The sequence below is a fragment of the Rattus norvegicus genome, chromosome 7, assembly GCF_021556685.1.
Source record: "Rattus norvegicus strain SHRSP/BbbUtx chromosome 7, alternate assembly SHRSP_T2T, whole genome shotgun sequence".
Taxonomy (NCBI): Eukaryota; Metazoa; Chordata; class Mammalia; order Rodentia; family Muridae; genus Rattus; species Rattus norvegicus.
Window position 1 is genome coordinate 104009356 of NC_141540.1, and position 72089 is coordinate 104081444.

At 37.8% G+C, this 72089-nt stretch overlaps 1 non-coding gene across 1 annotated transcript; it reads left to right on the plus strand.

The window, feature by feature from the left end:
- The first annotated feature begins 41503 nt into the window (after positions 1-41503).
- Positions 41504-41637, plus strand: LOC120094009 (small nucleolar RNA SNORA17). The gene has a single exon (XR_015626269.1). It is a non-coding gene; the product is annotated as a small nucleolar RNA SNORA17 (small nucleolar RNA).
- The last annotated feature ends 30452 nt before the right edge of the window (positions 41638-72089 follow it).

A 72089-nucleotide genomic window follows, 5' to 3' on the forward strand; every position in this document is an offset into this window, starting at 1 on the left:
ATGTGTGTGCATGTATGTGAGTGTCTCTTTAAAACTATAGCTATATACATAAATATTCTGTGTAAGTCCAAGAAACAAAAAATGATTTCCTACATAGATTTTAATATTCTTGGTGTTATTTCTCTTTACTCTTTCCCCTCAGTTAAACTCCCCATTCCCCCATTTCCCCCTTCATAGCACCTATCCCGCTCATTTCTTTCATACAGAGGCAAATCTCAGATTAATTTCCTGATAGAACTCTACCATATAAATTGCTGCAACAAAATCTGTCACAAGGAAGCCAAATTTAAAGCACCATTTGAAATTAACTTTCCTCACTTCTTAATAAATAAGTGAGTACTTATCCTCATACACTATTGTAAGAATTAGAGGTACAGAAGCAAAACATTCCCATTGGTCTTCTGTAGGTATTAATTTATATTCTTTTTTTCCTTTTTATTATAACCTTGACTGCATCCTAGATCTTGTGGTACCACAAAATAAGTATCCACATAGAATCATAGCATGACAGAAAACTGTAAATATCACTTTGTGTACTTTTTTTTTTAACATGGAGAGTGATAACGTAGAGAAAGGTCAGGGCATTCAAGGGTCAGGTCATCTCATGTGGACTCTGCAAATATAGCCTGAAAGTTTCTGTTTGGCATCATTTGCTTGCATTAAGTTCAGGCTTCTTTCTTTCCTAAACACAAAGAATAGGAAAACAAACAAACAAATAGTCCCTCTTTGTCTCCTCATGCACATTGCCAACATTTTCTTCTTCCATTTTCTGGAGATTCAGAACAGTCTCCTTAGCAAAGAAACAAATTGGATACCTTAACAGTACTGATTATGAAAGTTCTTCTAAGAATCATTTGCTTTCCATACAACTGTGTCCTCAAACACTTTGGTCTACATTGGAAGAAAAGCCACCAGGGTTTAAGAAAGAGAGAATCTTTTCTAAGGACCCTCTCCCTCCTCTTTGCAAGACACAAAGATGATTATTGAACTTTCATTGCCTAATGAACACCATTCTTTACATTTGTCCCTATGGCTCTAATATGTAGAAGTGGATTCTATGTACTGTGCTCAGTCTCTGTTTTTACATGTTTCACCCTATAATGTAACAACAGTAGGTGCTATTTTATAATAGAAGGGTAAATAAGTTTGTTTAAATATAGGATAAACAATTTATTCAATGTATTTCTAAGCTTTATTGGCTTCTTGATGTCAAAACAAGAAGGAAAAGGAGAGGAGGAAGGAAGAAAAAGCGAGAGAAAAGGGAAAACTACTTCAGGACATAAATCTGGTGTTCTTGAACCATGGGGTAGTGTTAATGCATATTTTAGAGGAGAAAAGAAAAAGGAAGAGGAACAAGAAAAGGAAGAAAGAGAAAGAGAAGGAGAAGGGAAACAATAGGAAGGGAGGTAAAAGTACAAAAGGACTTGGCTCTGTGGTCTTGAAACCAGTGGGTAGTGCAGTATATAGTTGAAGGAAGAAGAAGATGGGAAAAGAAAGAATGGGAAAAAATGGAATTACCATGTAATGAGACTTTCTTATGTTAGAACAGTATATTTTGTTTAAGTTAGCTATTTCAGCAATACTTCACAAATGAGAATAAATTCAAATAAAAGGACTCTGAGAAAAACACAATTACTCCTATGGACACACTATCATTTGACTATTGCAGGTTGAGCTCAATATGGTGGCTAACCTTCAGGTTTGGGGGTCTTCTAGGATTGAAGCCAAGGGGGTAATTTCAGTGCATATTTTGGTTTTGTGTATTTGAGGCTTGTTATAAAGGGTATGTAGCCACCTGAAGCAATTTTCTCTCTCAAAAGGGAAACAGTGGGTTATATTGTAAATTTACAATACTTGCTGTTATGTTTTATCATAACCTACTCATGTTCACATAGAAATAGTCTGTTAAACCTTGTCAATTTGAGGGGAAGTGGGTCCATCTTAATCTCTGGATGCAATGCTTCAGAAATGCCTTTGCAAGCCAAAAGCACCCACTCCATAGTTCTTGGTTAAGAGATATATAAATGGAAAAAAACCCAACCCTGCATGAATCTGCACCAATAAATTCTAAAGTGTCTGTATTCAAATGATGAATAGTTGAGCTAGAATTATAATTAGGACAAACTCAACCTGCTTGGACAGTTGCTGAATCCTTTGAAGATGCTATCTATTATGGAGTACAAATGGCAAACACACTCTTCATGTCAGCACTAGCGCTCTGCCCTGCTGGCTTCAACCACAGATCTGATGTAGGATGTTTTCCTTGTATACTCACTCAAAAGCATACATTTAAAAACTTGAGAGGATTCAGTGAATGTCCACCCAGGACTACAGTGTCTTCAAAGGATAACATTTGGAATTATTTGAAGAAAATTATTTATCTGCACTGTGAAACAAGGGGATATTCTAATGACCCAAGACTTATCCTACGGAATGAATTAAAAACAAACAAACAAACAAAACCTCTTCACTGCCACTGAACGAAGGCAGTCAGGCTGACTTATTGAGGCACAATTCTGATTTCCAAATTTGGGAAGTGTCTATGGGAATAATTACGATACTAATTATACTTGTATCTTCAACATTCAAACACAAATTATGCTGGGAATGTATTTGACCTTTTCTGTGTCAAACATTTCTTCTTTATAAAATGAAGGCAAAAATATATAAAGGCTGAGTAGATAGTCAATGATACAATATCTGTATGTACTGACAATAAGATTTCCTCTCGTTTCCTCCCTCATTTCTCTCCCCTCCCCCTTTTTAGTTATTGATGCCAATGATGCCCTATCTTATTCTCTTCCTTTCCCCCTTGTTCCTATTATTACTTGGATGTAAAATCATTTGAAATTAGCTCTTATAGACACACAGATGTTACTGTCATTATCTCCTTAATATTTATTTTACCATTTCCTTAGTTTGCCAAAGAAACACAAAAGTATTTTTTACCATCTATCAGTTTATAAACTATAGAAAGTGTTTTAACATTATGATGTGGGTAAATGGCACTAAATTATTAAGTGACACGAATCCTATTTCATTTATGATCAGAAATAAGTTACATAAGTTACTTGGTCTTTTTGAGCCTTCATTTCCTACAGGATGTCAATATTTATAGTTTATTGAAAGCCTACAAATCTATGCCTTCAACATCTCCCTGTTTACTTATTGATGCCCTGTTACTTATTAATCCAGCCATCTTCCTACCATCAACACTCTTTGTGCCACCCATGAGGTTAATGGTTTCAATAAACAGCCAGTCACTTCAGTTTGAGGCTTTATATGTATAGTAGAGTATATTTAGACAAATAAAATGGAGACAGTGGCATAAGCACATAAACCTACTTTGAGTTAAACCCCAAATTCAAAAATGTAGATTCCCCAACTAAACTAAAGAGTTACTATCTTTACATAGTCAGGAGTAAATATTTCAAATCACAAGATTTTTCACCATATTCAAGTATGACTTACTTTATCCTAATTTAACTATACATAGAAGAAAGCATGTATCTCATATATTAATGGAGTCAATCTTATTTATTATTTGTCATTAAATAGGAGCAGTGAAAAACATCTAATTTTTCCAAATATTGTTTTAGATCTTAGTTATCTACTTGTAGCCTCAAGAAACACCCCATTCTTTGTTTACTTCCTCTTCCAGTCAGTCTATTCCTGTCAGTCTCAGAGAAGACTGTGCGGGTTTTCCTTCTGGGGAATACAGCCTTCTAATTGGTTGCCCTGACCTCGAGTCACACTCCTTCAGTTTCATGCAGCATCCAATCAGAACATCGTTAAAGATGCAAATTAACCATCAAATTTAGACAAACTTCCTATTTTCCCCCAAATAAGGAAGATATCACTCAACATTATACACAACACCAGCCCAGCTTTACTTAAATCTTTCTCACACCCTCCTAGCATATCAAGATAGTGTGGAACTATATTTTATCCCCACTCCTGAAACCTCAACATATCTGTTTGTTTCCATAGGGTTTTTTCCCCCTATAGAAACCATTCTTTCCTCTACAGACTCAGGTGAATCCACACTAACTATTGAATTGGGATTTTCTACTCCAGAAATCTAATTCTAAGCTAACCACACACCTATCCTTAATTATTCGTGCTCATGACAAGGTATGTTTCCTTGCTTCAAGGCCCACTTTGTTGAACTGACTGGTTCTAAACACTGTATAGCTGAGGAGAAGGTATTTCTATCATCCATACTATGCTAAGAACAGCTGATCATAAAGGTCCATCAGCCCAGTGTCATGCAGATGTCAGCTAGGCATTTACCAGACATTTGTGGAATCAGCAGAATGAGTGAACCTCTTAAAGCAACAGCAACTTGGATATTGTTACACATTAAAGAATGCAAAGGAGAAAGGAAAAGTATTGTATAGACTGACTTGTCTTAGTGCATTGTTTCCCTGTCACATTATGTCAGAGACCAAAAGATAGCTGTTTTTTCTTCTAAAATTAAGAGTAGCTTTGTTTTTACTGCTTTCATGACCCCTGTATTAAAGGGAGCTTTAGTGATTGACTTTAATATAACTTGATTGTCTCTACATTAATGTCCCTTGATACCTTGCTTTTACCACAAGTCAGCATGATCAAAATCTCCTCTTAATTATCTTCCCTACTTACTGTAATAGATGTTGCTAGGAATGTGTCACTGGCCCAAATGATTATTCTGGTGGTAACGGCATACATTCCTGCAAGGCAGGGTGGTGTGCTGGACTTCAAAGGGTCTATGCCAAGTGGTGATGTATATTATAGTCCAGTTAAAGCATAATTATAGTGGTATGCTATATTCTGATTTCTACTTGTGTCATAGATAATACATCCCTATATTATATACTGTTACTTACACAGAATCTTCTAGGTCACACCAGCAGAGCAGAACTCAACTGTTAGGTGCACACCCCTGTGAGATGACACCAGATGTTCAGTTGGGACAAGATTCCTTTATAATATATATGAAGTATTGGGCTCAGGGATAAGTAGTAAGTTGGGCTCAATATCTCATTGATCCCTAGAGGCAGGTGTTATAATTCTCATGTTTGACAGGGAATGATAAAATTCAGGAAGATTCTATGCTGTGCCCAAAATCATGAACGCTATCATTGTGTTGGCTCAATTTCAATAGTGCAGTTCTAATTTATATAGGACTTGCATCGGAGAAAGATGTACTTACAATTACTTAACCTAAAAACCAAAATCATGGTTACACTTCTCCTTTTGATCCCTCTCTAGAAGTGATCTGGAGGGAGGGGGCACAGACTACAGCTCACACTGTGATTCTAGCCAGTCCTATGGCTACCAAAGGGCCTGAAAAATGTGCTTTGGGCACATTTCTTCCCACAGGAGTCTTGTAGGAAAACAAAGAAAGAAAACTAGAAGGAGGAGCCTAATAAATAGATATTCTTATGAGTCTATTGAGAGATTCTAATAGACTTTGGTTTGGGCATTTTAAATTGCCCTCTCTCTGGCTTCTCGTATCTCTGCCGAGGGCTTTTAAAGTTAAACTCTCTATTAACTTGTTCCTGCAACGAGCTGGATGAAATACTTTCTCTACTCAAAGTTCCACAATTTTGCTTCTCTGAGACAATTCTCTTGTCCTCCCTCCTCACATCACTTTGCAGACAAATGATTTCCTTACTTCCACAAACTTTGATGCAGCACACTGATACAATTTTGAGGTTCCCTTGATGAGTTCATTGAAAAGGTTCCCAGACTACCACACCTGACATCCTTACCCAGGAGAAAGAAAGAAGAAACTAGGCCCATTCAAAGAAAATTAATAATTGTAACCTTGATTTACATTTTTGTCCACAAGCCAGAATTTTCTTTGGTCCTACCTGGGCTTAAAGCCAAAAGTTGACAGAATTGTTTGGGGTGCGGGTCTGATTCTTAATCAAATCCTAAGTTAGTTGAGGGTTACCCTTCAGAAGACTGAATGTTGTAGCAGTCATTAGGGAAAAGTATTTTTCTGGTCTGATTGGAGACCAAATATTGTATGCTACCCAAAATGTAAAAGGATTCATCTATTTGGGTCATTCTCTGACTGTCCCTTGGGAAAGTGGGTTCACTTTAAGCCGTGGTAAATAGGTAGGAGGAATAACTATTCAAACCTTAAGAACATTCTTTATTCTTTCCCAGAATTCTCACTTAGGTAACACTATTCCTGGGGAGACATGGACAAGCATCTCCTCACTCCAGATAGAGAACTGATGACAGACCAAAGTACAGATACAAAACCCAACCAGATGATGACTCAATGAATTTTATATTGGGATTCCTTACAGGAACGTGGGTGAGAGTTTACTTAGAAGATTAGAAATGACACAAAGACAGCAGTGTCACCAAAGCTCACCCTAGCAAGGGTGACATATCACACATGTGAGATACTTGAAGCACACTGTACATTCTGTAGTCAGCCCAACAGGTTAGAGAATGTTATTTACAGGTGACTCAGTTGATTAGAGCTTCTGCTGAGCAGCTCAGCTGGGTTTTAATCTTTCTGTCTGTGTCTGTCAAGCTGCTTAGTTGGTCTTTGCTTTTTCCAGGCAACTGTTTTGATCTCAGGCTAACTCTCAGCACTCTTTATTTAGTATACACTCTTGGAAGGGAGGGGTTTAGTGAATCCGATCAGTTTCAGGGACTTCCTGTTGCTTACTTGCAATCTTAATGAGTCTCCCTACATGATGGATTGATTCAATCTCTGAAGAAACACTTGCTACATATAACCAACCCCCAGTGTAGTTCCTATGAGTAGACATGGGGTTTTGTAAGACCTGTCCAGAATCTGAAAAGTATAATGGTTCCCTTTTCTTCTCATCTATTTTTCAGATACTAATATGTATGCTTTCTCTAGTACTATTTGGCTACCTTATTCTTTCTCTAAAGTTCTTCCTCCTGCTATGTGGCTGACCTCAACACTGATTTAATGCAAGCAGCATGACTTTCCTCTTCCTCATATCCCTCTTCCTCTTCTAGGCTGATGCCCAGATTAACAGCCTGCCTGCCCTGGGGTTTTTCTTTTAAACTCTCATAAAAATATTATGACCTTTCACACGTTTCCTTTTCTTGTGAGCAAAACAGGCACTATTGCATTTACCACTGATCTGCATAGAGTTACTAATATATACTTACAAATAATAAAGCACATGTGACTGTGTGTGAACATATTTTTATAGAAAGATGAATGGTCAATAGGTTATACTCTTGGAATGAATTGTTTTACAATTCATTGTCATTTTATTTAGTTTCTAACAGCCTCCAAAGTAGGAGGGTCATTTCTTCTACTTTCTTCAGGCTTAATGATGTATTTACCTTTAAAAAATACTATGTCCATTCTATCAAGAAGCAAATGGAAACACCTGTATTTGGAAAGCTGCCAAAGTCTTATGACAAAATCCCATGTTGATTCAACTCTTCTCACACCTAAGTCATAAAAAACTAAAGAAGAGGAAGAAAGGCTTAGATGGGTATGTGAAGGACAGCTTTGAAGGTATCTTGGACAACTGAGTGCATGGGTGCATGTGCTTGTATAATATGTATATAGCTGCTTTCTAAAAGAAACAGTTCTTTCCCTGTCCTTATGGCCATAGAATCAAAAACTGGAGAAGAATGAGTTTATATCTAGCCTCTCTCATTTTACAGTTGTACAAATTCAAATAAGCTCAAGACCAATCCAGGCTTTAGATTTATCACTAATAAAATGAAAATGAGAATACGTAAGACATAGGGTTGTGGAATGGATTAGATGAGATTTGCATAGAAGGCTGATTTTATTACACCTTTTTCTCAGAACTCACTCAACATGGCTACTGTTGGTGTTACTGTAACTTCCTTTTCCTACTTTCCTCTAATCTTATCTTTTCTCACGCTTGGCTTGCATACACACTTTCTCCTACCCTTCAGTTCACCTCAGACTTTCAAATGTTTTTGACAGTGTTCTCCTGCTGTGGAAGAAGTGAGTAGACCCACAGACTGCGTGCAGAGTACCCCTGCCATTCATTCCACCTCCATCTTTACATTGCTATCAGTTTCATGTTTCAAATACTGAACCAACTATCTCTGACAATACTCCTGGGGGTAGCTACAATATGAACTTGAACATGGCCTCTGTGCCCTTTTCAACATTTCTTAGTTATCACAATGAGCCTCACTTCAGAATAGACAGGGTGCTGTGGGTGAGCAGTGTCAAACTTTCAGAGCTATCAGCATGAAACTAGGTTAAGTTGCATGGAACAGGGCTCTGAATGAGATCCTATCACTTCCTGTTTGACAGAGTCTACCACACTGGAGTGGTCTCTATGGCAGTGTTTGGGTCTCACAGTATGTCAACAACCCCCACACGGGATTCTGTTAAAGTCACAATAGCAAAAGGACAAGACTTAGTATATAGAAATCTGATGAAGCCTCAAAAGGTTGACTTAACACAGTTAAGGAGCAGAAGACTGAATAATGGGGCATAGAAGAGAAAGAAGTAAGTAGTAAGTGAGAGAAGGGGCAGCTTGACACAGATAGCTGTCATGCAAATACTTGTTAGCGTGGGATTTTTTTCTAGGTATTTCCTATCTGTTAAGAACTTTCTTTTTCCTTTATGAAACTGTACCTTCTGTGACAATTCCAAATACCAAGTGAATTCTCATAAATTATCCTAAAAGTAAGAGAAAATGAATGATTCTCAGTTTCCAGAGAATTATAGCACTTAGAAATTTTCAGACTGGGTGAGTTTTCAGATATCCAAAATGTACAGTAAAACCTCAGTTTTCTGGAAATAACTGACTCGTCTTCCTCAATTAGTACTTGGTATTGTGGAGATGCATTTTCAAACCTAATGTATCTCTCATATTTCCTAAACACTTGGGACTATGGCAGAGAATCCATTCAATAATTTGAGTCCTTTATCAGTTCACAAACATGCTCAGTATTATGATCAATTTTAATATATGTTCATACTCATATTTATGCTAATGTGGTATGTGCTGGGTTAGGGCTTCATGTGCTTGTTTTTAATCTATTTTTCCTTTACTTCTCAGAAAGGCTCAAAGCAATTACACATTGTTTTGGACAGTATGTCTGTCTGTATATAACCTTTGAGGAAAGCCTGTCTGTTAGAGGAAATAAATTAAAAACAAGATCGACAAGACTCAATTTATTTTTGTTGCAAAGCTGTGTTGAACATTTACTGTAGATCAAGTAAATAAGAAGAATTCCAGGTACAGAAATGAATTGTCCCAAGCAGACAACTGTCAAGTCACACTGTAATACAAGGTACTGGAATCCCAGTAATAGTGGAAACAAAGTGTTTTCACAGAGTTCAAACCCACAGAGAAGTCAAAGTGAGGAATATAGGTTTTATAAGAAAAGAGAGAATGTTCCTATGGGAGAGACTACAGTCTTTTAAACCAGTTTCAGTCTTCTTCTTCTTCTTTTTTTCTTTATACTGAAATGGGTAATCCAGAGTGGCCAAATTTTCATATTTAAATTATAGTTTTTCATTTTAAAAATATTTGTCAACTCCTTATCAAGGGCTATTTCTTTTAAGACCCCTGGGTAATCATGAGAATAAAGTAGAAAAGATGCTTAATTATGCCTGCAAGGTCAAGACATATGTTACATCTGAATTAAACCTGAACAGCTGAACACGTGGGGAATTACATTCTGTAGACTTAATTCCCTCTGTCTGCTACAACATATGTTTTATTCATCTGTATGTCTGTCTTTTCTCTCCATGCTCAAGCGCTAGGGGCTGGGGTACTCAATCAGTATTTGTGGAATAAATTTTATAAGTCTCAGAAAAAACCTACTCAAATATCAACAGAACATAAAAAATACAAGTTGTGTACAACTCTTTAATTAGTTCTATTGTTGTATTTATTTAACAAATAAATGTTGAGAGTGTATTTTGTTTGTGAAAGTATTTCAGCTACTCAGAACATAGTGGGCAAACTCCTATCATTATGATTTTTACATTCTAGAGGGGAGATATAAATAATAAACAGCGTATATGTGTGTATATATGTAGACAGTCAGATAGATACTTAGATAAATGCAATGTACTCATACTATCTGTTGTATTTTATACACATTCTCTTCACTCTCCCAGTTAAAATATACTCTCTCTATATGCCTGTCTCTCTGTCTTTCTATCTCTCTATCTCTTTCTCTATCTCTCTTTGTGTGTGTATGAATATGTGTGTATACACAGGCATGTGCAAAAGCATCTGTGCATTTATATATATGCATCTTATGTGTATAGTTGTAAAATGGTGGAAATGAATCACAGAAAATGTAAGTTGTGCCATGAAAATGATAGATGTGTTATTCTTAAAAATAGGCCCTGATGCATTTTATTACCTCAAAGAGGAGATACGTGCATACATATTTCATACATACAATTATATATGTATACAATATATATATAATGACAAATGTATAATGCTGTTCATATAATATATAACGATATATAATGACATACAATGACATTCATATTAATGACATTCATTTGCATATTATGTGAGTGGTGGGACATCATACAATTTAGATGAAATGAAAGTATTCAGAAGTGCAGTGACCCAACAGAAAGGCAGCACTAGAAAGTGAGGTCTGAGATCAGAGACTTAGGAGAGGACACACCAGTTAGGCCATTTTAACGAGATGAGAAGGTGCTAGAAGCTTCTGAAAAGAGGAATGATGTAATTTATCACTTTAAAGAGACCACTTCAAATGTCACTTTAAGGATGCAATGTAAGTATCCAGAGCAGAAGGATGAAATTGACGTTGTTAGCAGATAGCCTAGGGCATGAATGATGGTACTGGAAGGTTAATGAAGAACTGGTCAGATTGTGCATCGATTCTGGTTCAGGTCTGTTGGTAGATTGGATGGATAATGAAAGAGAAGAGGGTGATGCCAAGATTTTTTTCTGAGCAACAGAAGAGTAGAGTTATTATGAGCTGTTCTGTGAAAGTTTGTGACAAAAGCTAAGTAAGGATACATGGAATTAAAAGTTTCGTTTTGGCTGCACTGAAGTTGAGATGCCTGTTAAACATCCAGATGGAGAAATTAAGTAGACAGAGTCTATACAAGTCTGTGTTTGGAAGAGATGTCTGAACTAGAGATGTAAATATAGCAGTTATTAGCATGGAGATAGAATTTACATCTTACATCTAGTTAGGCCACTGAAGACTAAGTTTAAATAAAGAGAAAAGCTATGCAAATAGACACTTGGGGTTCCCCCAACTAGTATAAGTACCGGAGACAAACATAGACAATGAAAATGAGATTGGAGTAGGAAAGCAGCCCCATTAGTGGCTTCCTGGATGTCAACTGAAGACTGTTTAAAAGAGACAGGGGTTATCAAGGTGTCAAACAGTGTATTGTAGGCCAACTGAGTGAACTGAGTAAATGCAGGTTTTTAGTGACCTTATTTGAAATGATTTTTTTGTGGTCCAGATTGCATAGAGCTCCAGAGACAAATTGAGATAAGCTGAAAACAGATTTTTTGAAAAGAAAATAAACGAAATGATGTGTGAAAATGAGAAAAAGAAAGTATTTTCAGTGTACATATGGCTGATAGGAATGAATAAGTAAAGACAATATACGTGAGGATGGAAATTTCCTCAGCTCATGTCCCTGAATAAGGACATGGGAATTGTTTAGGACACAGGTAGGAAGATAGAATATTCTGACACTATAAAGTATGTTCACCAATATAAGTATGAAATTGTGAACAGTCAATAGGCTCATATAGATGATTTGAGGTGTTAGTGAATATGGTCTCACCGATAAAATGCTACAGTGTGAATATTAAATGTTCACTGCCCCCCCAAAAAAATCCTCGTGTGTTGAAGACTTAGATTGCAGTGCAATATTAAGAGTTTGGACATTGAGATCACAATGGGCTATGACCTAATGAACAGACAGTTCCATTGGTTACTTCATATTGATATGTGATAAAGACTACAAAGTATGACTTAGGTGATGGCAGTTTAAAACTAAGTGATTGCCTTTGAAGGGTGTACCCTGCCTCCTACTCACTTTTTTCCTTAGTCTTCAGACAACATGAGGCCAGTATTCCTCTTCCCTGTGCCCCTATGGTCATGATATTCTGCCTCACCACAAGCCCGTGGTAATGAAGCCAGTCAATAGAGGCAGAAGACGTCAGAATTCTAAGTTTGTTTTAATTGATTTGCTTAGGTGTCACAATGGCAGGGAAGCACATTAACACATAGACCATGGAATCTCTGCATTTACCCTCTTTCAAATGAATGTTTATGTGTGCCAGGTGGGTCCAAAGAGCTGATGACAGATGTGTCATTCTAGGAGAGAAGAAATGTACTGGAAGGCATTCTCTCCTAAACTTGAATCATTGAATGTATTACAAAGTTGTCATATAATTATATTCCCTGTGTTACTAGAATGTTTGCTTTAAGTATATGCACATTTACTTCTTGCTATTCTTATGTTAAATTTTATCTGCCAATGTAATGCCTCTCATTTTCCATAAAAGGTCACTGTTAAATTTAATAGAATTCTAATAGTAAGTGATATAATATTCAGTCCTGCTTTCTCACATGCTCAACGTTCCTACCCAGAATTTGCCATTTCTTTCATTACTAAGGGACATTATCAAGTAGAAGGACTTTGTCAAGGACAGACTAGCAGAAAGCCTTTTCCATAAAGCCAACAGAAGAGAACGAAAAAGAACTTTACCCATTATCATTAAGTATTATGTGTGTATTATGGAGGTCAATATAAAAGTAACTCTTCTCCCTCAGTTGCAGGAGTTTAGATGCATGCATATTTCAACAAGAAGGCAGACTCACAGACAAGCATAACTCGTGTGTCAAGAGATAGGACACAGAATTCACTGGAATACAGATTTTCAAACTTGTAAGTCATGTTAGTTATGTTTATCCTTCATTTAAAAGCAAAGTTAAGAGTCAGAATATGATTTTAGCATGAATGCTGAGGGAACTGTGCTATTACTGAGTTAGAAGCCAGACACTCAAGGTAATTTATCCATTCATTCTGGCAGAGCTGACCATAGAAAGCTTCCTACTAGCTTGGAATCTCTATTATTCTATTTCATTAGGACTTGAGTTTATTTTCACATTTAGTCTTTTTTTCTGGGGAAAGAAATGGCGAAGCAGAGAGGCCAGCTAACGAGAAATAATCCAGACAGCAACCTATAGTGTCTAATAAGTTACTAAAAATTGGGATGGAGAGATAGTTGGAATTAACAAACATTAATACTAGAATCCTCAAACCTTTGTGAAAAATAGATCATAGTTTGTCTATAAGAAGGATTTGTTTAAAAGACAGTGAGATTCTCAAGCATCTAAGAATATGTAGAATATCATTCAGAATCATAAGAATCTCTTTGTTGAGCTTTGTAAACTACTTATATTGGAAAGATCTAGGACATGGTAAAACTAATCCGTTGCTCAACTATACATACACGCATTTTATATATATATATTTTTTTCAAATATTGATGTGTTGTTACCTTCTCATTATTTGAACTTGTTGAAGCTGCCTAATCGATTTTTCTCCACTGTAAAATATCAGGCCAGAGAGATGCATGTAAATGTTTGACAACTTGTATTAGAGCCCTGGAATCCATGTTAAACATTGGATGTTATAGAACCCATTTTTAGGGCTAGCCCCTTTATAGCAATATGGGAGACAGGAATAAGAAAATCAACTGGAAGCTCTTGGTCCAACTATAGCCTGGAAAACAGTGCAGTAGCAGAAATAAGAGAGACCTTAACTCCTTACCTCAGCAATGTAGAATGCTAACTTCCCCAAATGGTTTTCTGGTCTTCTGACCTCTACATGTAAACCACAGCATGGGCATAAAAAGCACATGTGCACCACACAATCAATCAATCAATCAATCAATCAATCAATCAATAAACATTAAAACTGCTCAAGATATTTGTGCTAAGCATCATGTAGGTAATAAATATTTTTATGATCCATCAAAAATATCCTGTCTTCACAGATTTTTCTAGGAGATGATATGGGCACACACATAAATTTACAATTGCAAATGTGATTTCCTGCTACTAAAAGAGTGAGTGAGGTAGTCAGGAAAACAAAAATTCATCCATTTGGCAATCAAGTAACTGTGTTGTGAGCTCTACATGATTGTACTGTGTACTGACAAATTCACTCTTAGGCACTAGGGTAACAACAATATGTAAAAGTAGATGGGCTATAAAGGAAGACACAAGGAAGTCCAGGGGCCTGGACTGCAAGGGAAAGATTTCCTTCTGAAGAGTGGGAAGACGACTGTGAATAATTACATGAAAAAAAGATCTCTTTAAGATTTCTGCCTCCACTTCACAATGTGTAGCACATCTCTGTATGGAACCAAAAGGTAATGAAGACAAATGAAAGATTCCTAACTAAATCAGTTCATTTCCTGTATTTGGAAGCACTAAAATCCAGTCTAAGTGTATATATATTTTCCCTATGATGTTTCACCATACTTAAAACATAAAGCAAATGAATCCCTCAGATTCACACTTCATACAATAAGTACATTTGCTTGCAGCAAATATGTCTTGTTCTTATATGTGCAGTTATTCATTCCCCTTTTAGTTCCATGGTCTGAAGAAGTCACCTTTGCAACATACATTTGTGTTGTTTTAAGCATTGTTTGAGATAGGTAGAAAAGTAAAAATCAATTTGCAGGAAGTTTTCAGTCACCATCTAAATATGCCTTTGAATGTATGTCTCTGTATGGGCTCTGGGCTGTCGACAAGCAGAAGCAGCTGGACGATTAGCACATCAGCTTGTTGGATGACTTTGGTAGAAAACTCACCATCCTTGTTCTGATCTCAGTTTTTTCATCTATGAAACAAAGGGCATGTTAACCTTCTCTGACCCCTCCAAAATGTTAGAGAGGGGAAATAAGTTAATGTTTGGAAAGGCCTGTGTGACCCTTCAAACCAAGACATTATCAAAGTACAAAGTAAATGGTAGGAACTGTTTGCTATCCCATTAGTAACTCAAATAGTACACAAGCTCCTCCTGTCAAATTCTTGTAAGGCAGGCTTCTGACATACACTCATTCATTTGCCAGGATGGAAATGGAGTAGAATTCAACTCTCTGACTTTTTTCTACATATTTTAAAAGAACTCTCCTTGGGAAAATATGGGCATAGACAGATTTCTTTTCATACAAGCACCCAGCTCCAAAGTCTTATATTTTGTCTCAGGATTCTAGAAACAAGATAAAAGAGTTTGGAGCACAGCTTAAGGTCTTAGGGCTTTTATGATGTAGATGCCACAATATTGTTTCTGGACATGTAAAGTGAGAATCACTACCCTCATTCCTAAAAGGCCAAGTTTATAGATGGTTACCTCTTATTATGCTAATAACTCTATCAATACTGTCTCCTTAAGTTCTCACAAAAGCTTGTGAGATATGATCTATTATTATCCTTAACTGTCATACGAATAAAATGACGTAGCAGAAGATTTTGTAAATTAGCCAGCTGAGGGTTGTGCCTGAGACTCCTCACACTTTTTTTCTGAGCTTAGCTCCAGCTGCCTGAATTCTGTTTGCTAGACCTAGCAGAAAGTGTGGTCTGTATTCCAGTAATATGCATCTACAAAGCAAACATGCTTTGGAACTTCTATTCACATGGTAAGAGAGTTTTTCACCCAGTATTCTTTCCTTTTGATTTACTATTAGAAAGTTAATTACAATAGGACATGGAGAAGTTGTTCTCTGATCACATTGATTTGGGGCGGGGAAGTGAATAACCTATATGGATAATTATATCTAATCCAAAATTTAGGACAATGTTTTATATTTGTTTATTGAATATATTTTCCATCATATGCATTTGCACATAGCGTGGCTCCTTCCCTACTTACCCATTTTAAGTCTAATCTCTTAATGATGTCTCAGAGATCTTATATAGAGTTCTGATACATTCACACAAGAGTAAAGAGTTGACTATAAATATGCAAATTATACCTGCATTGGGAAGAGTCTTAATGAGAAGTCTAGAGCTGGCTGTCTGTAGATATGCCTGTGAGTGATTAGCTTAATTAAATAAATGATATGGGAAGACTCAGCCCATTGTAGGTGGTACCATTCCCTAGGTAGGAAGTCTTGAACTGTATAAGAGTGGAGAAACTGAGCGGACACAAACATGAAACAAGTATGCATGATCAGTTTCTCTCTGACCTTGACTGTGATTGTGAGGTGACTAGCTGATTGAAGTTCCTGCCTTGATTTCCTCACAACATTGATTGTTACCTGGAATTACAAGCTGAGATAAACTGTATCATCCATCAAGCTGTGTTTTATCAGAATATTTTTATTATAGCAACCTAAGTTGAAAATTAAGTGGACAGTGTGTTATCCCAGGTGAAATGAAAAAATATATGAATTTCTAGATTAATATAGCTGTTTACTTCTCTTTGATGCCAATTGAGCCTGATAAACTAAAATGCTTTTTTACCAAAGTTAGCATTTACAAAAATTCTAATTAGATATGTATGCCTATTTAATATTTATTATCTATATGAAAAGAAAAAATAGAGCAATATTGTGATTTATGAAATGGCATTAAAATAATGATATTTGGGTTAGTGTTTACATTTCCATAGACCCAGTGAATTTTTCTGCCATTTATGTAAGATAACACATGTTGATATCTTTTACATGTCTACTTACCACTGGATGGATTCAGAGAAAAATATTCTTTCTACCTCACATAAAGAAAATGATAACATAACTAAAGTGATAGTTAGTTTGTGATTGTACCAAGTCAGCACTGGGCTCTCCCAAAGATGCACTAAGACTGTCTTCATTCTCTTAGTCTTTAGTATTAACCCAAATTGTAGTTATCATAGTCTATTTATTCTCCACTTCAATTTCGAAGTTCTAGAGATGCTGGTGTTCTAAAGTGAATGGAGTAAGGGAAGTAAATATTCCCAGACAGCCTTTTCTAGCAGTCTTCAGAAGCGTCTGATGCACTGACCTGCATTTTTAATAATTGCAACTCATACTCAGTGTAAGGAACAGAATCTGACACATCAGTAGAAAGCTCAAACTCTTCCCCTTAATAGCTGTGAAGAAGGAAAGAACACATTAGATATCATGATTGTGAGAGGGAAAGTGTAGTATTTAAGAACTGACGCTTAAATGAATGATTTAAATTTGCTCAAATTTTACATTTATGTTTTGGAAGGAAAAGAGAGAAAAGCAAAGAGCATTGCTCACGCTTGTTAGTGTCCTTACCAAGGGTGTGTGCTCTACTGAGGAGGTCGGCACAAGATGACTGATAAAGGAGGAAGTCTGATAACAGACAGATTTTATTACAGAGATTTGGTCCATTGGGGAACATATTGTTCTTCTAATTCTGAAAGAACTTCAGCATTAATATTAATGAATCATCATGTTTGAGAGGCATAAAGTAGACCCAAATACTGACTATTATATCATTCATTGCATAAACCTCTAAGTTTATAATAAGGGACATGGCAAACTCAAAAGAAATAAAGGAGAGAGATGAATTCTCTTTCTTCAACTCCAAAACTTAGGCATTCAAGTTTACTTTTCATAAAGTGACAGAGGGACCAGAGGCAAGAACAGTCTTCTGAGCAGGGTGGTGCTGAGTTGCTTGAGGAATAAATGGAGTATGAGTGGAGCTGCAGCTTCAGAAATGTTAGACCCTGAAAACACTCATTTTCCGCATATGAAAACCTTTTTGTTCTGCCGTGGCAGTTGTGCCATCTCATTTCTCAATCAACGCTCTTGTTCTGTTCTTCAGGGCTTCACTGACCTACTTACAGATTCAAGGTGAATGTACCACGTTGTTCACACCAGCATTTACCAGGAATCCTTACTCTCCTGCCTGAAATCTGCTTCTCTGTTTTATCATCTGTGAGTTCTACTGATCTGTCAGGATAAGTCTTCATTTTTATCCATGAGAGTAACAAAGGGCATGGGTAACTATTCATATCATCACATCTCTATTGACAATGGCTTTTTTTTTTCTGTTGAGCCCAAATTTCAAATGAATATTCTATGCTACTTTGGCCAATTGTAAAGCTCTAATTAATCTTTTAGGTCATACACTCCAGAAAAAGATGCATATGTTTTGTGTAATATAAACAGATTATATGGGGATGGGTATATATTTCAATGAAAGGAAGCTTGCCAGTCATAATGGTCCATGGATTTAGTCCCCAGCATCAGCAAAAAGAAAATCATGATTATAATTTAGGACATAATGTTGCCAAGACAGATTACAGGGTAAAAGCATTTGAGGAATCTGGCCATATAGGATCTATAGTCAGGTAACATAGGACTTTAGATAATACAGCTAACATTCTGCTTTCTTTTTCTTTTTCTATCTTTCTTTCTTCTTTCTTTCTTTCTTTCTTTCTTTCTTTCTTTCTTTCTTTCTTTCTTTCTTTCTTTCTTTTACATTCCAGCCATTGCCTCCCCTGATCCTCACTTCCATTCACCTTCTCCCTTGCCTCTGAGAGAGTGCCCCCAACCACTCTAGGCATCACCCTTTCTTAGGGTATCTTAAGAATTAAGCAATTCTCTCACTGAGGTCAGACCAGGCAGTCCTCTGCTGCATATGTGCCTGGAGCTTCGCACCAGCCTGCATGTGTGTGTGTGTGTGTGTGTGTGTGTGTGTGTGTGTGTGTGGTGTGTGTGTGTGTGTGTGTGTGTGTGTGTGTGTGTGTGTGTGTGCGTGTGTGTTATATGCTGCTTGGTTGGTGGCTCAGTCTCTGTGAGCTCCTTGGATCTGGGTTAATTGAGATTAGCTGGTCTTCCTATGGGGTTGCCCGCCCCATCAACTTCTTCAATCTTTCAGCCATAGGGTCCCCGACTTCTAGTCTTCCATCCAATAGTTGGTATAACTATCTGCATTTGGCTCAGTTAGCTGCTGGTAGGTCCTCTGAGAAGACAGCCATGCCAGGCCCCTCTCTGTAAGCACATCAAGCATCAGTAACAGTGTCACACCCCTCTCCCCCACCGCAGATGGATCCTAAATTGGGCCTGACCAAAAACACATATTAGAAAAAAGAAACCATCTTCAATAAATTCTACTGGTCTAACTGGCAGTCTGTATGCACAAAGCTCAAGTCCAAGTAGATCAAGGACCTCAACATAAAACCAGATACACTGAATCTAATAGAAGAAAAATTGTAAAAGAGTCTCAAACTCATTAGCACAGGAGGAAATTTCCTGAACAAAACACCAATGGCCTAGGCTCTAAGACCAATAATTGATAAATGGGACCTCATAAAACTAAAAAGCTGAGAATTCACAGCTGAGGAATGCCGAATGGCTGAGAAACACCTAAAGAAATGTTCAACATCTTTAGTCATAAGGGAAATGCAAATCAAAACAACCCTGAGATTTCACCTCACATCAGTGAGAATGGCTAAGATCAAATACTCAGGTGACAACAAATGCTGGCGAGGATGTGGAGAAAGAGGAACACTCCTCCATTGTTGGTGGGATTGCAGACTGGTACAACCCTTATGGAAATCAGTCTGGAGGTTCCTCAGAAAATTGGACATTGAACTACCTGAGGACCCAGCTATACCTCTCTTGGGCATATACCCAAAAGATGCCCCAACATATAAAAAAGACACATGCTCCACTATGTTCATCGCAGCCTTATTTATAATAGCCAGAAGCTGGAAAGAACCCAGATGCCCTTCAACAGAGGAATGGATACAGAAAATGTGGTACATCTACACAATGGAATATTACTCAGCTATCAAAAACAATGCCTTTATGAAATTCATAGGCAAATGGAGGGAACTGGAAAATATCATCCTGAGTGAGGTAATCCAATCACAGAAAAACACACATGGTATGCACTCATTGATAAGTTGCTATTAGCCCAAATGCTTGAAATACCCTAGATGCACAGAACACATGAAACTCAAGAAGGATGACCAAAATATGAATGCTTCACTCCTTCTTGAAAAGGGGAACAAGAATACCCTTGGCAGGGAATAGGGAGGCAAAGATTAAAACAGAGGCAGAAGAAACACCCATTCAGAGCCTGCCCCACATGTGGCCCACACATATAAAGCCATCCAATTAGACAAGATAGATGAAGCAAAGAAGTGCAGGCCGACAGGAGCCAGATGTAGATCGCTCCTGAGAGACACAGCCAGAATACAGCAAATACATAGGTGAATGCCAGCAGCAAACCACTGAACTGAGAACGGGACCACCGTTGAAGGAATCAGAGAAAGGACTGGAAGAGCTTGAAGGGGCTTGAGACCCCATATGAACAACAATGCCAAGCAACCAGAGCTTCCAGGGACTAAGCCACTACCCAAAGGCTATACATAGACTGACCCTGGACTCTAACCTCATAGGTAGCAATGAATAGCCTAGTAAGAGCACCAGTGGAAGGGGAAGCCCTTGGTCCTGCTAAGACTGAACCCCCAGTGAACGTGATTCTTGGGGTGAGGGTGGTAATGGGGGGAGGATGGGGAGGGGACCACCCATATAGAAGGGGAGGGATAGGGGTTAGGGGGATGTTGGCCTGGAAACCGGGAAAGGGAATAACATTCGAAATGTAAATAAGACATACTCAAGTTAGTAATAATAAAAGAAAAAACTGAAAGCTTTTGTAAGTCAAAAGACACCATCAATAGGACAAATTGGCAACCTACAAATTGGAAAAAAATAATTCACTAACCCTACATCCAATCAAGGGCTTATATCTAAAACATAAAAAGAACTCACGAAGTTAACCTTCAAAAACCAAATAACCCAAATAAGAATGGGATACAGACTTAAACAGAGAGTTCACAACGGAAGAATCTCGAATGGCCAAGAAGTAGTTAAAGAAATGTTCAATACCCTTAGTCATCAAAGAAATGAAAATCAACATGACCCCGAGGTTCCTCCTCACACCAATCAGAAAGGCTAAGGTCAAAAACTCAAGTCATAGTACATGATGACAAGATGTGGAGAAAGAGGAATACTCCTCCATTATTGGTGGGATTACAAACTGGTACAACCACTCTGGAAATTAATCTGGCAGTTCTTCAGAAAATTGGAAATAGTTCTTCCTGTAGACCCAGATAATCCACCCTTGGGCATATACCCAAAAGATGCCCCACCATACCAGAAGCACATGTGATCCATTATGTTCATAGCAGCCTTATTCGTAATAGCCAGAAGCTAGAAGCAACATAGATGTCCTTCCAATGAAGAATGGATACAGAACATGTGGTTCAGTTGCTCAGTGGAATATCATTCAGCTATTAAAATAAGGACACCATAAATTTTGCAGGCAAATGGAAGGGACTAAAAAATAGCATCGTGTCTGACATAGCCCAGACTCCAAACAACATGCATGGTATATACTCACTGATAAGTGGATATTAGCCAAAAAGTACAGAAAACCTAGGATACAACCCACAGATTGTAAGAAATGTAACAAACAGAAAGGCTCAAGTGAGGGTGCTTCAATCCCATTCAGAAGGGGAAAGAAAATAATCATGGAAGGCAGAGTGGTGAAGGGACCTGGGTGGGAGAAAAGGGGAATAGGATCATGTATTGGGGAGGGGAAGGAGAGAAGGACAGAAGACTAGAAGAATGAATGGAAATATGCAGCCTGGCCAGGGGGCAGGGTGAGGGAGAATAGAGGGTACTAGAAAGTATCAGTGACCCTGGAGGTGACTTTCAGTATTCAATGGGGGTGACCTTCGCCAAAATGCCAAATAATTGAGAGAGGGAACTCAAATAGTCCACATAACTTTTTGTACTTTGTGCAGCCCTGGACCCAAGCCTGGGAATGTAAAGAGTGTGTTACCTTCTTAATTGACCTAATCAAGATAATCTAGTATAGACAAGGCCAGAGAGAAAGCAACAACAACAACAACAACAACACCCTTACAAGAGTGCCCAGAAGTTTTTTAAATGACATTATATACAATAAAATATAATAGTTAGGTCTTCATTTTGCAGAAGACAGAATGTGGGGCTTCTGAGCCTTGGACTGTATATGATGGTGCCACAATGACAAACATCTCTCTGCTCTATTTTCCTTCATTGGTTCTGTTCCTCTTGCAAACACTGACTAATACATAACATTCCTATCTCTTGGATAAGCAATTCTTTCTGAAAGATGAAACTAGTACTTGGAATAGACTAGTCTTTGGGACACCTATTTTCCAAACTCCTGATAAAAAATTTCTTACATAATTTTCTTGATTTCCTTCAGATATTTGAGTTTGAAGTTAAAAAGAGGGCTCACAAATAATCAGGAGATCAACACTGGTTGGACCATGTCTATTGAAAAAGATGCCTTCTATAAACAGTTAGATGACTATAGTGGTCTTGATTGTTGCTATAGTATTTTGAGAGCTTGGTGTCTCATTCAAACATTAATATCAGTTATTTGTAGCATTTATTATATTGCCATAATCTGACAGATTTTATTGCCATCTAGATAGCCCATATTCTTGTTATTCTGTTGTCTTAGGCACCAATATACTATTGGGGCCTTTGGAAAGCCCTGTTAGTGGTTTAACTACGTGGTTCACACACAAAGGTCACATAGACCATCTGAAGAGGTTTTCCTATCTGGCTTAGGCAGTTTTCCCTCTCAAACATGGTTGCAGTAATTCAAAATATTGTGTAATGGAGACAAAGTGTGTGCGATGAAAACATTTTCTAAAATTAGAAGAACTGAATTCTCTAAGACAGACACTGTCTTTTTCTCTTGCTTCTCTTTAACTTTTTAACAACATCACTTTTTAAGAATTTCACACGAATATACAATGTATTATGATCACATTCATGTCCTATTAACTCTCTGACCACTTATCTTGCCCTCTAAATTCTTTCTTCACTACTCTTCCTCCTAATATAACACATTTTATTTTATTTTATTTTATTTTATTAATTTTATCTATTTGGAATTGCATGTATGAGCATAGATGGGGCAACTTAAAATAGCATAGGCAGCTTGCCTGTGAAATTATACCCCTGTCCCTATTGACAACTGCTTACTCTCAATAACCCTACAGGGAAAAGTGGGCATCATGGACTCCATCCTTCTTGTTTGTGTTGGAAGGTTGAAGTACACAACCTTTTTCTGGTTTTATACAGAGCTTCCATGTGGTCATGACGTAAAGAGTCATATCGTACACAGGAGAGAGCATTTTATAGCACATTTCTCCCTCCTTCTGCTCTGGTTTTCTTTCTAGTTCCTCTTCTGCACTGTTCCTTGGGGCTTGGAGGAGGTGAAATAATTTTTCCACTTAAGACTGAGCACTGGAGTGTCATTTGTTCTACGTACTTTGATCAGTTGTAAGTCTCTTCACTAACCATAGATGATTGCAAAGAGAAGCTCTTCTCAGTCAAACATTGAGCACAGCATTAGTCCATGTATGAACAAGAATGTTTAGATGGCAGTGTGAAAATATATCTATTTAGCAAGCTACTAGCAGTGAATTCCCTCTATGGGGCTGTGAGTTTTCCAGAAATAAGCTTTACAGAGTCATATTGTATATCTTCCCATGAAGTTTAATAAAAAGTGGTCAGTCACCCTCAAACCAGTCATACCACTGTTGCAGCAAGTAAGGCTGTCTTATCTAGCAGACACAGAATTCGCAACAAGAAATTTGTTAATGATTTTTTTCAGCTTAAAGTCTGCATAGCAATTTTGTGGTGATATAAACTCTAGTCGTCGGAGAGGGGCTTTTCAATAGGGTTCCACATTTATTTCCCTGTATTCTGTATCGAAACTGTGTTGTGACTTCAGCAATAGGTGAGTAACTTTAGTAATGGCTATTAATAGCTTCTATTGTCTTTGGAGCCTCTCTTGAGTTCTTATTCCATTACCTGTCACATTGAACATTTGAAGGGTTCTTCTGAGGCAAAGCCAAAGTGGTTCCTCCTTGGGCCTTTGTTTTTCTTATGGGGCCTCTAAAAATACCACTCTTAACCACCCATTGTTCAGCTTGTGTGAGGTTTTCCCTGTCCTTATGCCTGACCTGTGCACTACAGGAGCCTGGGTCGTATACCTGGGACTTGTGTTTACAAAGCTGTCGCTTTTGGGACATTATCCACCTATACATAGCACCTCACTTTGAGGTCTTTAGAATTTTAATTAGTTTTAAAAGTTGTACGCTTTTGTTGCGCTTTTTCATTTCCCTTAGTTTTGGTTTAAACTCCTATGCCCACTATTTTCTTCTGCTACCCCAGTGCCACACCTATTTAAACCTTTCGATATTAGTCATGCTACCCCTGCCCCCTCGATATTTTCACCTGGCATGTGTTGTACTATCCTCCTGTAACATCTCATTCCTCCCCAGACCTCTTTTCTTGCCTCCAGGCATCTGTAGATACTTCAACTCAAAAATAGAAATCTAAAAATCTGAAGATAGGCTCCACATATGAGAGAAACAAAATTATAGTGCTTCTCTTTTGGCTAGCGTTAGTTCACTCAGTACACTGTATTCTAGTTCCACCCATTTTCCTGCCCATCTCATATTTCTCAGCATTGAATAAAATCCCAATGAGTGCATGCATCACCCCTTCATTATCCTCCATAAGCTGATGGGTATCTAGGTCGATTCTATTTCTTAGCTAATGTGAACACAGCATGGACGAGCATCCATATGCATTTTTGACAACAGTTCTTATTGGCTTTATTTATTAAAATTTATTATTTATGCATGTGTACATTTTGCCTGCATATATGTCTATGTATGCCAACAACATGCATTCCTGGTGCCCGAGGAGGTCAGAAAAAGAGGTTAGATCCCTTGAGACTGAAGTTAGAGATAGTTGTGAGCTGCCCCGTGGGTCTTGAATTAAATGTAGGTTTTATGAAATAGCAGTCAGCACTCTCTGACTTATGTTATTGCTTGTCTAATAAGAACCATTCTGACAATTTGAGATGAAAATCTCACCCCAGTGCAGGGCAATGTTGGGGTTGGACGGTAAGGGGGATGGATGGGGGAATGCCCGTATGGGGGAGAGGGAGGGGATGGGGACTTATGGACAGGAAACCAGGAAAGGGAATAACACTTGAAATGTAAGTAAAGAAATATATCTAATAAAAAATAAAATAATATTAAATTAGTAAAAATGAAATTTCAAAAAAACTTAAATTTGCATTTCTCTGACAGCTAGTAATATATAACTTTTTAAAGATGTTTGTTAGCCAATAGTATTCATTCTTTTGACAGTTCTACTTAATTCCACTGTATTCCACCATTTAACTATTAGGTTGCTCATTTTCTTATATGTAGTTTGTAAGTTCTTGGCTTACTATAGGTAGTGATTATTCGAAGGCTTCCTCTTCACTCAATAGACAGTTTCTTTTGCTGTGTGCAAAGTTTTTAAATTCAGGGGGTCCCAGTTACTGGTCCTTAGCCTTATTTCCTGACTGAGCATGTTCTATTCAGAAAGCTATTGTAGATCTATCTCTCGTAATGTGTTCTCTTCTTTTGTGAGTTGTATTATATGGAAGTCTCTGATAATTTTTGTTGATTTTTGTTCATAGTGAGATATAAGGATATAGTTTCATTTGTCTGTATATGGATATCCAATTTTCTCAGCACCACTTGTTGAATATGCTGTTTTTTGTTGAATGTGTTGTTATTTTTGGCTTCATAAGATACATTTACCTTATTGGACATCCATACCTGTCAATAACAGATGTAAATGGTAATTGAATGATCACTACTTACTGTTACCTTTCAAACTTCTCTCTCTGTTACACACACACACACACACACACACACACACACACACACTCCTCACATATATTCTTTCTATGCTAGGAGTGGAAAACAGAGCTTCATCAATGCAAAACAAACATTGAGTCACTGAGCTCCATCCACAACCCAGACAGTAATTTGTCAAATTATTTTCTTTACTGTTTTAAAGATAATTTATGTATTCTCCCACAGGTCAAGTTTATTGTAAGCTTTTTAGAGTTCACTCATTTTATTTGATCAAATTGTTAATACTTCAAGCCCTTCAAAGCAACATGTTAATCTGTTAATCTGAATTCAATTCAATTACACTCAGTACAATTGCAATCACCATTGAATACCTATTGTGTGACGGATACTACATTTTGTTGTACAAGTTGCAATTAAAGTGATTCCTGTGTTGTCTTGGAATAGCCATAATCTATGACCAAGCTGGATTTGTACATAAGTAAATTACTTAAGAATTAAAAAAAAACACGGAGATAAGTCAAGGAATATTTGAATAATCTTAAGAGAACTCTTTGCTGTCTAGAAGAAAACAGATTCCATGGAGCAAAGAGTAAGTACTGAGAGATGGTGCTGTAGCTGAAGTGACACCTTGGGTGGATGATAAATATTAATTCATTATTTCACATAGAACCATCACTTAATCCAGGTAAACGAAGAATAATGTTTGAGCACAGTGTTTAGGCAGACAATCTCGGATTTGGACACAAATGTATTTGTCAGCTATTTGTTCAACATTTATTTTGGGAGCCTCAACTCCAACTTTAAACACCTTCTCAGCAACAAAGCTGCCTAGGTTACCAGCTCAGCTATTTTATCCAGACCTTGTGGCTACTAAACTGAGCCCGATACAAATGGTCATAGAGTATATGACCCTATTTGTGTGAAACACGCAGAAAGCAAATCTATACTGCCAAAGTGTATAAGTAGTGTCCAGAGGTTGGAGGAAGGGGCCAAATGAGAAGGAACTGTTAGCAAAGGCTGCCTTGCTCTTTATTTTTTCAATTTTAAAATGTTTACACAGGGTATCATGTAGTTCCCTTTAGCTTAAACTTAAGGTGTAGCCAAGGATGACCTTGAGCTGCTGCTACTCCTGCCTCTATCTCTGAACACATGGATTACAGTCAAGCACCACCACCCCAACTTATACAATATTGAGAAAAGGACTTAGGGTTTCACATACCTAGACAAGTACTCATATCAACTGAACTACTTCCAACCCTGGCCTGAATTTTCATTATACTAAGTCTGCTAGTTTGTCATAACATTTCCATATATGCATGCTCTATTTCAGTCTTACCTACTCCCCCATTACACAGCATGATGCTCTTTACCCTTACTTCCTTTTCCACATCTCTGATAGCAGCCTGTTCTTTACATTGCCATGCCCCTTTTCCTCCCTGGAGGCTACATGTGGGAAAAACCATGTAGTGCATCTATCTTATGGATTTCTTATTTAACTTAACATGATGATCTTCATTTCCCCCAAACCATAGGGCTCCATTATCCCAGCAGCTGAGCAAAGTTTCATTGAGCATATGCACCATGCTTTCTGTATCAATTCACCTGTAGTGGGTAACTGGGCAGAGTCTACAAATCTGATGTTGTGGATAGTGCATGAAGAAACATGACCATGAAGATATCCTGATAGGCAGTTCATATTACTTTTTGACTATATTCTTTTGAGAACTGTGGATATTTTCTTTTTCATTGTTTTAGGAACCTCCAAGTTGATTTTCATTATTAAATGTACATTTTAAGATGATGAAAATAACTATAGTTGGATAGAACTGACAATTCAAACTTGTGAATATAGTAAAAATAACTATAAAAATAAATGATTTCTATTGCAAGGGTGAATTTTACAGTGTATAAATAATATCTCAATTAAAGTATATGCCAGCCTTCATTACTACTGAAATTTGATGAAATTTCACAAAGCAGTTTTGTTTTTCGCCAAACTTTCCCAGAAATATTATAGGCAAACATTTTGGATTTAATCTTCTGTTTTCTCACAAGCTGCGGACCACAATTATTGCTCCTTATCCAGCGGCTGGCTTTTCTAGAAGGAAGAACTAGATAATTATTGGCAAATTTGCCAGATGGGTGAATTCACAAATTACGGAAGATATTCTTTTGGGTTTTGAGCCTTAAGAAATGAATGATAAGTATATTTATCTCTGTGGGCAACATTTCCATTTCAGCCAGCAGTGTAGCTTGAATTCAAGTGATTTGGCTATGATACAAATAGCATACATTATATGCAAATTTCCCAAGCATATGAACACAATCACATTCACAGTTGGAAGAAAGTGAAACAAAATCTATATTTAACCACACAGTCACTTATGCTAAAAATACCCTCTTTCAAGACACATCTCATTTTTCCAGTGGTTGGAAAATAAACTTCGTAGTATGCCCTCCATGGCACTGATGATCAATTGTAAAATTATGGCATAAAATTTTAATCTGCTATTTTCCCCCTCTGAGCAATTGATTTTTCAAAGCAGAGAAACTGTGGCTTTCTCCCATTTCTAGGCCTTTGAGCAAGTGATTATTTTAAACACCTGCTTTGCTCTAAAGAGGAAAGAAAAAGATTCTAAAATATCTATGGTGATGTATGCTTGCTAGCTATTTAGTACTTGTGCATGCTGGGGACATTCCCACTCAGGTGCAACCTGGGAAATGCATTTGTTAGTTTTGCTCAGCCTCCATTACTACTGCTCTCCCCTTGAGATACTTCAAAGCTCATCTGCTAATAAAACTCAGTTCTGAGAAGAGGGGGAGGTAAAGTACTATGCTTTTAAATCTTAATATTCCCAACACCCTTTTGGCTTTATCTTTCTCTTCTGATGAGAGAAGCAATCAAAACAACTTTATGGTCTATAAAGACACCTCCATTCTGCCTTTAAAAAACAATGCTGTAGCTGTGATTTAAGATTTTCTTTGAAGAGGGGACCATAGAATACTCCTTATATAATTTCTGGAAGGTAGTACCTTTTGAAGCCTTTGGTGGTATGGTTGGATGGAAGACTTAAAGTAAGTATATTAACATTTTAAAGTCCTAAGGTATATAAGAACACTAGGTTTTCATGTTTAGGAAAGTGACTAATAGGTTAAAAAAAATCTAAAGTACGATCTTGGCACCAAAGGCTAATGGAGATACTAAAGTTTATGTTCCTGGCTTTATCTGTCCATTTATATACAAAATATATCTCCAGGATTCATATGTGTCTCAATTTCACTTGATTTCTTTTTTGAAGTTGGAAATGCTTTGTCTTTATGTATCTTTTCTGGATAATTTTGTCTACTCTCCTAGCTTTAGAAATGTATCACAATATTTTTAGGCATAATGCAGGCTAATTATTTCTTGTTCATACCAAAATGTAATTCTTATTCTCAGTAATTTCACAAAAAAAATGCTCTCAGCATTATCACGATCATCACCATTGCTGTTGTCATTGTCATCATCATCATCTACGATGGGTTGAGCACTTTCTTTCAAAGAATTGTCTAGGTATTCCAGACCCTTATGTATGTTAGTTCAAGTACATAGCTATAAAATGGCTCTCCCATGTTTCTTCTCAGTTAAAAATGAATCTGGAAATGGGGCTCTCTTGTCCTTGATAAAGGGGAAATGGAAATTAAAAAGGAGCAAACAGTTAGATTGATCCTTTTTGGTCTCCAACAGTCAACTTCATTTCTCCTGTTAAACATAACGTATGGGAGTGTGTGGGTGGGGTGGGAAAGCACCTTCTTGAGGCAAACAGGAGGAGAATGGGGGGGTTTCATGGAGGGGAGACTGAGGGGGGTAACATTTGAAATGTAAACAAATAACATGATAAATAAATAAATAAAAATATATGCCGATCTTCTCCCTACAAGGCAGTTTAATGTTCTGTTCAAAGAAACTCTATCTCCAGATGATGTGCAGGCTTCACCATTCTTCAAGATGTCTGCCCTCATAGACTGATGATCCAGGAAGATAAGGTGCCTGCCCCTAATCTTCCTGCCGGCCTCCCAACAGCTATGATACAATAAATAGACCTTGCATGGTTTATCAAAACAAATAATCTCATTTATGAAGGAGAAATGTACAAGAAATATAAACCACTAGTTACAATAGATGCTTGGGTTTTCCTCCCAGACCTCCATCAAGAGCATCAGTTGCTGATAGTTCTCAGCTCATGCTCCTTCAACAAATGCCATTTAAGGACACTACCTATTTTGTAGCAGCCTGTGTCCCATGATGGATGTAGGGTGTAAAAACATAGCTTGTTGCATCAACTGGGACATTTTGGAAGAGATTTTCCAGCTTCTACTCTTTGACGAAATTGGCTGAATCTTTTGTTGTGAATATTTTATGGTTCAAGTTCTTTCTTGGCGTACCTCTGAAGGAGAACTCTTCCCTCCTTCCTTAGAATGAGTCCCAGTGGCATTTTTAAAGTACCCTTTTTGCTTAGCTTTCAGATCTTAGGTCATGATTCGAGGACCTTGGGTTCAGACACTGGCCACTGTTTTCTTGATATTGCAGATCAGTCCGATGAGGTCTCGTTAATGTGAATATTGGAGAAAGTTTCTTTTCAGGATTCAATTCTGGTCACTGGTAGGAAAACTTTCTCTCTCTCTCTCTCTCTCTCTCTCTCTCTCTGTATCTCTGTCTCTCTCTCTCTGCCTCTCTCTGTCTCTCTCTCTCTCTGTGTGTGTGTGTATGTGTGTGTGTGTTGAGCACACTCGTGCACACTCAATGACCTTTGGTTCAATCTTTGCGTGCCTTCTTTCATTTAACAATAGTTATTTTCAAGTACATTTTAATCAGTACCAGTATATATCATTCTTAATGTACAATCTGTGTCCTGTTTCTTTTTTAAGATTAAAATCCTAAAGATGAATTAAGTCTAAAGGACTTACACTTTTAAATGAGTAGTGAATGTACACCATTGTGCTACTTCTAACAGTTTTGTACTTTCTAATTGCTAAGTTATAAGTCAATTCCATGTATAAAAATGCCCCAATCTGTTTCCTAGACTGAGTCCTCAGATACACTTTTTAAAATTAATTACTTTTAGTTTTTATACCTCTACCTTTTAGTCGTTGCTAATGAGGTCCTCAGGATTAAATGGGTTGATTGAAACATATTTTTCATTGTTCTCTTCAGTTAGTAAGAATTTTCTCCTTGCTATTCCATTTAATGACCTGTAAAGGCCTGATATTGTTAAACTTTCCAACTTAAAAAAATAAAAAAAACATATTTCTGGCCTTATTTCTCTTTCATTTTCATATACAAAATATATTTTTCCTTGAGTGTTAACATAATCCAAAGACAGCAATGTGTATCCAATGTACAGTAATAGGGTTCTCTTTCTACAGTTTTTGAATAAGATGTTGGTTTGCTAGCCATGCAAATTCTACTCTGCACACATACAAGTTGGAATGAAACAATACATTTTGCATAATTAAATGACCTAAACTTCTATCTTGTATTAGCTTTGTTGATTACCTTTGCTTGCTAATTAATGCTTTATTTCACCTCTTTTGTTATGGAAACACCCAACATTGAATTTTTAGTTTCTCTCTGATGTTTGAGGAGCAGCAAACAATCATGAAATCTCAGTGATCCAGTGAACAAGAACAACAAATATGTCCTCATATCAGAGCTTATTGTAGATACAATTTGTTTCTTAGATTTCCCTCAAAGCCATAGGAATGCCCGTCCCTAGCCACATGATTACCTCTTTGGGGTTCTTCTGCATCTGTTAAATGAGCAAGAGGAAAATATGAGAGTATGTGTTGAGAACCTTCAGGAGATGGCAAGGGCTGGTCTTGGAAATGTTCTACTTTACCCATACTCACATCTCATTGTCCACAATTGCCATAGAGTCACAAAGGATTCTGTGGTATCTAAATTTTATTTGTTCTCAGGAGAAGGAAGAAGGGCCGAGGATAATCTAGATACTCTGCAGTTTTAGATGTATGTTTCTCTAACCTACATATTTTTCTCAATAGAAAACATTTCCTAATGTATACACAGAACTCAAAAAGGTCAACAAGCTGAAGGGCCTAAGTGAGGATGCCTCAATCCTATTTGGAGGGAGAAAAATGCAATCACAAGGGGAGAGGGAGGGAACTATGTGGAAAAAGGGTCAGGGGGAGATGAGAGGAGAACATGATCTGGTATGGGGCAGGGGGAGAGAGGGAGGACGGACTGAAGCCCTGAGGACCAGCAAAAAGAATGGAAACAGGAAACCTTGGGAGGTAGGAGGACACTCCAGAATGTTCCATAAACCTGGGAGGTGAGAGACTCTCAGAACTCAAATAAAGGGACCTTAGATGAAGTGCCCTACAGTGGGGAGAGGGAACTAGTAGAATCCACCTCCAGCAGAAAGACAGGGCACCAAGTGAGGGATGGGGTGCGATCCCACAGTCAAAACTGACCCTGCCTGAAAGAACTGCGGGGATAGAAATGGAGAAGCACCTGAGGAAAAGGAGGTTCAGCAACAGGCCCAAAGTGGCCTGATGCTGTTACCGAGGCTATGGAGCACTCGCAAAAAGAGACCTATCAAGAATGCCCTCTGAAAGACCCAACAAGCAGCTGAGAGTCAGATGCGGATCTTTGCAACCAACCAATTGGCAGAAGCTGCTGATCCCTGTGGTTAATTAGGGAAAAGCTTGAAGAAGCTGAGGAGAAGGGCAACCCTGTAGAAAAACCACCCATCTCAATGAACCTGGACCCTCAACATCTCTCAGATATTGGACCAACAACCAGGCAGCATAAAACAGCTGATATGAGGCCCCCAACACATATACAGCAGAGGATTGTGGGGTCTGGGTTCAGTCAGAGAAGATGCTCCTAACCCTCAAGAGACTGGAGGCCCCAGGGAGTTTAGAGGCCTGGTGTGGTGGGTGTTAGGGTGTGGAGACATTCTCATGGAGACCAGGGTGTGGGGAGGAGGTATGGGATGTGGAATAGTCAGAGGGTGGACCAGGGGAAAATAAAATCTGGAGCAGAAAATAAAAAGATTTTAATTGTTTTAAAAAAAGATTTGCATGGCTTCTTATGCGTATGTTCTGTTGTGGCCCTCTATCTTTCTGATATTTATTTTTATTCTCTTTGGTAGGTGGTAGCAGAGAGGCTTATAAGTCTAATTATATCACATACATAAGCTTCTATATACTCTGTACCCTTTTCAGTTTAGGGGCAAAAGTTCACCCCAAACCCATACATCTTTTTGTTATGCTTATGTTCAAGTATAAGAAGGTAACTGAGCAAGGATATTAAGAGATGTGTGTTGTAAATGAGATCTGATCTCTGTAAGAAGGAAAAACACACTAGTTAGCAGAAAAATATGATAACATGATAATATTAAAGTAGCATCGCAAGGATGGTTGTGCGGCTGTGGAAATACCCTCTCCCATGGGCGTGCCCTCTGATTCTCAAGCTGAAGTGCATGTAAAGCATATCTCAATAAAGTTTACAATGAGAATGCAGGAAGGCAAAGAATAGCAGGTGCTTCTTCATCCACAGCAATGACTTCCATTCCTAGAACTATAGAATGTGGGAAGATAGAAGACAACAAAACTTTCTACCATTTTCAGTCAGTTTTTCTTGGCTTTTATTAATAAATCAAGAGATAAAAACAGCATGAAAATTGTACTATGTAAAGTAAGTCCATGATAAGCCATTGAATGTTTGGTAAATTACATCCTATTCTTGGGGTGAATAATATTCATGTTGGTGGACCAGAAGGTACAGTTTCCCTTGATGACTTTGCAGTAACAGAAACAAACACAAATAGAATAATTTTTTCTATCCAACTAGTCCCATGTTTTTTAATGCCCTGGGAAATAAGAATTAGCATAGCCTATGAATCTACTTAGTAGGGTCTTTGATTTGATTTGAATGGTATTTTACTATTCATGAGATAATTCAGTATTAAAGATAGTGGACATATATCTCTAAAACCTGCAGCTTCCCCATCATTATGTCTATTTAGAGTCTCATGTGAAATTTGTCATATTAAGTGGACATCAAGGCTGACCATCTAATGCCTGTGACAAACCTTTGTCTTTTAACATTGATCCTTGCCCATACAGAAAAAAAGGTCTTGTGAATCAGCCTTGCTCAGTGTGGTTATGAAGTTGAATTTGAGATTTGTTATCATTAGATAAAATAGTCTTCCTTCTCACCCTTCCAAGAGACAAGTGGGAACTGGCAGAGTTTCTGACATGGTTGGTATGATGAGGGTGGGAGAGGGCAATTTAAGATGGGCACAGAGAGAATAATAGAAGTAGTGTATCTTAGTCGAAAGTTCTGTGAAGTTTTGGTGAATTGAGGCCCTGTACTCAGACATTCAGCAGGGGGTTTCCCAATTCTGCCCCAGCCATCTGGGAAATTCTCCAAAGCCACCCAGTGGCTTTCTACCTAGTGTATGAATGGGGTCTCTGGGTGAGGGAACTAGCTGTTTTTCCTTTATATGAACTTTAGTGCAGATATCAGACAGATGAACCTTCTACATACAAAGATCTTATAGTTGTACTGCAATGAAACGTTCATACAAGATTATGTTCAACCACTGCAACAAAGCTTTTGAACATACATTTTTTTCTTTTATTAATGAAAGACTTTCCTATTGAGAAAATTAAGTAGAATGACAGATTTTGCAGAGAAAATAACAGATCTAGATCTTCCTAATATTCTAGAACTTTAATATTCAATTGTTGACTCAAACATATTTTTTATAAGTGAGAAATCTTTTTTTGCAATTTTATTGGTTATTTTATTTACACATTCTTATGTCTTGTCACAAATTAGTGGTATAATTAAGCATTAATCAGCTTCAATAGCACTCTACTGTGTTTCTGGTTGTTTTTTTTTAATATATGTATATGACCTGGTGAGTGCTTTGAGAGTAGAAGAGAGAAACCCAGAGTGAGGTAGTAACTATCTCATGTAAAGCCCTCAAGTAGCAACACTCATGCTTATAAGCCTTACATCCCTTGAGCCCTAGCCCTCCTCCACCTATAGCAATTTCATTGTTTCAGCAATATAGGAATAGAATCAGAAAGTGTGCACATAAGAGAGAAGAGCAAAAGCCACAGAAGAAAGCTAGAGCGGAGTTTGCTTTGCAGGACTCTGGAGTGGTTAATATTAAATCTGTTCACATGCAGTCCCAAATAAGTAGAGCAGGTGAAAATAAACGGGTTCTAGTGAATTGTATACAAGCTTCACTCTTTACTTTTTGTGGCACACTGGATACAGTTATGTAAGTGACGTAGTCTCTATGAAGAATGAACAAATTGTACCCACATGGAAAAACAGGCTTACTCTTACTCTCAAATAAAATTGTTGAAACCATATTTTCACACAGAATTGCCTGACTTTTAAATGTCATCTCAATTTTATTTTTAAAAACACCTAGCAGACTAAACTATGTGGCACCTGCTCTTCAGCTCTGTCTTACAGACTCATTTTCCTATTTACAAAATGGGGCAAGCAATTTGTATTTGACAGTGTTGTAAAGGTTAAAGTACTTGACATCTAGGGTTGCTTTATATAATTTGCCTTATGAACTATTTTCACTATATTACAAACAATATTTATTAGTGATTAAAGAGTGAGGGTACAATAAATGAGCTATGAAGATTATGTTTCACCTTAGAAATGACTAAAAACCTTCTATCTTCCTCTCCAGAATATCACTGAGTTCTTTGGATTTAAGGTTGGAGTCAATCAAAGACTGATGATCTTATCTTTGCCAGCATTTTAACTTGATGTGCCTTCCTGGATAAATGTCCTGTATCTGTAATGACTCCTAGTGATAAGAGGCTCTCGGGATTGATTAGTGATGTCTATCAGGATCTCAAAAAAAATAATAAAGTGCCCATACATGCATGTACATTTGACATCCTTGGACTAGTAGAGTTTTCAGTTCATGGTCAGCTCTAATAGTTTACAAAATGAGAGTTGATCAAATCTAACTTTTAATGCTGATGCTTACACTATGAAGATCACCTTGGCAATGAAACATTAACTGATGGAAATTTTTATGTGACAGACAACCACATACACCAGATTTGCTTCCCACCATTTTATGCTGGATCTAGACCGAGGACTTTACAGAACACATCTTATTATCTAATGTTATCATTTCATAGTACACATGGTAAATATTTACCTACTCCATTTTGGTTGAAGTTGAAAAATATGAATTTTCATCTCATATGTGAGATGTTAATAATACCACTGTGTGGATTTACTAAATGTATTTCCTACCATTTGCATTAATACAAATATAGAGAAAATATATCAAATAGGAGAGGTGAGCAATCCCAGAAGTTTCTGTCATTGCTTCTTAAATGTTCCCACCAAAGCCCAAGGGAGATTGCCTACAACATGAAATCTGAAGCCAGGCATAAGAGTACAGGTTCTTAAGGGAATCTAGTTTTGTATTTTAAGAAAAACTAAAGCTACATATAATAGGACTATTTTCTAGTTCATAGAACTTTTATATTAAAATAGTCTAGTATAACTGTTGAACACAAAAGTGCATGAAACACTTTCTGTAGATCTTTGCATCTCTAGATATCTATAAGGTCCTGTGGTCCAATAAACAAACAGTCTAGTAGATTAGCATTTATGAATGCTCAAGGAAGACACTATTAGTATTGCTAATTGAAGAAGAAAAAGAGTAAGCCTCACAGCTGAAATCAGACATGAGTGAAGGATCAGAATTCTAATACAACCAGAGTAAGTGTCTGTGTAAAGATTTGGATATTGCACAGTGTCCCCAGGAAACTGCAAATAGTTTTGTACTGTTGGGTATGATGTTTCCAGACTGAATGAGGCCAGAGTAAGGGAGATCCACTGAGTATAAGAAGCAACTGTTAGACACATCATCATCTTCTGAAATATGTATTCCTCATTATTCTTTCTAATTGCCCCTGTTCTTCTTGCTTAACTTCCCACTCCCAGACCAAAGAGCAGGTCAGTTGGAAGTGCTTTTAAAAAATTGTTATTCATTCATAAACCATACTTTAAAACCAAATCATCTGTGACAAACTCTGTCATGGCCTTGGCCACCTATCAAAAGGATCCCCTTACTGGTGATCAGTGGTTCTCCAGGACCTGAAACTGAGCCAAGAAGGAAACAGCCACTGATGAAAAGAGCAGGGTAGCAATTCAATGAGACCAAAATGTCCTCACCAGAGTGAGGGCTGAGGGTTCCTTAATAAAAAGCATTCTGTCTGTTCAAGAATCATTCAACAAGAATACCCCCACATACACATATACATGCGTCAGGGTGGAAATACCTTCTGAAAGTTAGTAACAATCCACCTTCTGTATGTAACCTTGTAATTAATTTGAGGAAATATTTACAATAGAAAGCTACACTGACCTACAGAACACCGGCCCTGTTTTTGAGTGCCTGAGGACCAGCATGCCTTTGAAGATGCCTTTTCCTCTCTACTTCCTCTGGCGACTGCCTAAACAGTGCCTGTCTTCTTGATCCCAGCCCAACCAAGAGCATGAACTTTAAAACATTTTCACATACACAAACCCAAGTCATTAATGTTGTTTTCGCTATAAATTGTTGGACATTAGGAAACACTTATAATGCACTTCATCTTTAAATCATTCTTAAGTTTTCTACATGCGGAATGACTGGCTACATTTTTTAATTACCTTGCATTATTCCTATATCTTATCCTGTTTTACAATTGATGTGGTGGTAAGGGTTCTGGGAGTAATGAAGTTGACAGGAAGGGTATTTGGATAATGGTCATGTCTCTAAATCCACCAGACTGTGGAAAACTTTTATTCATTCTCCTTTTTGCACATGGTACTCTAGATAAATTACCTAATTAATCTCATTTAATCTATATTTACCCTCACAAATCTAATAAGAAAAAATAGTATTTCACATTTCAGAGGTACTGATCTTGAGGCTCAGAAGAATTTATTTATTTCCCCAAATTTGAAGCACTGTCAGTAATGGAGCTGGTTTAGAAGCAAGGGTATTTGTTTTTCAAGTGTTCTGTCTTAATATCCTCTATGTCTAAGCCTTTTACCCTTGGGATTCACATTGTTTGTATTGCTTCTTCAGCCCTGGTTCATGGTCTTCTTGTTGTTAGTTTGTTTTGTGTCAGTATTTTTTTCCTTTACAATTTGAGGTTGAACTAGTTGCAGTGGCTCATGACTTTAATCTCAGCAATGGGGAAGTAGAGGCAGGTGGATCTCTGTGAGTTCAAGGCTAGCCTTGTCTACATGGTGAGTTTTAAGACAACCAGAGCTACATAGTAAGATCCTGTCTCAAACAAACAAACAAACAAACAAACAAACAAACAAAGATATAAGCTTGTAATCAACTGGGTGTGGAGACAGGACACCCAGTTCTAGGCTAGGTGACTGATACCTACAGTCTGCTCTACACACTGTTTACTATAAAATCTGACAAGATGTTGGCTATGGCATTTACTTACCCATGTCACACAGGATAACTATCACAAAGTCACTATTTAATAACTTCTTAGTCATTTAATACAGCCCTTCATTTTTGCATTTCTGTGATACTTAGTTTTACAAATGCTTCCGTGTAAACTGGACCATTATGAGATATGCAAAAACAAGTAGGATCAGTAAATTTACTACACCAAGTGAGACATATGATTAATATCAACAACTGTGGATTAGCTACAAGAGTCTGAATAACACTAATGTGTTTCTACATATTCTAATATGTAATGCTATGAAGTATGTTAAAGCACAGTAGTGAATTATGAAAAGGCCAACAATACCATTTTTAAACAAAAGTATACTCCAGCAGTACATATAAACTCTGTATTGGTGGTAGGATACATACTAGTTCCTGCTGTATGAATGGACCAAGTGAAATTTGTCATGAGATTGTTCTCCTGTTTCGCATAAATGAAAACTTGACCCTGATAAATTCAAGATGTTTTCATCTAATGGTTTTATATTTTTAAATTTACCTTTATTTATCCTTCCATGAACTTAGTCCACTGTAGTTATTCAACATTTTAAAGGATGAATTTCCTAACAGGAAATAGGAATATATATATATATATATATATACATATATATATATATATATATATATATGATACTGCCATTTCATTATCACCTGCTAAACAATGTTACCCTCCTGTGATGTACTAAATTGAGTCTTAATACTACAGCCCTAATGCCCATGATCTCAAAATGTGAGTATAATTGGAGATATGGTTATTTCGGAAGCAAATGTGTAAAAAAGGATGGCAAGCAGGTGGAATTATGTCTATGCTGATTAGTATCATTCTACAAAGAGGGAATTTTGACCCAAGGAAAGACATTTGGGAGGTGCTCCCCACATAGAAGTGTGCAGAAAGACACTTGAAAACCTTGCGGCTAAATTAACCCTACTGGTGCTTTGTGACCTAATGTTCAGCCCCTAGTGCTCAGAAAGTCAGCTCATGCCACTGAGGTAAACTAGTGTATAGTATTCTGTTGTGAGAACACTAAGAAACTAATTGGAATTTTGATGACAGCAAGTGAGTGCCACTGTAACACATGTCAAGAATATGGAAAGTGCTTTAGCACAGTCTAACATGTGTTGGCTTTTGTTGCTATAAAATTAAAATAAATGCTGTCTTTTATCCTGCACTAGATCCTCCACCATAGTGCCCCAAGATATCTACTAGATATCTTCATCTTGGTCAATAAAGCATCTCACCTGTTTTGCTCCATCCCATATCACATTGCCAATGATTACTCTCTGAACCTGGCAACAATCTCTCTACCCATCTAGTTCCCAAGGCAGGTTGCCTCCATGCCAGACATATATATCCCAGTTCCATGGTGGCCTAGTGTCTCCAGCCACCACATACTGTCTTGAATTCAATTAAATTGCCACGTGAAAGAACACCCAACACAATAACCTCTGATCCAATTGACAATATATAATTGCCCACCAAGACATACAAAGCCCTGTACAATCCATCCCTTAAGATTATTCATATCAGACTGTAAATGTATGGAGAGGACTCTTAACGTCCACTTCCATGTTCTCCCAGCTGCTTTCCTCTTCTTACTCATGTCTCCTCCATCGCTATAAAACTTTTCTCCTGCCCACCCTTCCTTCTCATCCGATGAAGGCCTTGTTCTGTCTTGTACCTGCCTTCATGTGCATAATGACATCATCTGTGGGCTTCTTTTATAAATATGTAAGAAATGCTCAGAGAAAGAACTGGAAGAGCTTGAAGGGGCTCGAGACCCCAAAAGTACAACAATGTCAAGCAACCAGAGCTTCCAGGGACTAAGCCACTACCTAAAGACTATACATGGACTGACCCTGGACTCTGACCTCATAGGTAGCAATGAATATCCTAGTAAGAGCACCAGTGGAAGGGGAAGCCCTGGGTCCTGCTAAGACTGAACCCACAGTGAACTAGACTGGTGGGGGGAGGGCGGCAATGGGGGGAGGGTTGGGAGGGGAACACCCATAAGGAAGGGGAGGGGGGAGGGTGATGTTTGCTGGGAAACCGGGAAAGGGAATAACACTCGAAATGTAAATAAGAAACACTCAAGTTAATAAAAAAAAGAAATGTAAATAAGAAATACTCAAGTTAATATAAAAAATTCACATAAAAAATTACTTCCATGTACCAGGTATTTTTAAAAATTAGACAAAATTAGTATAACAATCTGTTTTGCTATTAAAGGTGGGTATTCAAAAGTAAAAAAAAAAAAGAAATGCCCAGGATCCCTTGAAATTGCTGATGGTAGACAAAAAAATCAGGAGGTGAACCTCAGATGGAAATGAAGAACACATTGTTAAAGAAAGGCAACACTTGCTATGGCGTGGCAAAGAACATGGTTAAATTACATTCTACACAAGGTAGAGTGTTTGAATCTAGAAATTTAACACAGCGGGTTTCTAAGGAAAATATTAGATTATCTGTTCACATACAAGAACATGTAAAAGGGGATTGGGGATTTAGCTCAGTGGTAGAGCGCTTGCCTAGGAAGCGCAAGGCCCTGGGTTCGATCCCCAGCTCCGAAAAAAAGAACCAAAAAAAAAAATTTAAAAAGAACATGTAAAAGGAAAATTACACAATGAAGAAGAAACTATTTCTAGAAAAGGAACCAGAATGGGAAGATTTAGAATGTTCTTAGCATATTCACATTGAAGAATGTTAGAATGAACCATGTGGAATGCTATTCACACCAAATGTTGATGAGAATGGAAACTGTAAAGTGCTGGTGGACTGGTTGCAGAGTTTTAGGCTACTTTGAAGTGGGATAACTTTTCTGTTAGTGCTAGGAACTGGTAGATTCCTTGGATTTTCTTCTGACAACCATGCCATTTCCAAAAGGACAGTTTTAGATTTTTAAGTTTTTGTCTCTGGCCTGGGTCTTGCATTTCTTTTATCTTGTTTTTAAAGTTCAGGCTAGAATCACCAGCTGCAGGACGAAGAGAAGTGTGAGGTCTAATCGCAATTGTAGAAGGACAGCATTTCTCATCCAGGAGATGTTGTGTATATTTCCTTTGAGATCTTTATTAAGTAGAGAAATCCCTTTACTAGATGTATTTTCATAAGTATTGTCATAAATGAGGGTTTGAATCATGGAAATGCTTGTCCTTCATTGATAGGGTAATACAGTTCTGTTCCCTTTTTTAATTGTTTATATGGCTTTGGTTTCAGGAAAATATTGTATTTAAGTCAGTTGGGAAATATGCCCTTAATGAAATTGTGGGTGTAGCTGCTGTGTCACATGTCCTTTATTCAGTAGTTGGAAGAGAGTAGAGAGGCTATGGCTACACTCAGTGTTCTGACCTGTGAACACTGAAAAAAGCAAGCCCGAGATGACCATCAGTCTAACACCAAGGGGCTTGAAAGGAAGCTATTCTGGGAGGACCACTCATCTGATGTAGTATGAGCCCCATTGGGCTCCAGAGGCAGGGAAAGAGCTATAGACTGGAAGAGCCCAGCCTGGAACTGAGGGTCCCTGGGCAGGAGTAAACTTGGATGACCTTTGCATGGGCCCAAACAAGGAGCAAGCCTGAAATTACCACTGATCCAGTGCCACTCAGGCCTCTGTGGTAAAGACAGACCATGCCAAAGATGATTTCTGTCTGGGTCCATAATGCACCAGAGCACTCCTCAGACAATACCAAACACTCAGAGACCCTGGGTACCACTTAGAGGAGCAAGTAAGTGGTGGATAAATGGAAGAGAAAGAGAAACAGAAGGATGTGAGCACAATGAAGAGAGGCAGAACTAGAGACCTGAGGGTAGTGAGAAGCAACCTGATGTGAGTAGCCGGTGATTACACCTGGGAGCATGGTGGAGTCCTAGCCTATGCTTCCACCACACGCCATGTCTGGGTCCATAGTCCCATAGCAGGAGTGGTTTATTACCACCAAAACACTGGGAAGATGTCCCTGGTCTGGGCTGCAGCCTGGGGATATGTTGATGTCTGAGGTCGTGCAGAGCTGGCTTCACCCCTCACATGAGCACTACGCAAAGCTGACCCTGTGAGTGTGAAGCAGAAGAGCTGATCCTGCTCCTAGCCATTCCAGTACTCAGCAAAGCAAGTATCCTTCACCTTGCCTGGGCAGCACAATAGAGCTGGCCCTGGATGATAGGGTTGCAGGCGAGCCAGCCCTGAGGGCATGAGGGAAGGAGAGCACACACTGCCTCTTGTGGGACAGATGAGAAAGAGATGCTCTACTCCCTCCCATTGTCTCTCACTACCCTTGACGGATAGGAGAGGTGACCCCAGGAATATGAGAGTAGGAGAACTGGCCATATCCCTTGATGAAAGTGGACCCTGAACCTTCCCTGGGCAGCAGGGCTGGTCCTGGTTGCCAAGTTGTCAGTAAGCCAGCCCCAGGGTGTGAAAGTGGGAGAACTGGTGGGCTGACTGACTTAGATACCTCTCATGCCCAGATCTAGGGCTTTGAATTGGCCTACTCCAACAACTGCTCCATAGACGAACTGCTGGAGTGCACAAAAGGGCCATTCCTAAAGATCTAAAACTACAGGACTTCCATTCGATGGCAACAACAGGGTATGTAAGAGGAGTTCCAGTGAGGTTCCAGTATTGATAAGTAAGAGAGAAGCCAGAGATCTCTTACCAGACCAATGAGTCATTGCAATGAACACTTGTAAGCAAGGAAGTGTGGACAAAAGGGGACAGCATGGGGCACATTTTGACACACTACAGCTTCTACAATGAGATTTTTTCCCCCTCTACTGAAGGAGAGTTGGCAAGGATGGAAGGTGTGTCTGAAGGGTGGGGAAGATAAATGGGATTGGGGTGTATGATGTGAAATTCACAAAAAATCATTAAAAAGTTAAAATAATTGGAAAATAGTATATAATTTTCAGGTTTCTGGAAAAGGTTGAACAGAAATGACAAATAAGTCAAGAAACATTGGGCGGGTTTTCTTTTGATTTTTGCCAATTTTATTTTTTCTTTACAAATTTCATATACATGTACAAGTCATTTAGATTTTTTCTCTCTGTACTCCCTCTTCGTTCTCCCTCCAAACCTGTCTTAACCACTCCTATCATCCTTTCTACCAATCCTGTCCTCAGAATTATGACTCTCTCACGTCCAAGTGAGCGTGTGCACATCTGCATGTGCGTGTGTGTATGTCTGTGATCTGTTGGAACAAGGATCCTCTGTGAGTACTGATTTAGCAGCATCCATTAGAACTTTATGGAATCACCTATGGGTACATTGAATACAACAACTCCCTCTCTCCCTGAAGTTATCACTACCAAATGTTTCCCCATTGAGGATAAGAGCCCCTTGAGCCTTTCCTGTACCCATGTGTGACTATTGATGGACTAGGTTCACTTGCACGACTCAGTACAGAATTCTGCAAGTGCTGTGGACTTATAATTGAAATGACTGTGTCTTTCACAGAAGATGGCATTTTGCAGCCCCTTTCTTGACTTCTGCATCTTATATTCTTTCCACCACTTCTTCCATAATATTCTCTGGGCCTCAAAGGGAATGCACACTCACTCACCACTCATCTCCAGCATCCTGTGATGCTACGAGTGTTTGCATTTACTGCCATTCACAGGAAATAGATCCATTTATAATTAAGGCAGGGAGTAGTATTCTCCTATAGAGAATACATGTTTAATACAACATGAATATTTAAAACATATCTTGACACTCTGCCAATTTGGGTAATTAGATTCACTTCTGAACTAGTGCCTTATGGCCTCATCTCATGTTGTTTTTGAAAATAGATTTATAATGCCAGGTAGAGATTCCATGCTGTGGGATGGAACTCATCCTGTAGTTGGTTTTCCAAACAACAGTATTACCACCACTGAACAAGTATGCATGTTTTATCTGGTGAGATGGTCCTTTAGTTCATAGAGTTAATAGTTGCAGATGACATTTGATGCTTTTTTTCTCCACCAGAACCATACCTAATGCCTTCTCGAACCATGAAAGATAGTCCAGGGAAGAGTTTCCAGCTCAGATTGATTTCTTTATATCATGCAGTCAGTGTGTAGATGGTATCATCAACAATAGGGTCTTCTTATCTGGTTCAGAGCAGGGATAAATGAAATGGAAGAGAAAGAAGACTGGGAGTGAAAATGTTTAAGGAGGGAGAAGGGTAATGGGTTTGAGGGGGAGCATTAATCTAAATAATTGTTGGCCATGGAGGGCCTAGATGCCTTCCTAGTGTCTCTTTCAATTTATTATAGTGTATTTTATAATCTTTATTAATAAAATACATGCAAATAACAACAAAAAAATCACAGGCCAAAATTAACTAGTCTATACTTCTCCATGAATTTTCATACTGTTGGACTAGCTGTTCTGAAGTGCTGGAACTTCACTTTAGATTTTACATCTTCACTGTCAAATATATTTTTTACACTTCTTCATTACTAAATGTTAAAAAAAATCCATTACATAATTGGAACTAGAAAATCACTTAAATTTATATATTCCATCACAATTTACGTCAGGTCTATTACATGTATTGGGTCCTTCCTCATTCCTATTATATAGCCTTTCTTATCCTCTTTCTAAATGTTATACTCCACACTGTTAAGTTCCCTAATGTCGAGTCGCACCCTTTGCTCTGATATTGGATGCTACAAGGTACTCTTAGTTTTAAGATATCCAGAGTTCCGGAAATACACTAGTGTACTTATTTATAGCTCTTCTCTGGATAGGTACTTCACAATTTCTTCTAGTTTATTATTTCCTCCATTCATTCTCAATTTTTCCAAAAGTCATAGATTCACAGATAGCTCTTTGTCTCCTTGTTTTGTCTTTGGAATTCACAGCTTGATTTCAAGCAAATGTAGAGGCAATCACATTCTTATATTCAAACATGTAAACACATATCTTTGTAACATTGAAAATAGAATTATGTAGTTTCTGCTCCTTGACACTGGGATGGCAAGAATAAACATATATGCCATTATCAGACAACAAATGTGTCACTACAAAGTTTGTAAATTTTTTAGTCTTGTTTGAATAGTTAAAAGCTTTTGGAGCAAAAAATTTCCTGCAGAGTGATAATTATGGATCTATTTGCATTTTTTTACATGCAGACATCCAGTTAGATCAGCAACATTTGTGGATGATGCATTCTTTTTTCTATTGTATGGCTTCTTTGTCAAAGTAGTATTTGTAGGAATCTTCAACTGATTCGATTATTCAACTTGTCTATTTCTGTAAGAATACTACACAGTTTTTATTACCATTGATCTGCACTACAGTTTGAAATCAGGGATGGTGATATGGTGATACCTTCAACAGCAGTTCTTTTATTGTACAGGATCGGTTTAGCTTTTTGTTTGTTTGTTTGTTTGTTTGTTTGTTTTTTTTCATATAAAGTTGAGGATTGCTCCTTCAAGATCTGTAAAAAAATGTGTTGGATTTTTGATGTGAATTGCATTGAATCTGTAGATTCCTTTTGGTAAGAAGGCCATTTTTACTATGCTAATCCCACCAATTCATGAGCATTAAAGATCGTTCCATCTTCTGAGATCTTCAGTTTCTTCAGTGACTTGACATTCTTGACATACAGGTCTTTGACCTGCTTGGTTGGAGTTGCACCAAGATACACTTTCCCTATAGACTACAGTAAGGACAAGTCACCAACATCCTAAGGTTCTATCAAGCCATGTCATTAGTTTTTCACCCATTCTCCTCTTGGTACTCAGAGCCATCTCCTTTATCCTGTTTTTATTGGATATTTTATATATTTACATTTCAAATGTTATCACCTTTCCCTGTTCCCTCCTCTCCCATGCTCCTTCTCTCTGCTTTTATAAGGACACTCCCCTTCACAGCCACCCACTCCCACCTCAACACCCTGGCATTCTCCTACACTGGAGAAATAAGCCTTCACAGAACCAAGGATTTCTCCTCCTGTTGATGCCAGATAAGGTCATCCTCTGATACAAATGCAGCTGGAGCCATGGATCCCTCCATGTGTTCTCTTTGGTTGGTGGTTTAGTCCCTGGGAGATCTAGCAGCCTTATTTATAATAGCCAGAAGCTGGAAAGAACCTGGATATACTTCCACAGAGGAATGGATACAGAAAATGTGGTATATTTATACCATGGAGTACTATTCAGCTATTAAATACCATGACTTCATAACATTCGTAGGCAAATGGATGGAACAACACAATATCATCCTGAGTGAGGTAACCCAATCACAAAAGAACGCACATGGTATGCACTCACTGCTAAGTGGATATTAGCCTAAAAGCTCAGAATAGACAAGATTCAATTCACAGACCCTGTGAGGCTCAAGAAGGAAGACCAAAATGTGAATGCTTCAGTCCTTCATAGAAGGAGGAACAAAATACTCACAAGAGGAAATACAGGGACAAAGAGTGGAGCAGAAACTGAAGGAAAGAGTCATCTTAGTGACCAATCCTCATGAGAATTGAAATCCTTCCCATAGTCTGCAGACTCTGGTGGAGTTTGAATTCTCCATTTCATGCTCCCATGCTTGCTGATCATTTGTTGCTGCAATGTTGCAAGCCCCTCAGCCAGTGTGACTTTACTCACTCATGTCTGGAATTACTGAGTCCCTTGGCAACTCTCTCCCTTACATGGCTAGTGTTCAAGGTCATTCCTTGGTAGCCAGGGATATGGTCCAGGGGAAATCCTAACATATTTTCAGAGATTATTTAATTCCTATTTCTATATATCACAAGTTGTGTGACTGTGTCTTCGTCACTTATGAGCTCCTAAGGAGCTGTCAGCTTGCTCATAATAAATAATTTTACTCAACGAATATCCTACTCATTATGGTGACCTGTAAAAAGTGTAGGTTCAATATATATTAGTTCACCCCTCTTCATTTTTTGTGAAAAATTATCAATGGCAATTTGATAAGGAAATGAAATTTTGGGAAAAATCTAGCACACAATAAGAGATAACATTGTAATACAAATTCTCTCTCGAGTCTGCTCTACACACACACACACACACACACACACACACACACACACATTTTAGACAGAATCTCACTATGTAGCCCTCGTTGGCATGAACCTTACTATGTAGACCCATCTGGCCTTGAATTAACCATTTTCTGCCTGTCTATAATATAAGTACTCTATTTGAGTACTTGACGTAGCCTAGAGTCATCTGAGAGAAAAGCTTTCAGTTATGCATTTTCTAGGCCAGATTAGCCTGTAAGCATGTTTATATATTAATATCTTTCTTATTAATTGATATATAAGCACTCAGTCACTGTGAATAGTACCATCTCTACTCAGGTAGTACAAGGACATATAAGAAATCTAGCTAAACATTAGCCTGTTAGTAAGCTAGAAAGCAAGACACCTAGCAACCTTCTACCAGGTTTTTGCCTTGAGTTCCTACTTTGACTTCCTTCAATGAAGGAATATGACCAGGATAAAGCAAATAGGGAATAGTGTTTATTTATGTATGTATGTATGCATGCATATAGTATGTATGTATGTATGTATGTATGTATGTATGTATGTATAAGTCCTATGGAAATATAATATAAAATTTATATCATTGAGAAATAACACCTAAAAATAGATTCCTCAAGGGCTGGGATCTACTATTATAGTGACTTTTGTTTGGCAAACTTATCCTGAGCCAGGACTAAAAAGGAGTTTACAAAAAAACTTTTGCCAGCAGCCCTGGTACCCAGGCAATTCACCAAAGCCCACTCTCAAGGGAGGTTTCATAGTCTTGATTCTTGTTCAGAAGAGAATTTTTGTCAAAAATACTTTCATTTTCCCAAGTTGCTATATATCCCATTTTCAAGTGCAAATTTTCTTGAATTCCTTTTTCGTTTAATTTCCTTGACCCTAACATCACTCTGTGTTTCTTCCGTCTTGATCTTGACCATAGCTGTCGATCTGTAGCTTTAATGTGGACTACAACTAATTACTCTAGATTTGGCTTGCTTATTTCTAGTATTTTCAACAATCGTTGTGTAATTGCTCCTCAACTCATATTCCAAAAGCTTTATCTAATTCTCTTCCCTGGTATTTATGATGTGTCATAGTCAGACTATCTCTTAGTCTTTCTCAGACAAGAAGGTCTTTATAAACTGTAAAGCTCTTTACAAATTATAAAATGACAAGGATCTACCAGTCACATTGAATAGATAAAAAAAAAAGACTTGTCTATTGATTTTGTAGTTTGGCTATGAGGAGGTTTGCTTTTTAATTACCAAGTTAAATGATACAGTCTTATCATGTTCAGTTTTATTATGGATTCCTTTATCTAAACTTGAATAAATATGGATGTTCAGTACTCCTCAAAATTAAGGAAAGGATGGAATTTCCCACTAAAAGTTAAGAACTTGTTCTGTTCTAGTTTGTTGGACTTTCTGTCACTGACTACTGACTGTGAAGAAAACACAAAGCATCATTTTGCAGGTCTTTAAACCTCAATAAGAGAAGCTGTCTGTAACAAGGGAATTAAACGTAAGCTGAAACACTAATTCAAGTTGTACTTTTATTCTTGATCATTTCGTTACTTTTATTTAGGAGTTTTCCTACTCAACTGATACAGGACCCGTTGGCCCCGCCTCCTTGCCAATAAGAACCTAAAGACTTAGGACAACTGGCTAAATCTAGAGGTCTTTATGAGTTTTCTTTTTATTCTTTTTCTCTCTTCACTGGTTGCTTTTTCTGCTCTAGAGTATACATTCATATAATCTTTATCGAGTTTAATTACCAAAAGTTAAAAACAAAAGTTATACACAATAGTAATGGTAATATGTATTGTGGTCCCTCCTACTCAACCTCCCCCCTCCTTTCTCCATTTCTCTTCCTTTCTCAAAGACATGAAGTTGCAATTAAGCACAAACACGGAGACTGGGGAAAACCCATTTCTGAAGCTTGTAGTGGTAGAAAACTGTGGGCTAAATTAAGCTGCATTGAAAAGAATAGGGAGTGACAGAAAACATTACACATATTGCAAAAATTACTCACCAAGTTAAATGGTGTTATATTCAATTAAACCACGTAATTATATTCCATGATATTTTACAGGGGAGCAGGTCTAAGCAGGAATACATGTAACACTGGTGCCAGTCTATAGTTAATTGGTAAATCCTCCTAGAGCTAAAACCTTGTCTGAATCCACAGAGCATTCAACTGCCACAGGTCCCTTCGCTTTGACTCATCTGAGTGATTTCTCAAATCTGTAGAAAGAACCAACAAGAAATAATTTTTGATACTGTCGACTTATATCCCTTACTAAATACTTACACATGTCAAACTTTGCTTCAGGCCTCTTGTAGGAATCCTTATTCTCTCCTCTTCTTCCTCTTCTTTCCCTCCTTGTTTGTCCTCAGCAGCCTACACAGCATCTTCCGGCACTATGTAAGCTGACGGACAGGAAGAGTTTCATGGTCATTCAAGGTTTTTTTTTTTTTTTTTCTCTAGGCACTGCACCTGAAGTATGTGGTGTGTTCAACCAAAGTTTTTACAATCTAGTTATGGTAGATAATCAAGACCAATGACATTAGCCTGCCTCATTCTCGAATGCGTAGTACTGAGATTGTCATTTAATAACCCATGTCTTCTGGAGGCAGTATTGCTCACCAATGCAAGACATTCTCACTCCAGTTAAACAAATTAGATCCTGGGTAAGCAAAGTGAATTGTCTTACTAATGCGAAAGATACAGTTCTAAAGTTATACTTTGATTTGTATACCCCACATTCACACACCCACACCATTTCCAATGGGTGTGTTTGCAGGAGAAATATATGATGAATTTATAGGTCTATATCATGAAGGAATGACACAGAATCCCAGTTCAACTTCAAATTGGGAAGTGTGTGGTGTATCATGGGAAAACGTGGATGAATTATAGAAGATCTCAATCCTGAACTTCTCTATAGAACATTAAAGATGAATTTGAATGCATTATTCCCTCCTGATGCAGAAAGTTCAATGAAATACACTTATGTTTTACCTGGGATTTTCCCTGTCCTTTCTCCTGTTGAGAAACATGAGCTTTGGTCATTTTCAGGTGACAGGCTTCTACTCATGCTGATTATTTATGGAGTATATGCTTTGACTGAGAAAGTTAGTAAACGTAGCTTTTGATTCATAGTGCTGTGCTTATAGATGTGAGCTCACATTAGAATGAGGGGACTCAGAACAAACTGACCATTTCCCTCTAGTGTAGAGACTTTAAGGACTCTGTGTAATCTTCTCAATTCATTTTAAAGTTGATAGTTTAAAGATATTTCCAAGATTATCCCATCATAGATATTCTGACTGCTTTTAGATGTTTTACAAATCCACAAAGATGCTTGTGGTAGGGACTTTTCTCGTAGCTCTCACACTCTGAAATTGCTGGTACAGCCTCTATTCTCTGCCCCATTATGGGTATGGGAAGTTATTAAAAGGCTTTTATGTTGGCTTTATGCCAAGAGGGATGACTGTTATCTGTAACCAGAATTTTTGCTTCATTTCCATTCCCCAAGTATGCTACCAATTGCTTTTCCAGGCAAATTTAAGAATGATTGGAGCCCTTCTAAAATCTTGCTAATTTCCTGATTCACTCCTGTCCTGGTTAGTGTATTGTTTATTGTTTTTATTGATAGCACTTAGAGTCACTGTGGAACAGTGAAACTCAACTAAAGATTTTCCTCATTCAGATATAACCATAGACTAATCTGCGAAAAACAGTCTCAGTTAATAATTGGTGTGGGAGAGCCCAGGACACTCGGTGATACCATCCTTAGTCAGGTGAGACAGCCAGAGACTCAACCAGTAAGTAGTATTTCTCTATGACTTCAGTTCCTACCCTGACTTTCCTCAAGTATGGACTGTACCTTGGAAGTATAATCAAATAAACCTTTTTAACCCCCTAAGTTTCTTTTGCTTAGACTGTCTTATTACATCAGGAGAAAAAACAAACTTGAACAAACTCCCAAACTTTTCTCTGAAATGTTAGGGCATCATTCTACATGAAGACAGTTTCTAATGAGCTTCTCAACTCTTTGATTATCATGGGTCATTGATAAATTGAACAAAAGGGGCCAAGTGTGCTTTACGAGGAAACAAAATATTAGAAGAGTGGATTATTTATTGCAGCTTTCTTAAAATAGAGTTTCCTGGAAGCGTTCTGTGGAACATATGAATATTTATCTCAACTCTCATTTGAAATCTGAACTCCAACATGATGTCAGTTTGCTTGGGTCATTCAAACTCTCAAGGCCTGTGCATGAACATTTGAACAGTGAGGGGCAATTGAGGAGACCTCTGGTAAGTTCTCTAGTAGCTATAACATTCAGTGATTCTAGTCTTTGGTATTAAAGACCATTTCTTTGGGTTTTGTTTTTCTTTTACTGAAAGTTCCACCTTACCTTGCATGGCTCCTCAGCCAAAATAGACTAGATATAAATTTGTAGGCTTACAATATCTCAGAGTTCAAAGGCACTGTCAGGTCACAGAGCTCAACCCTATGATGATACATAATACCTTCTCCAACACCTCCACCAAGTGGCCAAGCAGTCTGCATTCTGCAGGTGGCAGCATGTCTGCTGATACTCACCACATAGATTATATTCCAAACATCATTTTCTCTAAACCTCCCTATGACTATGAGTTTTTTTCTTCAGTTGTTCCCAAAGCAGCTGTCTCTCTTCCTTCACAAGGACACCTAAATTCTACCTCTATGACATAAATGATATACTTTCCTGTTTTTTTTTAACTAAGCATTTTTTCTGTCATTTGAAAATGATACACCCAAAGCCTGGTTCTAGAACAGGTAACTCAGCTCTTTGGATCTTTGGAGCATCCTTATTCTATGTGTGATCCTGGTTCTGATCACTGTCTTCTTCTTTGACACAGACTATCAACTTCCATTTTACTGACTCACAGGATCTGTTAAGTGTCCAAGTAATTTGGGATGACAGAATTTAAAAGCCAGCTTTCAGAGCAAGCAAAAGAATCTGACAGAAAACTGGTACGTAATCTGACAAAAATATAGAATCTATACAATGTTAGTAGCAGAATAGTCATTTCTGTTGGGTATTTTGAGTCTTGACATCAGTGCATTGTCTTCAGTAATATACTAAGTCTCCCCATGTGTTTTTTCAGTTATCTTTAGAAGAAGTTAAGGTTTTTATTTTCAGGTTCAAAAGCAGTTCATCAATAGCTGAAATGAAAGATATATTTCAGGAATATTTATGAGAAATGAAATTAGGGAAGGACTGAAGAAACTGAAGGGGATTGCAATCCTAGGAAAACAACAATATCAACTAACCAGATTCCTCAGAGCTCCCAGAGATGAAACTACCAAGCAAAGAATATACATGGGTGAGTCTATGGCTCCTACTACATATGTGACAGAGGAGTGCCTTATCTGGCACCAATGGAAGAGGATGTGCTTGGTCATGTGAAAGCCTGTTGCCCCAGTGAAGGAGGATGCTGGAAGGATAAAGCAGGAGTGGGTAAGTGGATGCGGGAGTGCCTTCTTAGAGACAAAGGGAAGTAGGGATTGGATGTGGTGTTTACAGAGGGGAGACTGGGAAGGAGGACAATATTTGAAAAAATAATAAATAGATAAACAAATAAATAAACACAAACCACTCTCTTTCTACAAATAAATAGAAAGAGTAAGAAATCTGGCTCCCTAATTACTTTTCACAAGAAACTACTTTTGAAATTTCTACAGAGAGTAGATTCCAAGACTGGGATTACTGGACAGAAATACCACTGAATGGCAGTGTCCCTCTGTAGGAGTGAGTATAAGTCCTCCATCTTGGTCCTTCTTCTCCTACGTTAGTTCATCCTTCCAACACGGGGCCTTAGAATGTGTTTGTTTTAGGCTAATGCATGATGCATATTTGGTCTAGGAATGGTTTATAAGTGAGTAGCCTGTAGCATCTTTGATTTCTAGATAAATTGACTTTTGTTTCGGCTGAGTCTCAACTGCTTTTCTTCTTGTAGTATATTCTTAGAATAGTTATTATTCGAAACATCTATCCCATACCACATACCACAAACCCACATACTCCAGGAATAACCACTGTTATATATGACAGGACTATGATATTTGAAAGCATCAGGCTGCACAGGGGAAGCTTTTTGCTCAGTATTCTTAGCAGTGTGGTCAGACATCATCGTTATTGCTCCTGAAGCAGTCCTTGTAAGCAAAGAGAGAGGGATGAGCCCTGCCAGACTGTCCTCAGAACAAGGTTGTGGTGATCCTTAGAGGTCAGAGTAAGGAGAAGGCTAGACTTGGAAAACCTTTCTTGACTATGAGCTCTCCCTTTGTAGACAATAAAATATAGAGAGGTTCTTTCTCATTTCTAAGCATCCCTTTGGTCTCCACCACAACCCAGAATGCACTGAAACCTGAGTTCTCCTCCAGATTTATATCTGCAAATGATCACTGACAGATGACATGAATTCGTTAGCCAGGGCAGGTGAAACAAAAGAGAACACATCATATAGATTAGCAAACATTGACTCTCTTTACTCATAGTCTAATTCATATACTCCACAATCCAAGGAACCATCCATTAAATGAACCCCTTAAGAAATTCTCTTTAGCTTGCTGGTGATGGCATACACCTTTAATCCTAGCACTAGGTAAGGGGAGGCAGGCAGAGTTCTGTGAGTTTGAGGCCAGCCTGGTCTACAGAGTTCCAGTACAGTCAGGCCTAAACAGAGAAACCCTGTCTCAACATCCCCTTCTCAACAAATGAAAGAAGAGGTAGAAAGAAACCCCTTTTAGAGAAAGGATAACAGAACATATATAAACATATGATATAAAAATGAAAGAAGGATTAGTAGGAATTACAACTATAAGTGGTTATCGGGGAAGAGGTAAAGGAAGAGGAGTGGGTATGGGTTTAAAATGCACCAAACAAATATAGAAAACCTCCACAGAAACACACTTTTGTAAACTGATTAAAATGTAATTTAAAAATTGGAGTATGCACTTGCATGCACACGTACTTGCAAGGACATAATGATTCCCTAGCTGACATGGCTTAGTAAATTAAAAACTCAATACCCTATCTGGGATATTTTACCATCTCTCTGACCATAGGTCAGCAAGATCTTAGAGTTCCCTCTGGATGACACAAACTATTACCACTGCTCTTGGTTGCCATTCAGAATTAGATGGGAAGACTTTATTGCTGAAGATAAAATACATTTCTGTTGTAGAATATAGAAAAGCAAGACTGGAACTAACCTCATAACTTCCTACTAAGTGGATAACTTCTGTAGTGCTATGCGGGCCACTATTGGAGACAAAAACATCAATGGCAACCCTGTAGCCAATTCTGTAATCTACAGACCTACTAGCTAAGGTCTGCTAGCTGGTCCAATAGTGGCATGAAGGTTATAGGGGTAACACATGACATTTGGATATCCATGAGATAGTGATCACCACTGAGAGAAGCAAAAAGACTTGAGGCTTCCATAGTAATGAAATCAGGTCTGCTACTGTCAACCTTGTCAAAAGCCTAGGACTCAGGAGGTCACAGAAGAAGGAAGCAACTACTCTTGTTTTGCTAAACCACATGTCGTCAAATTGCCATCTAAATATTTAGGCTTACACCCATAGACTATGGCTACCTTCATCCTTGGCAAGAGAGGCTTGGCGTCTCTCTGTGAAGAACAGTAGTCAAATTAGAGACTTGTAACTGGTCAAATTGCAAAGGTAAATTTCTTTTTTTTTCATTCTTTCCTTTCATTTTATTTTTTATTGGTTATTTTACTTCTATTGGCTGCTTAACCTTAAGTAGGACATCTATACTGCCATTCTCAAGGCTCAAGTAACATCATGGGAGAGGGACAGGGATAATATATAGAGTTGGAGGATAGGAAATAGTGTGGCAAAATGATGTCTTTAGGACACGATGTGGACATTGTACTTCCAAACTCACTGCAAAAGATCAAGCTACCACAATCAATCCACATTCTAACAGGCAGAACCCTTGAGTGCAAGGGGTTATGATCAAGAATGGAGACAGTTTGAAATGTGGAGAGGGGAGTATTGGGAATGGATGCCTGAGGGAGTTGGGAAGGAATAGTTGGGGATACCCAAGGTAAGTAGAGGGAACAGTTAAGATGCATATGCCCAAGATGTATCATTTCCATACGTGAATCCATCACAAAACAAATTCATGATATTCAATTTTAAAAAGACATCTTCAACTGAAGAATACACGTGAAGGGACCCATGGCTCCAGCTGCATAATGTAGCAGAGGATGGCTTTATCTGGCATCAATGGGAGGGGAGGCCCTTGGTCCCATGAAAGCTCAATGCCCCAGTGTAGGGGAATGCTAGGGTGGTGATGGAGTGGGTGGATGGGTGGAGAAGCAGGAAGGAGGGAGGATGGGATAGGGAGTTTGCAGAGGTGAAACCAGGAAGAAGGATCAAATCTGAAATGTAAATAAATAAAATAATAAAAAATAAATAAAAATAAAGAAATCTTTGTCAAGGCACGCATCTCCCACAACATGTCTCCATCACTAAACCTATCTCTTCCCTTGCCCAAAAGATCACTGAGATAGTGATCAGCACAGAGAGAAACGCAAAGATGAATAAGATGAATGTGTACATGCTTGCATGCGCGCGCGCAAACACACACACACACACACACACACACACACACACACACACACACACACAAAGTATTATATAATGGGTTGCATGATGCCTGGCACCAAGATCCTATCTATTTCCTCAAGTGCACATGCCCACACACAGGATCTCAATATGTAATTTGTGTCTGTTCCTAGACCTAATATGCATCAATCATTAGCCTAAACACAAACACTTTTCAAGGGTTCTTTTGGGAAGAATAAATCTAATCTAGGAGACAAAGGACAATACAACAACATGGAAGACTCATCTATCAACTATTGGCTATAGACTATGCTTTCTTAGAATTATTATGCATTTCACTAGTATCCAAAATGAACTAACATTATAAAACTAGGGTTGGAGAAAGAAAAAGGGGAAGACCCCTGAGATCTGTAAATGACAAGGGGAGGAGGTGTTTGTACTTTTCACCAAGAAAGGCTTGAGAGAAGACTGCAAGCGATCCTTCTTGTGGAAACAGTGTAGTTTTCTGTGGTGAGTCACCTGCCTGGGGCTTCCCCAGATCAAGAACACCCAGGGTTGTAAGCCCTTGAGTAGAAGGACCATGTTAGGGCTGAGGACCTAGAGTCCATTTGAATCCTGTTGCTACTACATGCTCATTTGAGGAGAGATTCTAAACATCATAATGTTACCCCAGTCCCTCTTGGAACTGATTATTTCTTTGTCCTTTGAAAGTGTGTGTGTGTGTGTGTGTGTGTGTGTGTGTGTGTGTGTGTGTGTGTGTTTATGTGCATATTTTAGGAGGGTTTATTTACATTGGTGACTCTATTCCAATGTATTTTACTCTTCCGTGATGAAAGAGGAACAGAAAAATGAGACTGAGAACAGATAAGGTAGAGTTGTCAGACCCTAATTCGGGCAATTCTTCCTTCTAGATGCCAGGCAAGGCAATATACTTGGATGAGAAAAGACGCAGGTTAGCAAAGCCTAGTCTAGATAGAGTGACCTTGGGCTTAGAGCATACTAAGAAATTAGTATCTATATTCTTAGGAATAAGGAAAGCACAGTGCTAAACACTTCATAGTAGGGGCCTTTAGCAAAAAGAAACTAATCAGTAGACTTCCAAAACCACAAGTGGCAATCCCCTACCTGGTTTGCTCTAGGCCTTTACCTTGTCCAGCTGGCCCAGCTAGCCCAGCTGTTGAGGTAGGGATGCATAGACATTTTTCTTAGTACTTCATTCATGCAAATTCACATTCTCTCTTGAAAAAAAAAAACCTCTAGCAAATAAGTCTCTTGATAAATAAGTTTTGTTGTCTTTTTTTGTTTGTTCTGTTTTTTAGCATTAAGGAAATTCATCAAGATCTACTTCTAAAGAAATAAAAAGTGACAATAAGATATTAAAATCTTCAAACTCATTCATTTCCTCTGTTTTCTTTTCAAAAACGATTGAAGAAGGCCATGGTGTTGGAGATGACAATGACAGTCACCACAATGTAGACTAGGAAGCCCTTAAGAATAATAGGCATCACAGGCATCATGAGAGCTGCCTATGTCTAATAATTTTGTATACATTTCTGTGAGACAGTTATATTGTTTCAGTTTTGCAGATAAAGAAAGTGGGACATTTGTTTGGCTAAGATCACAAACATTTCCAAAATGAGGACCCGTGTTCAAATCTAAGTATACTTGACTGCAGAGTCTGCTTTCTGCCCTGTGTGTCAAAGGCAGTTGGAGAGGTTGAGCTCTACTCCAAAAAACTCTACTACCTCACGGAGAAGTGAGGAAAGGCAAGAAATAAAATGAGGGGGAAATGTCCTCTCAGAAGGGCGGAGAGGTAAAAATCTACAGACTCTATGATTGACTTCTATTAGGCATTGCGAATCATTTCCCTAGACTCCAATAACTTGTCTGTGTTCATGGTTTAGTCTCCTTGAAAGGTGTTTTTCAACCCATCCATCTTTTCTCTAATTGGGTGTCAACTAAAGTGAGTTAGTCACTCCCAGGAATAAACAATATTGAAAACTGCAAAACATCTTTTCCCACTCTCTAGCTTCACGTGAGCAGGTGAGTTGTACTGAAGACCTAATATGAAAGAAAGAGACTCTCATTTAACCAGCTCAAGAAAAATGGGTAGGTGACTTTGCAAGCTCCCTTTGTTTGTCTGGCTCCACAGTACATCATCTTTGTGGGAAATGCTCTGGATATGTCATCCTGACCTCCATTTCATCACATCTACTATGAAAACTTGTTTAATGAGATTCCCACCAAAAAAGGAAGGTTATCTAGAACTTCAAAAATGATTAAGAAAGGAAGTTTGGTGCTTTTGTGGAGGCCTTTCTTAAAGTACTATATATAGCTGTTGCTTTTATGTTTATAGCTACAGAGAAATAGAACTTCCTGCTTTCTCTGAAAAATGGTGTTATGGCATGCAAGCTGAGGTAGTCACTAAAAATACTTGCATCCAGAACAGCCTGTGTGGCTTGTTAGAAGGCTGTGACTATGTGAGGTCAAGTGAATTTTTTTTTAACCATGGGCCTTGGTTACTCTTCACCTCAATTTTCTAGTCCCACAGCCTTCTATATATTCTGTCTCTGAATTACTATTTTAATAAGGTGTTACCAATAGAATTTGTCTCCAACTTTCAACATAAATTTCATCCAATGACTTTCCAATGTTTATTACCCATGGTGCTGTTGTTTCTGAATAACTAGGCAAAGACAGAGGGAACTGGTCTTTAACAAGGAATTAGAGCCTTTTGATCTTTGCCAACTTACTCTTGCTCTTTTCATCTGCACACAGATCTTGGGAATATGTAAGTGTTGATAGCGAGTCATTTATTAGTAAGGAGTCAGAGTTAATTGAACATCAACAAAATTTATTTTCTGTGTTATGCTCTGAGTGTCAAATAAATATTTATTCATACAAACATGAAAGTCACTTTTTTCATGCATTTTCTCATAATGTGTTATTTTCCTGGGTGTCAAGTAAGTTGTTAAAATAAGTGAACAACTTAAAAAAATTTTTTTTTAAAATACTCAGCTGTTGGTAATGCTAAGTTTGAGTAATGGGATAAAGTGTGGTGTCAGATTTCATCACTGCAAAGTCCCTTTTTATCTGATTGCATTTATTAAATTATCTGTTAGAAAACAATGCTGCAGTTGGAATGAACGGATACCAGGTGATTCCTAATGAGATGTGTTGACATTGCTTGGGGATGTTTCTGTCCAAAATGTGTAAATGAAATCTAGTTGCTAAAAAAAATGAGACAAGGTCAACTGAGGAGCTGTATACAAAAAGTAGTATTCTTTAAAAGTGTCGGTGTTGGTCTGGGAAGATGACTCAGCGAGTAAAGGACCTAATGTGTAAGCATAGAGACCTGTGTTCAGATCACCAGTACCTACATCTAAAGCTGGGAGCAGTGATGCTCATCTGTTGTTCCAGCACTGGGAAGTAAAGATAGATAGATCCCCAGTTGAAACAGTGGCTCCCAGGTTCACTGAGACTCTAAAAAGGAAAGAAATAGAAGGAGACACTGACCTCTCCTTTACATATGAAATATGGATAGTCACATGTGCCCACATATGCATAACACACACAAACACACACACACTCACACACACACACAGACACACACACACACACACACACACACACACACACTCACACACTGTCAGTGATAGAAAAAAATCAGGATGGACTAGGGACCATTCACAAATAAGAACATGAGGAGACATATAGTACACAGCATCACAATATAATGCTAGACTGAGAATAACTTATTATAACATTAATAGCCATACATGGTAGCTATATATAGTTTAAGCTCTAAATCCTAGCATTTTGGGAGCAGAAACAGGCAATCTCTGTGAAGCTAGGACAGCCTGGTCTTCTTAGTGAATTCCAGGATAGCCAAGGGTACACAGAGAAACCTTTTGAAAGAGAGAGAGAGAGAGAGAGAGAGAGAGAGAGAGAGAGAGAGAGAGAAACAGAGAGAGAGAGAAAGAGAGAAAGGGGAGGGAGAGAGATGGAGGAAGTTAGGGAGGAAGGAAGGAAGAAAGGAAGGAAGGAGATATTGAACAGTTGGTGAAATCAAAATATAATCTGTTAGCCAATTACAAATGCTGTGTTGTTGTTAAACGTAGTATTTTTCTTAAATGTTCAGTGACATGGAAATGAATGTCTTTCACTGTTTCAAAGTCAGTGTTTTTGTTCTTAGGAAATGCTTGTGTAGGATTTTGGTAGCTTACTATTACCTCTTTCATGAGGGAGGGAAGGACAGAAGAAAGGGAGAGAGTCAGAGCAGGAGAAAGGGAAAGAGGGAGGAGACAAAGGGAGAGGAGAGGGGGGAGGGGATGGGAGGGAGGGAAGGAGAAGAGGGAAGGGAGGGAGAGGAAGAAGGAGGAGGAGAGAGAATGTTACAGCAGAGCAGGGGCACACCAGTATCTCAGGAACTGAGAAGCTAAGGGAAGGATAATTCTGAGTTCAAACCTTGTCTAAAGTATATACCAAATGAGGTTCTTTTGTGTGTGTGTGTGTGTGTGTGTGTGTGTGTGTGTGTGTGTGTGTGTGTGTGTGTGTAAGAGAGAAAGAGAGAGAGAGAATATGAATGAATGTGAAAATAGGAGAAAAATGAAAAAGTAGAAAAAATCTGAGGCAAATCTGGATTGATAGCATATAGTCTTTAAAAATATATAATTCATCCAAACTTTTCGAGTTTCCAATTATTTTAAAACATAAAAGTCAGAACAATCAGGCAAGAAGCAAATCCTCCAGGAACAAGGGGCGAAAATGAAAAATCAACTTGCTATGTTTTCAAGAGCTCAAGGGAATTTGAAGGTTTTTTTCATGACTTTCCTTGGCTGAGACTATGCTATGGCTTAATTGCAGTGCTAATCCTCTCATGCTCCATTCAGCTAGAACTTCTTTGACACAGATGGTGACTGAGGTAGGGCAGAAATCCAGAGAACAGTCAAACAGCTTTCTGAACTTCTTCACATAGTTTTGACACTTTCCTAACAAGTCGCATCGCCAAGTAATTGAGACTTATTGAACATTTCTTGTGTTCCAACTGTCTGTATAGGTTACAAAGATGTCTATAATGTGTCTTTACTCAAAAAATTTATAGTTAAATTTGGGAGGGACTCATGCTATGAGTAGGCACAGCTGCAAAAAACAAGTATCCCCTTGAGATAAACATAGATGCTATTAACAAAGAAAGAACGGACAAATTTAATTATAATTTTTTTTGTGTGTGAGGAGATGGTTTTTCTGGGTGACTATAACTGTAGTGGATGAGAGTGGCTTTTAGACCAAGGAAACCATGATGGTCTAAACCATCACCGTCTATCTGCCTAAAGGAAGTCACTGGATACTGATGCATCTCAGAATATGCAGAGACTAAGAAGATAGTATGAGGGTGAGCTTTCACCAAAGAACTTTGTATTTTATCCTTTATGTTATAAAGTTCTCATTGTGAGCCAGTAACAAGACGTCAGAGAGGCTTCAAGGCCCCCAGCTTGATAGGCTTCTGTCACCATTGCCTACTAATGAGATTTAGACAGTGTCTGCCTCTGTCTACACCACAAATTCCAGCCACAACTGTCCTATTAAGTTTGCTTAGATTTCTTTCAAAGAAGGGCACACATTTTGTCCAGAATTCTTTTGTCTAAAGTTCTTTTCTAGATTATTGCTTCCCAAAATTGTGGCTAGGACTAAACAGCCCAACATTTAAAAGTACATTACTCTAGCAGAAGGTGCCACACCCATGTTTAGGTACCTCACAGCTACCTAGGACTGTAATTCCAGGAGATCTGATGCCCTCTGCTGGATTTCTCAGATGCCTGCACCCATATATACACATAAACCCACCCCATATACATACATACATACATACATACATACATACATACATAATGTATATGTTCACATACATCTTTAAAATATTCCATCCCTTCTTGTCCTTTGTGTCAACTGAAATGAAAAAGTTAATCATGTTTTAATCAAAACTCTTGAACAAAGAGGGAGATTTGGATCTTTTGTTTTTGTTTTACCTTGATTGTACAAACAACTGCTTTTTCCCTTGAAATTGATTAATAAAATCACAGTTCCCCTAAATTCTATAGTATTAAACTAAAAAAAAACCCCAAACTCTCTTTCCCTCTTCCACTTTTTTTCTCCCTCCTTTTCTCTCTCCTTCCTTACTTTTCTCCCTTCATTCTTCCCTCTCAGGGCTCCTACTTGCATGCATGCTAAACCAGGCAAACACTCTACTCATGGACTAAATTCTCATCTATAGTAATCACTCATTAGCTGGTAGATGCTTTGTCTGACATATCTTTTTGACCCCTACAAGAGGAAAAGTATTTGAGATCTTCAAATAATATATATACTATATATAATATATTTTATATTACATATTATTGTGTATAATATATATTATATTGTGCATAGTATATATTATACATATATATAGTATATGTGATATATTACATGTATATATAATATGTATATTATATATAATATATGTATATATGTGTATGTGTGAGGGTATATATAGGTATATATACACATATATGTATATAAATTTTCATTTTTTGAGAACATTATATGTGAATACAGTGTATTTAACCATTTTACCCCACTACTTCCCTAACGCCTCCTAGATCCATCCTTCACTTTTTACCCTTTGCAAACTCAGGTCCTTTACTTTTGTTAAAGCCAAAATGGAGCAAAGGCTTTGAAGCTGCAGTCTCCCACTGAACATGGCTTCCCCTCTATTTTAAGGAAAAGAACAATGTAAGTGGTTATTTTTCCAACGAATTGCTCCTGTCTAAAGGAAATGCAGGAACAAAAATGAAGCAGAGACTGCAGGAAAGGTCATCCAATGATTGGTCCAACTTGGGATCCATGCCATGTGCAGGCACCAAACCTTGACAATATTACTGATGCCATGTTAAGCTTGCAGAAAGGATAATAGCATTGTTGGTCTCTGAGAGGCTCTACCAGCAGCTGACTGAAACAGATGCAGATACTTTCACCTAAACATTGAACTGAGGTCAGGATCTCCTATCGAAGAGCTAGGGGAAGGACTAAAGGAGCTGAAGGGTACTGCAACACCATAGCAACTAACCTGGACCCTGGAATCTCACAGAGACTAAGCCATCCACCAAAGAGCATACATGGGCTGATCCATGTCCCCATACCCCAGCACATATGTAACAGAGGACGGCCTTGTCTGGCCTCATTGGAAGACAATGCACTTTATCCCATATAAACTTGATGCCCCAGGGAAGGGGGACGCTGGTAAGGGGTGAGTTGGGGGTGGATGAGTACCTTCTCAGGAGCAAAGGAGAATGGGGAGGGGGTGAAGAACTCATGGAGGGGGGACTAGAAAGAGAGGCAACATTTGGAATGTAAATAAATAATTTAATAAAAATTAAACTTAAAGTAATTAATTTTATTTTCACTAGACATTTTATTCTTGAAAAAGGACTTTTGTGAGGAAAAGTAAAAGACATATAAATGATAAAAGGTGAGTTCTTCTGTTGAGTAATAGTCAAACTTTAACCTCATGTAAAATAATTATTGGTTCAGGTCTATTTGTGTCATATACAATGAAGAACTAGAGACATCTGTTTTATATGGCCATTTGAAGTAGAAAAATAAAGATTTTTAACACATCTACTTTTGCATAATTTGTATTTAATGATTTGTATTAAAATTAAAATTAAGTTCAGTTAATTCCAAGAAACATACAGTAATTAGTAATTAATGCTGCTTTTGTATCTGGCAATATGTCAAGTGTGTAATATACTGGTTTAATTATTCTTTCTCATTGCTATGACCAATAGCCAGTAAGATGCAGTTTAAATAGCTCATAGTTTAAGGGGGTACAGTCCATCATTTTGGGAAAGGGATGGTAGCTAGTCACATTGTGCCCATAGTACAAGGATATATAGAGAAAATTGCTAGCAATATTCAATTCCTCCTTACTGTTCAGTGTAGATACCCATTCCAAGGAACAGTGAGGCTCCCAATCATCATGTGCCTTTCATCTCCTTCTAGTATTTCTACAAATTTCCTCACAGACACACTCATAATAGTGTTTCTATGGAGATTCTTAGTCCTCTCATGTTGACAGTCAAGATCACAAATCTCCTTGTTAACCTAACACACTTTCTGATCACTAATAATCCTTCCCCATAATATCTTTTCATTTTATTATGCAAGAAGTTCTTGGTCTGCCTCTATAAGTCCTCAGAGTCTTTTACAGGGCCAATACTTTTCAAAAGTTCAAATGATGTAAAGCAACCTCTAAACTGTGAAGCCCTGTAAAGTAACAGAATAAAGTATATCCGTCCAACACACACTGCCATGGAGTAAGCAGTCCTATCCCAAACGGGAGGGGTGAAAGTATAACAAGACTATACTAGGACAAACAAGACTGAAAGCTGGATGGGCAAATAGGAGATTTGATAGTTTCATGTCCATCATGTCGGATTTGTCATGGAATCATGTCGGATTTGAAGGGTGAGGAGAGTCCTAACCTCTTCAGATCTGCTACCTATAACAGATATAGCATCTATCTTGGACTAGTTCACTCCTGGTTGGACGCTTTCTTAAGCAGATAATCCATTGATTTGTTATCTCCCACATATTATGGTTTCCTTTAAAATTTAAGTTCCACCCTTACATCATTACACAGTGGTGGTATTGGGGATTATCCTTGCAGCACTCTGATCCTATCACCCTTTGCAACAGTATCTCTCCGTAATTTTGGCACAAGGCTCTGTGAATTCCTAATCATGCATGTTTTCATACCTACAAGTCTAGTCCCACATAAACATTGTTTAAAAGCTGTGCCGTCGTATAGCCTTTCTGGATCTTAGACATATTTTTCATTTTTATTCAGTGCAGGATTCTAGTGCATGGAGTGGTGTCAGCCACATTGAGGATATATCTTTATTCAAAGAACACTTTCTAGAAACACTTCATAGGTATACAGAGAGGTGCTGTCAAATTAACAATGAAGATTAAAAGTGCATATATAATATTCCATTTGTTGGTGAACTAAGACAGATATTTTGTCCTCATTTCATAGAGAAGAATGGGAGACAGAGTGGTAAGATTGTAGGAAACAATAACAGAAAACAGAAGTGGCCTATTAATGAAGTAGTGCTAAGGCCATTATGGAGGATATCTTCATCTGACAGCAGCTATATAAATCCTCCTGTGAGAAGACTGGAGTTGCTCACTGAAGCTCCTATTTCCTTTATGCTGTAAAATGCAAGCATTGACAACTTCATATCCCAGACAGATGTAGCTGAATTCACATTGATCTCAAGCTCCAGGATTCTCTGTATCATCTTACCTTGTTAGGCTTTTTGTAAGAAAATGAAAGTGGACGGCCTGCTTTTTAGTTTATTTCATATAACTCATTTCTGTTGGCAAAGGTAGAGGCAACAGTTGTGCAAATATAAAGCTGACTTTGTCACACTCACATTCAAACTCCTTGGTGGTTTCTCAGAACACTTTGAAGAAAAGACTTGTGCTGATTATTATATGGTGTGTAGACTATAAATAATATCAAAGCCATCAACCATGGTATATAAGGCTCTGTGCTCTAATTCATCTTAGTGATAGCTTGGCCATGAGGAAATTTCATGTTTTGTCTTTAAAATTTCCTTTTCCTTCTAACTCTTGGTCTTTATGTTAGGCATAGTCTTGGGCTTGGATGAGTTTTCTTCTGGATTTTTCATGACTGACTAATTTTATTTATGTTACGTGCCATCAAGCTACCATTACTTTGCCTTTCTGTCACTTGTAATTATATATTATAGTGATTAATTTTGTCTTTATCAATTTTTAAACAATGCAATGAGGAACCTAGAATGTTCCTCATTCTAGGTTCCTGTCATAGGCTTTTTGAGAGCGAGAATATCACCTTTATTTAGTGCTGTATGGCCAATACTTATAACTGTGTCCAGCATTCATTGCTATTTAATAGGCATTTATTGATTGATTTGAGTGAAAGGCAGCAATCTTACCTTATTCAGAAGCTGAGCATAAAATGCTATGTTATCATCAATCCTAAAGCATTCTGAATTTAAATAAATTTAAAACATTTATGAGTTTTGTGAAGACAAATGCTATGTCCACATGAATGACAATTTATAAATAAAAAATATTAATTTTAAATACTGTATCAAATTATCAAATATTGAGTATTAAAGGAGAAACATACAAACCTTTAGAGATAAAGGTTATCTATCATCTCCATATTGAGTTTGAAATCTCTGAGATTCTCCATCCAAATAACCATAATATTTGATCAACATAAATCTATTGTACTCAGTACTTAGTATTTGCCATGATAACCCATTTCATTCTTGGTCAGAAGAGCAAGCTATTCTATTCCCCAGAGAGCCATTAATGTTATGGATAAAAAAAAAACATTCTGGACTCTATATCAAAGGGTCTGTAGATTATGGCACAAAGGTTAAATTCATCTTACTTTTGAAATAAATGAAGAGTACCTTATGTTCTTAAAAATTATAATTGTCATTAAAAAGTTTTCTTGATAACAGTAGGTGGTTTTCCCCCAGGGCCCATGGCATGTATAGCCTCAGGCTCAGCTATTGACAATTGATAGCAGCTAGGAGAAGAAACTCAGTTTTCTTCAATGGAGTGATATTGAGTATATCAACCACACTCTGGGGAAAGCCTCATGTTCAAGAGCAACCAGCTAACACAAACTAGACTTCATAGCTTGGTTGTTTATTAAAAATTAACACAATGTTGATTATAAAGGAAGGTAGTAAGGAATCTATTAGGAGTTGGGAGAGGGGAATGAAAATGATTAAAATACACAACATTCCAGAGACAAAAACAACCCCATTATTTTAAAAGTTGGTCCTATAAATAATAATAAATAAATAATAATGCATTACAAATGGTCATTGGTAATTATTCATAATCATTAATAAAATGTACTTGTTTGCATCTGTATGTTTATATATATGTAACTTTTCTCACAGCAATAATAAAATGTCCCTCTCAAAAAATACTACTGAAAGAAGGAAAGATGTATGATTTAGTTTAAGGAGATCCTGTCCATGATGAATAGGCATAACAGTCGGAGCAGCTCACAACTGTGTCTACAGAAGCTTGTTCACATCATACCTGATCAGGAAGCAAGAGATGGTTTCATCAAACCACTGAACTGAGAACGGGACCCCCGTTGAAGGAATCAGAGAAAGGACTGAAAGAGCTTGAAGGGGCTCGAGAACCGATATGAACAACAATGCCAACCAACCAGAGCTTCCAGGGACTAAGCCACTACCCAAACTCTGGGCTCCAACTGCATACGTAGCAATGAATAGCCTAGTAAGGGCACTAGTGGAAGGGGAAGTCCTTGGTCCTGCTAAGACTGAACCCCCAGTGAACGTGATTGTTGCGGGGAGGGCGGTAATGGGAGGAGGATGGGGAAGGGAACACCCATAGAGAAGGGGAGAGGGAGGGGTTAGGGGGATGTTGGCCCGGAAACCGGGGAAGGGAATAACAATTGAAATGTAAATAAGAAATACTCAAGTTAATAAAGATGGAGAAAAAAACAAAACAATAACAAAACAACAACAACAACAAAACCCAAAAGTGGAACCAAATTATAAACCCCATGACATCCCTGATTCTTCCTCCAGGCGCCACCTTCTAAAGGTCCCACATCTCCCCATAGAGTGCCTATAGCTGGAGTGGAATGTTTAAACACACAGTCTTCTGGAAACATTTTACATGCCAATTTTAATAATTTTGCATGTGTTTACACATGGCAGTCTATATGTTCCAACAAACAAGATTAAATGTAAAACTCATGCATGGATTATCATGTTCACTGATGATCACCTATAGACAAAATGACAGGATACAAAAGAATAAATTTTCATAGCCTTCTATCTTATTGTAGATAATGCCATGCTCACATGTTGACTGTGGTGCCTAAAGTTGTATATTCATTTTCATAGACAATTTCCTAAGAACATTTGTAGGTGTGTGCATGGTTTGATTATGACCTCATAAGTTACTCTTATTTTTATTTGATTATTGTGATCTTGGGATTGTTGTATTTAGAGAAGTAAAAACAATATTTTCCAGTCATTGTTTTATTTATAGGATTAAAATATAATTACATCACTCCTCTCTTCTCATCTCTCCCTCCAAACCATCCCATATACCCTCCACTTGCAATATTTCAATTTATGGCCTCTTTTCCATGCATATACACTTATGTATATAGATATACACATATATTCCTAAATACAACCTGTTCCTTCTGTGCAATGTTACTCATATGTATTTCTGTATCACCTTTAACAGCTTATCTGAAATGGGTGTGCTCTCATTGTTAAGATATCAACTTTGAAGAAATTCAGAGAATTCTTCCGGGAATAGGGAAACTGTCCTATTGCACAGAACACACAGTGAAAGTCAGTCTAGCTCTGTTAATGGTTCAAGAGGTGAATTATTCTGTAGGAGATACAGATCTGCCACCCTCATGTGTGGGGATGAGGGTCAATGGTTTTCACATTCTGACAAAGAACTATGAGTTCCAGTGAGGAAGGGAGGGAGCCTAGTGGAAAGGCTACCACACAGGAAGCAGGGTGCTTCCCTCACTCCAAATGGCTTCTAACCAGCCCTGGAACCTAGTCAAGATACTTAACTTCTTGATCTCAAATTTCCTAACTTTGAAAATTAAAGGGTCAGTTAGATTTGTGTCTTTGTACTTTGTAAAGCACTGAATTCCTTATGCCTTGATTCTTTTTTTTTTTTTTTTTCAGAGCTGGGGACCGAACCTGAATTCCTAGATAAAATAAAAATCCCAATTCAAATGTAAAGGGTGGAACTGAAGGGAGTAGTTGTGGTTGAAGTGCAGTACTCTGCTCTGTCATTTGATCCCTGACAGTAGTTCTAAAGCCCTTCCTGAGAGCTGAGGACTCTTCAGAACAGCCTGGGGATTACAAGGGTTTTTCCTTCTTCCACAGTTCCTTGTTACCTGCTCTAGAGCACACATGATTCTGTATATTTCTATTTGAACATTCAGCAATACATTAGATTATAATTAATATAATAATATTATTAATAACAATAGAAAGTGCTCTTTTAAATAATCTTGTATCCCTATTGTGGCAATATTTAAATTATTTACATATTAGACAATTCTTAGGGACAGAGATGAAGATTTAGCTGTCTCAGCCCTATGCACTGATGATGGGAAAAACCACAATAATTATGCAAGAGATTCAATGTGTTTGGGTTACATAGCTCATTCTTGATGGTCACACCTCTCCTACTACTATACTGAAATTCTGTGAAGGAAAAGCCAGTGCCTTCATCTTCTTTTCCTCAGTGCTTTTATTCATGCCTAGTAACAGAAAAACCATATATATATATATATATATATATATATATATATATATATATATATGAATTCTTCTATACTTTCTGTATCTGTTGTTAAATCCATATATGGCATGTGACGGGCTATCAAGAACATGGAGGAATAAAACTGATCCAATTGGATAGCCAGGGATTAAAATGATCTAGCAGTATCCCAAACTGATATATTCCTAGCCCCATTCCTACATTAACTTCTGTTCCTCCTGCTCTACATTTATAAAATATTAGCTACATAATTTCTAAAGGTTTCTGAGCATTTTCTGTCTATTGTTAAAATACTAAAAATAACTATATTAAAGTTTTCTTAAAATATTTAATAATTATTTTAAATTTCTAATTTATATTTAAAAGTCTCCATAGGAAAATCTCAGAATTCTCCCAGCACAGCTTCTCAGAAGCTACAGAATGACTTAAGGTGGCTTCCTCTGCATCAACCAAATTATGTCCCTGTCCTAGTGTATTCACTTTGATTTTCTTTTCTACTATAGAAGGCTGAGGAACAAACAAAACAAGAACAACAAAGACCAAAAATGATAATGATGAATGGTGGGTAGGAAGAGAAGGAGAGAAAAGACAGACAGGCAGACAGACAGACAAAGAGGAATGGATACCTGATAAAAAAAACTGTCAGTTGTAAGTATTGGCAGAGTCCTCAATGTGGGAGCACTGGGGCACTGTAGATACTTGTAGATTTTATCAAAGAGAGCAGTCTAAACAGATGATCCCAATCAAAGCTCTTTGAAGAGAAGCAAGCAGAGCCCAGCCATAGCATAAGCCTCAAATCATACTTTAAATATACAAAAAGTGAAATGACCAGTTTATGTAATTTTGCCACTTGCTAAGGATCTTCTACATAGGAAGAAACACCTCGCTGGCTCATGACATAGCTGTTCTTGATATTTGAGATTTCTACAGAATTTCTTTTAAAAGAATAATTTTGGAGCAAACTGGCAGCATTTCATATTTTCCTCCCCCCCTTTCTTCTTTCAAGGGAGACACCATTAAATATACATCTTCCTTTGATTCTGATGAGAATATGTGTGCATACCATGTGTGTTTTTCTGTGATTGGGTTACCTCACTCAGGATGATATTTTCCAGTTCTGACCATTTGCCTACGAATGTATGTGTGAATACTGCTTTCTGCTCTCCAGTCCCTGCTGCTTTGTTAGAAATGGAAACTCCTTCCCAAATACCCTTTATTTGCTGGGAATGCATCCACTAGAAATACTGATAAGTAGCTTTATTTTTGCTTACCATGCCTATGATGTGGTTATCAGACATGCAATCTCAATCAACTCATTGTCCACCTCTATTTTTCTCTGTGAACTGGAGATTGTTTTGATCTAAGTATTATACAACCTTTGAAAACATTAACCATTAAGTTAATGTGAATGGTTACTGTCCTTAGTAATATTAAGCATCAAGTAAAACAACCACAAATTTCAAGGCATATGGGGTATGACTGTTTATTAGCCCTATTAATTTTAGTTGAAGGTCTTGATGTTTGATTACCAAGCGTGGTGTTGTACATACTAGTTCTTGTACAGATTTGGAGAGTCACTTAAAGTTAGGCACATACGAAGATCACCAACGTAGTAAAACTCTCGAACTTTCCCAGCCTCAGGTTTGAAACCCAGTAACCCGGTGTCTATTGCTAAGCAATCAACCTAATACACTGTTTTTGAGAAACTTAAGGTACAAGTCACTTTCATCTTTACTCTGTCTGGATTTAAATCATTTCCTTCTGGTCTCATACTAATTTCTTAGCACTACGTGGTGAGAAAGATCATTTCAATACTGACTGTTACAATGAACCTTCTAGGGGCTTCTAACTGTTGGACCATTCTACTTTCTAGATTAATCATTTCTAATGAGAATTTTCTGTATTGGTGGTTTCATTGGCCAGTCAGAGGAGAGTCCCTTACCAGGAGCTCTGTACCCAATTTGATCACTTAGTCATTCTGTTCACAAGGATATCACATATTTAATTTTTCAAGACCTTGGCCTTTACTCTGATTAGACCTCCAGTCAAACAGTTCCTCCATTTCCTGTGGGTAGTTCTTGAATGTAGCAAATACTTTACTATACTAACTTTAATCTTTAAGCTTTCTTTCAAAAGTTAGGAACATTTCCAGTTATTAATGTTTGTATTGTCTAATGTGATTCACTGGTGGGATTTTTGGAGGGAATAGTAATTTGGATCAAATGGTAGTGCAGAAAGGTTCCTTCTATGATGTCAGGAACATGCTATTCCACTTCAGCTATTCTTGTTCTTCCTCTTTTCTTACTGTGCTTTAAGAGATTTTTGCATATGTGTTAACATTTGCTTATCTCCCATTCTGTTCTGATTTTTTGTGCATGTAAATTCTTAACAACCAATAGAACTGCACTGATACCCAATCCTGCAATTCCATGCACTCTGTGATCTTTGCAACATCCAACAAACTTTGAACACTCTTGATGTCTGCCTCCTTGAGACAACTGTTTGAATTGCTTAATCTCTCAGTTTCCCTTTTCTTCTTTTTTTTTCATATCTTTTTTTCCTTCATCTTTATTGACTTGGGTATTTCTTATTTACATTTCAATTGTTATTCCCTTTCCTGGTTTCCGGGGCCAACATCCCCCTAACCCCTACCCCTCTCCTTCTATGTTGTTGTTCCCTTCCCCATCCTTGCCCCATTACTGCCCTCCACCTTCAATCACCTTCACTGGGGGTTCAGTCTTGACAGGACCAAGGGCTTCCCCTTCCACTGGTGCTCTTACTAGGCTATTCATTGC